Here is a 72,089-nt window from a genome sequence, read left to right on the forward strand (position 1 = left end):
CTAGGTTTTTTACATTATTATTTTGTAATAATGTATTTTTTTTTAACAAATATTAAGTGCAAATATACCTAATGATGTATCCTATATATATTTTTTATACAGTCACGATAATACAATAGTGCTTGAGCACAAAGAAAAAATAATCATGAAAGAAGAAGAAACTAAAGCCGCTGAGGTGAAATTCATCAATATCTATAAAATATAACAAATATTTTAATTTTGAAAATCACCAAAGAACATTTTAAAGGATGAAAACCTAACCTAATATCAGCTCTGTGCCTTGGCTCGAGTGATAGAAATGGAGTGCTACCGTGCAAGTGATGGAGCATGCAGTGGCCATGGCAAGTAGCAGCGATACGCAACTGCACTGGTGGAGGTGGCGGACACAAAGGCGGTGCGAACAGGAATCATGGAGATAGAAAACGTGAGAGACGTTGATGAAAATGCAACAACACTAGTGGAGGCAGATACAGGAGCAGTACAAACAGAAATCACAGAACCAGAAGACATGAGAGACGGTGGCGATACACAATGATGCTACTGGAGGAAGCAAACGCAATGTGAACAGGGCTCACTGAGATAGATGATGCGAGAGATGGTGATGGATATAGATGAAGGAGTGAAAGGGATGTGATAGTGTTGGTGAGCGATGACGAATGACAATGATAGCAAACTGTCGGTAAAAGTTCTTTAATTTAGATCTGTTCTAAGCCTAAGGTGTTTCGTTTGGGAGGAGATGTTATCTGAATAAAAAAAGAGAAATTTTTTATTTTTTTATTTTATATTAATTTTAATAAAAAATAATATTTAACTATAATTAATCATATATGATTAATGATATATACATATTGGTATTTATATAAAAATAATATTTAATATATTTTTAAAATATATTATATTTTAATTTTTTAAAATTATTTAATTATTAGTTGATTGAGATTAATAATACCACATGTCTATAATATATTGATTCACATAATTAAAGTATAAATTTTCTCATAAATTTTGAAATATGGGAAGAATCACTTTTTATTATACGAGTATTTTAATAAAGATTTTATAATTATTTTTATGATAAATTATAAAAATAAAATTTAATATTATTATAAAAATATTATTTTTATTTAAAAAAATAAATAAATTACAATTTTATACGAAATATTTTTATAGATTAAGAGGTGTTGCATAACAACCATACAAAAGCATCACAAAACTTTCAAGTTTATTTAAATCATACTACGTTGTTGCATGGGACAATTATGCATGGATAGATAGGTGACAATCAACATTTGCATGACATTACAACATTGTATTTCTAAGAAATTTTTTAATTCAAAATCCACCTCCATGGCCGCCTCCTCCTCCTCCACCACCGCCTCCACCACCACCGCCGCCACCACCACCACCTTTACCTCCTCCAAAGCCTCCACCAACTCCTCCTCCTACACCACCACCTTTTCCACCTCCAAAGCCTCCACCACCTCCACCTCCACCTCCACCTCCTCCACCTCCACCACCACCTCCTCCTCCTTTGCCGCCTCCAAACCCTCCACCTGCACCACCCCCGACTCCTCCCCCTACACCACCTCCACCTCCAGAGCCTCCACCGGCACCACCTCCAGCTCCTCCACCTCCTCCAACTCCTCCTCCTCCACCTTTGCCACCTCCGAAACCTCCACCGGCACCACCTCCAGCTCCTCCACCTCCTCCAACTCCTCCTCCTCCACCTTTGCCACCTCCAAAGCCTCCACCTTTACCACCTCCAAAACCTCCACCGGCACCACCTCCAGCTCCTCCACCTCCTCCAACTCCTCCTCCTCCACCTTTGCCACCTCCAAAGCCTCCACCAGCACCACCTCCGCTTCCTCCACCTTTACCACCTCCAAAACCTCCACCTGCACCACCACCTCTGCCACCTCCAAATCCTCCACCGGCACCACTGCCTGCTCCTCCACCACCACCTTTTCCACCTCCAAACCCCCCACCTGCACCACCACCTCCTCCGGCGCCGCCACCCTTGCCACCTCCAAATCCTCCACCTGTACCACCACCAAATCCACCACCGCCGCCAGCTCCTCCCCCTACACCACCACCTTTTCCACCTCCAAAGCCTCCACCAGCACCGCCACCGCCACCAACTCCTCCTCCGGCACCACCACCTTTACCAATGCCTCCACCAACACCAACACCCACACCGCCTCCAACGCCACCACCAAATCCAACACCCCGACCTCCATCTCCTCCAATGCCATCAACTAACTCATCATCTTTAACTTTTCTACATTCCGCTATTCCTATTACAAATACAAACAACAAAGCAAGCACACTTACATACTTATGCAATTTTCCCATGTTTGTTTTGTTCTCTCAACAAAACAAATCTATAAACTACTTCTCTTGTATCTCTTACTTTTAATTTGATAAAGCTAGCTACCAAGGAGCAATATTTATAGTAGGGGAGAGGAAGGGTACGTGCCATTAATACATAATGCAGTTGAAGTTCTCTATCATCATGATATTGATGCCTTGGCATTCATAGTACCACTTATTCAACACTTGAGCAAAAAAATCAAACTTGATTGGAACAATGAAAGTGAAAATTTTCTGTACCATTCAATGTGTGCCACCCGCAAGATAATTAACCATATATCTAGATATGTATGAAACAACTTTTATAAGCCCAAGCATCTCACGTTTCTAAACCATGAATTCTTCATACTAATGGTTAATAAACTGAAAAGTTGGATTACACTAATTCATATATGGCTTTTTGATATGGTGACTTTACAACAAGCATTATGTAAAATTATTGATGGCAAATTGACAAGTGCCATATAAAGCTTGGCTTTCTTGATCAAATCATCATAATTAAAGACAGGTTAAAGTTATTAAACTATCGGTAATACTATGAAAAGAAAATTTATTATTTAATTTAATTTAATATTTATAATTATATATTTATTATATTTAATATTACTCAATTATCTAGCAATAATTAAAGAATACAAATTAAAATAAACAGTAATTAAAAATATAAAATAAAATAATTTTTTATTATCTCCTAAATATTTTTATTATTTACACTCTATTTATTTTATTTACTTCTCATTGTAAAGATTTCATATATTTAAATGTTACTATTTATTTATATTTGTTACTGTAAAAATTGATTATTTTTAATCATTATATCTAATCTAAATAAATAGGAAAGTGTGGTTGAGAGTCTATTCCTTTTTGACTAAGCGATGAAAGTTTAATACTTATCTTAAATAAACATGAAAATACTTAAAAATTTTGGACTAACTATTCTATTTATTATGATGAATTTAATTGCATGCACAAGTAGGGTAATTAATTTAGATGTGTATTATCACATTATAAAAAGTAATCAATTTTAATTTTAAATTTATTATTTAAAAAATATTTAATTATTTAAATTTTATTAAATAATTGTATAATTTTTTATCATGTATTAAAATTAAACTCTATTAAAATACCTATAAATCAACAAAAACATAATGGATTTCCCTGATCAATAATAGATACATTAGGTATGGAAAAAAGAATCTAAATAAAACAACGTGCTAATGTTTCAGGGTAGCATAAGTTAAGACAAACATGAAACATGATAGAAGTATACGGTATTAGACTTTTGCTGCCGACATTTATTACTTTATTGATTATGGAACGTCCGACATTTAATATGTTTTATTTACCCACAAAAGCATGAGCCCTCAACTCAAAAGGACACTAAATTTAAATGGTGCAAAATGGAAAACAATAGTTGACCATACTTATAAGAGTTTATTTATTTTGTACTCTAAAAATATACGTAAAATTTATAAATTAAAATTTTTTTATTAAAAATATAAAAATTTAAATTTTTAATATATTTATTTTATATTTATTAATTAAAAATATTTAAAATTTTTTACTAATAATAAATTTATCATATATCTACATATTAGCTAAATCTTATTTATAAAAGAGCAAATTTTACGTATTAGTTAAATCTTACTTATAAAAGAGCATGTTCCTTTTAGTTTTTAATATTTAGATTGAGTTTTAAATTTATTTTTAATATTTAAAATATTTTATTTTTATTTTAAATAATTTATTTCATCTTATTTTAATTTTATGGTTAAAAATTTTTTTTTACTATTTTGTTATCTTTGTTCTCAAATCACTATGATAACTACTACTATGGTCATTAAAATTATAATTTTTGTTGCTACCTAAAAAAATTATAATGGAAGAAATAATATTTTTAGAAGAATTTTTTTAATTTTGACCAAATTAAAATATGATGAAATAAAATATTTAAAATAAAAATATAATATTATAAATATTAAAAAATTAAAATTTAATCTAAATATTAAAAATTAAAATAGTACTTTATTTTATATGAAATTCAATAATTCATTTGGAAATTCAATGATAATACAAATAGTATTTTAATTAGACAAAATAATAAATAGAAATCTAAAATTAAAAAGTCGGCAAATAGTTCATGATAGCTTTAATTTGTCAAAACTCAACTAATGTCAACTCCTTAAGTAGTACATGTATATACCGTCCTAATTATAACTCCAAACTTGGTCAAAATTTCACATTTAAAATTCATTGCTAGTTTGAGATGATTGGGCGTGGTGTGGCCAAGTATTTAAACATTTTGTTCTTCGAAAATGAATAAGATTTTATTGTTGATGTGTATCTCATGATGGGAATGTTATTGAAAACAGCAAGAAAGAAAAAGATGTATGTCGCCAAATATAAATTAAAAAATATTTTTTATATATTAAAAATTAACCAGTTTGATTTTAAATAAATTATTATATATTTATGTAAAAACATATACATTATTCGACACCAAAAAATATATATTATTTAATTATTTTTAATATATATTTTATAAAATATATTTTAAGTATAGCAAGAACTAACGTATTCTATTGATTTTTGTAATTGATCTCATATATATATTATATATATATATATATATATATATATATATATATATATATAGTAAGTATGAAGAAACAATGTTATTAGTGTATAATATGTATAATAGGGTTACATTGAAATTAAAATTAAATTATAGTTAATTAATTAATTTTAAATATTTGTTAATTTAAAATTTGAAATAAAATAAGATTATTGTCAGTTATAGGAACACAAAAATAAAGATTCTCTCTCTCTGAACGGTGTTATTACACAAAAACCAAGACTCTCTCTCAACGATGTTATTACACAAAAACGAAGACTCTCTCTCTCAACGATGTTATCTCTTTTTTTTCCTTTCTTGTCCTTTTTCACCGAGAGAGTTTCGACTGACGCCGACGTCCGTACTAGCGACCGCCCAGCAGCATCTTCCAATCGTGTGGGTCGTACTCGCAGCATCACATCAACTCAGAACTGGAACAACTCCGTTGCAGCCGGCGTGTGCCTTCCTCCCAACATTTCACCGCGATTATAACCCTTTTCTTTCCCTCATGTAACCGTGCTGTCGAAGCTGCCGAAGTTGCCGCAGACTCTAGCCGATGCCACCACGGGTTCCCGCATATGCCGCCAAAAGCTCAACAACACCGCTGCTTGAATTAACCGTGTGAGTATGGTAAATGTAATATACGCGTGTTTGGAGACAATATCAAATCAAACACTCAATTGCTTACTTTTGATTTTCACTCATGTCTCTTCATCTGTTTAAGGTTTTTTTTCTATTTTTTGTTTCTCCAATTTTATGGTTATATCAAATCATAAGACTTATGTGTCAAATTATACATTTTTTTTAATAAAAATTAAATTGTTGAATGATCATAGTTGTTTCTTTTGTTTATTCATTTTCTTTTTTTATTTTAATGGTCAATTTAGGATGGCCATTTTATTAGGTATGCAGATGGTTATTTTAATTTTTATGTAGATAATTATTTTGATTGAATTGGATTTAGTTATATATAATTAAAATATGTTAGATGTTTAATTCATTAGGTATGCGAGTGGATGATTATTTTTACTAAAGGTGAGTGGCGTGTGGTAAGTCAAGTAGTAACGGTGAAATAGGATGATTATTAATAAAGATGGAGTAGCCGCCTTTTAAAAAAATATATATATTAAAGTAAAATACTTTAATAAATTAAAATTTTAGATAATTATTTTTTTAAATAACTAACTGAATTTTCTAAAATTTTAAAATTTAAAATTAAAGAATTTAAAATTTAAAATTTAATGTAAAATAATTATTTATTGTACATATTACGAAGATTTCTCGTTGGTTCCTAGCAAAATTCATATATATATATATATATATATATATACTTTAGCATGGCAGAATTCTTATCTCTTAAGTATACAGAGAAGTAATTTTGGACAGACAACTTAATTATTCAATAGTTGTATTAAATGCAACAGATACTAAAGAGGGAATGGAGTTAATTAAAATCTACTTATATTTCGGGGTTTCCCCCCTCTTCCAAGAGAAAGATCAAGAACCATTGAAAAGAAGGGATGGAGACCACAAATAAATATCAACTACGATACAACTAAATAAGTATTAAAATATACATTTTATTTTGATCTTTAATGTAAAGTAATTTTATATGTATATCTAATTATATAATATTATATTAATATTTTTTACATTAACTACGTAAATAATTATTTTTATATTTGATTACATAATTATATAAAATATTTTATACTTTTAGTATATTAAAATTAAACTCTATTAAAAAATATGAAATTAATATATAGTTCGATAAATATATGTTGACCATATATATTTATATGGGCATATACAGTCATACCCTTAATATATGTGAAAGAAGTAGGAGATTCTGCTTTTTTTTTTTTTTTTACTTATTTTCAATTAATATTTTTAATTTGTGGATTATTGGTTAAACAAGCTTTATTTTCATTAATATATAAACTCGATAATTAGTTTAATATTAGTATTTTTGAATTTTTAAATATTTTTTTAAGTTTAAAATAAATTTTCAAAATAACATATATATTGTTTGGGTGGTGGGACAAAGGCCCATACTATTAGTAAGTATACACACCCCGACCCCTCTAATTGTCTCTGACTGTTGGGGTACAGTATAGTTAAATTTTTGGATAATAGAAAGTTAGAAACAAATTAAAGTATTTGAGTATCTAAAAAATTCTATCTGATGGAGTTGCTTAAAATATTTATAATGTGATCTAATTTATTATAATGTATTTACCCATGATTAACAAGATTTTTTATATTTGTAAAATAATTCCAAACATTTTTTTGTGACTAATTAGAAAAAAAAAATGAATGCTATAGTATCTAAAAGATAGTGTCTATTTATTAAAAAAGATTAAAAATTAATATTTAATTTTAAAGATATAAAAATAAAGGGTTAAGTACTGAAATCGTCCCTAAGGTCTGGGGTGAAAATCAAAATCGTCCCCGACCTTTTTTGTTATTAAAACCATCCTCAACATTACAAAACGTTATAAAATCGTCCTTTTTACCAATTTTATTTTTTTTTATTACCAAATTACCCTTTATTAAAAAATTATAAAATAAAAAAAGAAAAGAAAGGCTGAGGGAGAAAGAGAATCGGGGAAGGGGGAAGGGGGAGGGGTGGCGAGAAAGAGAGGGGGTGAGGGAAAAAGAGAATCCGGGGGAAAGGAGAGGGAGGGCCTCAAGCTCCGCCGCTGTCCGTGAGTTGTCGTTGCTCGGTGCATCAGATTCGCGAATTTGTTTTCTTCTTCTGTGAGGGGAGGGGGCAGGGGAGAGGGGAGAAGGGAAAAGGGGAAGAGCGAGGGGGTAGGGGAGAAGGGAAAAGGAAGAGGGGAAGGGGAAGGGGGGAGGGGGGACGGCGCCGGCGAAGGGGGAAAGGGGAAAGGACGCGGGGTGGGGGTGGGGAGAGGAGTGGGAAGGGGTGTGAGGGAGGAGGAGTGGGAAGGGGAAAGGGGGGAGGGGATCGCCGTCGTTGGAGGAGCCGCGTCCTGTCGGAGGGAGACCGCCGCGTCTTTGTCTCCGTTCCTCGCCGTCTCGCCGCCTCCACCTCCGCCTTGCAACCTCGCCGCCTCGCCGCCTCCGCCTCCGCCATCTGCATCTGTTTTCTTGCTTTCTTTTTTTTTGCTTTCTGTTTCTGCTTTTTGGTTTGGTGTTGTTTTGTGTTGTTGCTGTTGTTTGGAGTTCTTGGTGTTGGTGTTGGTTGGTGGTGTTTGTGGTGGTGGTGGTGGTGGTGGTGGTGTTGATGGTATTATGTTGTTGCTGTTGCTTGATGTTCTTGGTGTTGGTGTTGGTTGGTGTTGGTGGTGGTATTTGTGGTGGTGGTGGTGGTTGTGGTGGTAATGTTAGTGGCAGTGGAGGTGGTGGGGTGAGAAAGGTGAAGAGAAGAATGATGATGATGAGGGTATTTTGGTCCAAGAATTCGGGGAAGGATGATTTTAAAGCGTTTTCGAACGTTGAGGATGATTTTAATAACGAAAAAAGGTCGGGGACGAATTTGATTTTCGCCCCTTACCTTAGGGACGATTTCAGTACTTAACCCTAAAAATAAATAACTTTTAAAAAATTAAAATTTATTACAAAAGATAAGTTAGAAAAAATTTAGACACCAACTCATAGGCACCATAAAATTGACCAAGATAAAAATATGAAAACGAAACAAAGATTCACTCGCAGTAGAGACCTAGCACAGGCATACCTATATGTCTGGATGTTGTTTAAGAATTCATAATGTGTACTCATGCATTGTGTATGAATGTATTGTGCGGATGTATAAAATATAAATGTAATGTCTAGAATTGAGGATTGTCCAATCCACTTGACAAAAAAAATCACTTTAGAAAGAACCAGTGTTCATCAACCCATAAGGAATAACACCCTGGCACATCGAGCTGGAGGAAGAAGACAATCTATGATAGTGGTGGCATCGAAGCGGCAACTGCGATCAGATTCTCTTCACCAATGGAGGCATGGGGCGGCGCATGAAAACTCTGAGAGAGTACGAACTGGGTTGCTGCATTTTTATCTGGGTTGGGTACTTTTTTGGATCAAATATTTGTTTGACCTGGCCCAAGAATCTTGTTTGGGATTGTTTTACAAATATGAATAATCTTGTTACTTATAAGCAAATATGCCACAGTGAATTAGAACTATATTGTAAATAAGAGTTAACAATCAAAATTGTTCTTGAAAGATACCTCGATCTCCATATTCGTCCCCGAAAGATAAAGTTAATCAAAATCGTCCCCAAAAGATGACGGACATGACCACGTTCGTCCTTCCATCATCTTTTTCGCTGAGTTAGCTAACGTTGGGTGACGTGTTCCGTTATCTGCCCGCGTGGATGACGCCTACGTGTATGCTGTTGTTGCTGATAAGGTAAGTATGTTAAAATAATTCAAATCAGTCCCTTGGATGATGAACCTTAATTCTAAATTCGATAATAAATAAGTCGCGGTCAACAATCATATGGTCATATAGTTGGGTAGAACTTGGAACTGTTGGGTCGCCGGAAGAACGGAGACGGGAAATGCAGGTCGTAGTGGTGGTGTGTCGTTTCCGTCGCACGACAGTAATGGTTCCAGCGCTTCAATGCGAATGAGGAAGAAGACTCATGAGGAATCATATTTCTGCGGGTTAAAGGCTGTGATAAAAAATCTGGGACAACAGAGAACCCTGATAGATTATTTCATGCATGTCCAAGGTACCGGGTGAGTGGTGGTTAAAAAGTTGAAGGTTTTCCATCTTGTTATGTGTTATTGGGTGTTTTTCATTGTTTTCTTCTCTGATTTACCAATTTACAGAAGGGCAGTCATTGTAATTACTTTAGGTGGGTTGATGATGATGACTATCAAGCAGTGGTTGAAGGTGGTGCAAAGAAAGATTCTAGAACTCATTTACAGGTGGAAAGTGACTATGATGAATGGAAGGTGAAGGTGGCATGGAGATTGGGTAGTTTGGAAGTTGAAGTTAGATCTTTGAAACTGCTAATAATTTTTATGTTTGTGATAGTTGTAATTAATGTGATCCTTTGTTGTTTGATATGTACTTCCAAGTAAACACAATTCTGTTGAAATGAAATGGTGTATTGAGTTGGATGGATTGAATGAGAATAGATGTTTGATTAGTATTGTTTAAGATTAACTCCAAACTCTCAGCATTGTGGAATATTGCAAATTAATCACTATCACTGTTGCTATAAGATTAAGCCATAAACAGAGTAAGTAATCAAAGTAAGTAGTCATAACATTGTGCTGTCATTGAAGGCTAATTGTCACATTGTCTTAACTCTTAAAGATAAGTACCACAGCAAATTCATAAGGTATCCAATCCTAAAAATGAAGGCTACACCAAAAGAGAAGGGCACATACAACTTTTAGATTACCCATAACCACAATGTTTAATATGGTACTTCATTTGTCCTATACAAAAAAACTAAAGCATCCTCATACATTGCTTTCTAATCAAAGTGGTTTATCATTATTTCTTGGGTGTTTGAAGCCTGGAGTAGGCACAAAAGTCATAAAGTTGGCCAATTTCTTAGCAGTTACAGAACTTGTCCCTTTGATGGTCTCAGCCGAGATAGCCACTGGTACAGCTGTAGTAGGTTTAGGGGAGGATCTAGCTCTTGCTTTCGCTTTAATCACCTGTAATTTAGGTGGCCTAGCTACAACTTGATCCTACATAAGTCAATACCAAAAGCACTTATTAGCTGATAAAATAAAGGTGATATTTTTTTACAATTGAGTAGTGATTATACAACCTGTTGTATAGCGTGGGTTAGTGGAATACTTTCAGATTGGCTGATGTCAATCTCTGTAAGAGGCTGGATGGGTGATAGAAGTGACGGAAATGGTGCTATTGCTTCTAGAGCATTATCAAGTTCAACAGGGACAACATTGACTTTAGGGTCAGCACTATCTGCAGCATGAGCAACAACTGCCAATTGCAGTTGTATCTGCCTAGCATGTTCCTCAGCATCCACAGCTTTCTTCTTTGCACAACCTCTTTTGTTATGGCCAATCTCACCATAGTACATGCATCTGATTGGGTTGTACTTTCTTTTTATCTTTGTCTTTGACCTAGTTGGTTGTTCATCCTTCTCCCTTCTTCTTTTTTTCGTCGGTCTTCCAGGTTTGGGTTTAAATGGGGTGGGACTGGAGCAGGATGTGGTTTTTTTCCCATAGATCCTGTCCTTTAACCGGATTGACATTGAAACATTAAGTCCTCCTATACGCTTCCATCTTCAACCAGTCATGACAATACTCTTCAGCCCTTTTGTCATTTTTATCCTGTATTGCTGATATTGCATGCATACATGGCATGCCTTTCCAAACAAATTAAATGATTAATTAAAATGTAAGTGTTCAAGTTGTTACCTGTGAATTGCCAAAACCTACAAGTGCATATGTGATTTCCCAGGTCAATAACCATATTGGTTGATCAGCCATGCACTTTGTACAATTCTTTTTTTTCATCGCCAAACCACTGAGGATCCCAATGGCTAGACAAGGTTGTCATTGCTTCAAGTCTACTTTGCTGAATAAGGGGCAAAATTCCTTGATAATTCTGTAACTTCTTCCTATTGTCAATCATACTCTTCATGATGATCCTTTTAACTTCCTCAGCTAAGGTTAGGATGGGCTTGCTCCTTTCATGCTTGATTTTGATATTGAACAACTCACATGCGTTGTTGCATATGTTATTCACCTTTAGAACCTCACTGAAATGCGGCTTTATCCATGCATCTTTCGGCTACTTGTCAAGATACTCCCAAGCTTTCTCATTTATGAACTTAACTCTGTTCATGTTTCTACTAAACTCATTTTTTGTCCTCAACCGAGCACATTCCCACACCAAATCTTTTAACTCACAGCTTGACTACTGCTTTGAGAAATTATGGCACAAATGCCACACACAGAATCGATGATGGACCCTTGGAAACACCTCCTGAACAGCAGGGATTAAACCTTGCAAAGAAGACAACCCACAAAAAGATATTTAATCAAAACAGTCCATCAGTAAATTTCATTAAATTAGAACAGTCCCTTAAAAATTTTCATTAAATCAAATCAATCCTTAGATTGTATTATTGTATATCAATATCATCCTTACCTTCTGCATGTCCGAGATGAAGCACCATTTGTTCTCTCTGTAGTCTCCCAGATCCTTGTGAAGTAGCTCCAGGAACCACTGCCAGTTATCTTTATTTTTCACACTGGCAATAGCATAAGCAATCACAAAGATGTGATTGTTAGCATCTTGTCCACACGCTGTCAGGATTTGACCCCATGCAATGTCTTCAGAAACACTCTATCCAGTCCTATCAAAGGTCTACAACCTGCCTTAAACCCCCTCTTACAAGTATCAAGACAAACATAGAATCGATCAAACATGAGAGGACTCTCGGACATGGGGATGACACCAACTTGTATTGTGGATCCGGAGTTGCTAGTCAGTAGCTCATTAGCATAGTCCCACACCAATCTGTACTGTGCTATTTCATCACCCTCTACAACCTTTCTAGCATCTTTCAAGGCTCTAGTAATACATGTGCTATTCAAATACACATTAAACTTTCTTACAAATCAGTCATAAACCTCTCGATACTTCATAGTGGGATGTTTCCTAAGTTTAGGTACTAGTTTATTAAGTGTCCAAGTTTGGGTGGCAGCTCTATTCTTCCTCCTTCTTGGACAGGTATGACTATCAATTAGAGTTTTAATTTGTCAAGACCCATCTTGTTTGTTACATGCATAATATACAACTCATGGACAATCTTCAGTCTTACAAACAGCTCTAACTCTAACTTTATCGTTCTTTATGAATAAAATATTTCTACTCCATTGAATTGTGTAATCCCTAGTAGCTTGCATAAATTCAGCTTTTGACTTAAATATCATACTAACCTCAAATTTCAATAGCCCAAACTTAGTTTTCTCATTAAATTGAGGGTATACCGTTGGTGATTCCTCTTCAGAGTCCAACTGTTTACCAGAATCTTTTGAATACCATGAGTCAGCATCTGAGGCACCTTATTTATTGGATTGAGGTAGAACTGTATTGCCCTGACAGGTGGTCCTCTTGGGCTAAGGGTGGGATTTGATAGGCTGCAAATGAGTCTTCATGGGCTGAGTTGTAGTCTGGCTGGGCTTATGGGCTGAGAATTGGGCTTCATAGTTGGTTTGTTGGGCTGAGAACTAGGCTATGAAATTGGTTTAGTAGGCTGAGGGGTTTGTTTGTTGGACTGAGGGTGACTTGTAGTGGGCATCTTGGCAGGTTTAGAATGACACTTCTTAGCTTAGGAAGAGTTCTTCTGCTTGCTACTTTCTGCTTCCACATTGACAACATCCTCATCCATGTTGTCTACTATACATGAATGTGAAATATAGTTCTCAAGGTAAATATTAATCACATGCTGGTTTCTCCTACAATCTTTAAACATTACAACCAAATCTGCATCTGTGACTAAGCTTCTCAACCCAGATGAGAGGGGACTCCAAGAACTTTCCACCAACAGTTTCCAGCTTCAATGTATCCCAACTTCTTATAGTAGCCCCTTACAAAGAATACATCAAGTGTGTCTCCATCAACACCCATCAAGACTTTCGTATTGTCAGGTTCATATATCATGTCTCTATCAATAGAGTTTTTAAATATTTCACCATGGTGAAACACAAAAGTAATGGGAGGACCCTCCATCTACAATAACAGAGACGAAAATCTAATTAACAAACATAGGAAAACATACCAAAGCATACCCTAAATCCAAAATAAACATGCAACAAACGAATAGAACCATCACTAAAATGAAATACCCCTACCTAAAAAATCATCACAAAGCTAGTAATAGCAAAGCATTCTAACCCACTTATATCATATAAGAACAGTCATACAAACTCTTAGTCACCCCAAAGGCCCAAACCCTACCCAAACTTAGAGGAACACATGAGTCACGCCACTAGGAAGATATCACGCCACAGAGCAACTCAAAAAACAAGAAAAGGTTTCATCCTTACCTCTAACCGTCGCGATGGCTTCCTCCACTATCAAAGTTACTTCAGGAGACGATCAGCTCTGTATTCAGTACCGATTCCTCTTCTATTTTAATCGTCTTCCAACACTGACGAAGGTTGATCTAGAGGGAGACGATACGTTTTGGAGCGAAAGAGAGAGAGATGGTTGTTAACAGAGGGGGTGATGCTTTGCAACGTTTTGAATCTCTCCTGGACACTAAACGACGTCGCATCAAGATCTAGAGGCCATTGAATCAAAACGGTGTCGTTTTGTTACTGTGTCATGCGGGCAGTTAACGAAACACATCACCCAACGTTAGCTAGCTCAGCGAAAGAGATGACAGAAGGATGAACGTGGTCATGTCCGTCATCTTTCGGAGACATTTTGATTAACTTTATTTTTCAAGGACGAATATGGAGATTCAAGTATTTTTCAGATATAATTTTGACTATTAACTCTTATAAATAATTTAGACAGTTTCATGAGATAGAAATTTCTCTAAATATTCTATCAAATACTTAGCCTAAAAACAAATAAATGATAGGAATCAAACCTATAACATACGCATAAAATTATTTATATCGTTATTATTTAATCATATCAGGCAAATGATTTTAAAATAATAGTTATAAATATCAACATTTTTATTTTTACTAATATAATAGTTATAAATTAAATAAAAAATTTTAAAAATAGTTAAATAATTATTTAAATAACTTTTTATATATTGAATAATAATTTTTTAATTGGGCCATTGAAATTAAGCGAGAATATAGCTTTCAAAAGGACAAAACTTTGCATTTGTCAACTATAAGTAGCAAGGATGGGTGACACATGCATCATGTGTACCATTAAATATGAACAATCCAAAGTCATATTTTGGAATGAGTTGAAGTTAGCTTTCCAACAATAATTGTCAAGGTTGCTCATTCCACCGAATACTTGTCAACATGAATAAATAAAGGAGCAATGCTAGGGGGCCAACAACTTTTGTGATTGTTAGCTATCAATTAGCCATCAATGATGATTTGATGGTGTGAGATTGGTGTGAAATTTCATCCAATGGCTCACCTTTCTCTGCTGGTTACATGCTGGCTAAAATTCAATAAAACTGCTGGCCCCCTAGACTTTTCCTAAATAAAGTACTACTATACGGAGTGAAATATTTTACATTCTTACATTATTTACAATGGATAGGGATTGACAAATGGGTGAATTTTTTTAACTAAAATATAACTGTTTTGAGAATTATTTATTAAATTTTCATCTTTTTAAAATATATTATTTAGTTATGTTTTATACAGTGACAACTAATTTTTTTTATCAGTTATTAATTGAGATTCACCGAATTGATTTACGATTTTTCATTAAAATCATTAAACCGCACATGTGACGTCTATACTATACTAAAGTCGCTAATAGGGGTGAATGCAGATCAGATCGGATATGGTCAAAATTTCGATCTGATTTGCATTAAAATATCGGATCAGATCCAATATTCGCAGTTTTTAAGGTTGGATCCGATCCGATCTGATCCGCACTTTTGTGGATCGGATTGAATCGGGTATCGGATATATCCGCAAAATAGAAAAATATTTTTAAAAACTTATTTTTATTAAAAAATATCAATAAAATTTATTTTTTCTATTCTTTTAAATATGTTTACTCTTAAAATAATATTAAACATACTTTTCTTAAATAATAAATAAAATAATACAACATATATGATAATTATTAGTTGAAATAAAATATAAAAAGAATATTTACTTATTTATTTCTTTATTTTTGCGGATACGAGGATATGCGGATACCAATACAAAATCCGCAATCAGATCCGATTAGTGTTCGGATCCGATCCAATCCGAAAGCCTTGTGAATCGGATCTATATCCATAATTTTCGGATCAGATTCGGATAAACATCGCAGATATGCAGATCATATCCGATCTATGAACACCCCTAGTCGCTAAAGCATTCCACAACTTTAGCTGAAGTCGCTGAGCTAGAGAGCAAAACCAATAAAGAATTCACTTCCCTTAAAAGCGACTTCAAGAGCAAAATGAAAAAAATTAATATATATGTAAATCAATATTAAATATTAAAAAATAACAAATAATAAATAATTAAAGTAACATTAACTATACATATTAACTTATATAAAAAATATTAGTTAATTTAATAAATAAAAAAGCATAAATATAAATGAATGACGAAAATTATAATTTAAAACATCTTGCTGAGTTGATGTTTTTTATTCCTCCCTAAAATTATAATTAATCGAAATACAATTAATTTTTTTAAACTTGATTATAAATATATCCCTAAGGTTGGTATTTTTTTAAAAATATCCTAAATATTTAATTTTATTTTTAATATTTTTAATTTGTGTGAAAATTATCTCTAAATATTAACTCTATCTAAAATATTAAGGATAGATTCTATTCAAAATCCTAATATTAGGAACAAAATTAATCAACTTGTCTTACATTTGATAATCGATTTGTCTTATCTTTGATACAAGCTTTCATATATATATACACCTTTATCAATCTAATCACAACAAATCTTTTCCTAATATAACAGCTTGATTTGTTATCCTAATTTATTCCTACCAGAAATATATATGACAGATTACTATATACATAAATAATCAAATCTCCTAATTGACGTTTCCATGTATAACTTATGCTGACTATTATTATCCCCCCTCAAGTTGACGTGTGTAAATCTTGAATGCCCAACTTGACTAAAAGCTTCCTAAACTGTTTCATTCCGAGGGCCTTGGTGAAAATATCAGCTAGTTGGAGATGAGTAGGAACATAAGAAGGTATGAGTTGATTGTGTACGCTTTCATCCCAGACAAAATGATAGTCGACTTTGATGTGCTTGGTACGTTCGTGGAAGACTGAATTTTTAGCAATGTGGAGCGCCGCTTGACTGTCGCAGTGCAAGCGAATGGGAGCAGGATGAGACACGTGTAGCGGGGACAGTATATCCTTTATCCATATTAATTTCCTGGTTGTCTTGGCCATTGAGCGGCACTCAGCTTCAGCAGAAGAGGCGGAGACCGTTTGTTGTTTCTGAGTCTTTCACGAGATAGAGGCGGTACCGAATTGGATGAACCACCCTGTAAGAGACCAGCACATTAGTGGACAGCTAGCCCAATCAGAGTCACACCACCCATAGAGTTGCAAATCATTTTCTCCAAGTAGAAGCATGCCCTGCCCCGGATGTCCCTTTAGATACCGAACAACCCGTAAAGCGGCGTGCCAATGTTCAATACGTGGGTTCTACAGAAACTGAGGCAAAAACATGAACATTGTAGGTGAGGTCAGGTCTGGTGAAGCACAAATATATTAGTCTTCTAACGAGGCAACGATTCATGCTAGGATCAAAGAGAACAAGGCCAGCAGCGGATGCCAAGCGGTGCTTTTCCTTACACAGAGTAGCTACGGCTTAGCAGCCAGCAAACCTGCTTCAGTGATAATGTCCAAGGCGTATTTCCGCTGGCACAGAAAAATTCCCTTGGAAGATCAGGCAACTTCAACTCCCAAGAAATATTTCAGGCGCCCTAAGTCTTTCATGTGAAAGCACTTGTGCAAGTACTGTTTGAATTTGTTAATTGCATCACCATTATTTCCTACAATCACAAGGTCATCAATATACACCAAAACAACCAGGTGGACATCACTTTTACAGAGACTAAACAAGGAATGGTCTTTTTGTGACTACTGGAAATCAAATCGAGTAAAGGTAGAGGATAATTTTGTAAACCAACAGCGCGGAGCTTGTTGCAAGCCATAGATGGATTTTTGAAGTTTACACACTAAGCTTGGCTGAGACACTTGGAACCCAGGTGGTTGCATCATGTACACATCTTTATCAAGGTCGCCATGTAGAAAGGCGTTATGGACATCTATTTGGTGAAGTTTCCAATCCTGGGTTGTTGCAACGACAAGAGTTGTTCAAATGGTCACCATCTTTGCCACCGGAGTGAACATTTCATTGTAATCTATTCCTTCCACTCGATCATTGCCTAGGATGGTGATGAGCGGATAATTTGTATACTTTTTGGCATTGTTTTTAGTATATTTTTAGTATGATCTAGTTAGTTTTTAGTATATTTTTATTAGTTTTTAGTTAAAATTCACTTTTCTGGACTTTACTATGAGTTTGTGTGTTTTTCTGTGATTTCAGGTATTTTCTGGCTGAAATTGAGGGACCTGAGCAAAAATCTGATTCTGAGACTCAAAAGGACTGCAGATGCTGTTGGATTCTGACCTCCCTGCACTCGAAGTGGATTTTCTGGAGCTACAGAAGCCCAATTGGCGCGCTCTCAACGGCGTTGGAAAGTAGACATCCTGGGCTTTCCAGAAATATATAATAGTCCATACTTTGCCCAAGATTTGATGGCCCAAACCGGCGTTCAAAGTCACCTCAAGAAATCCCAGCGTTAAACGCTGGAACTGGCACCCAAATGGGAGTTAAACGCCCAAACTGGCACCAAAGCTGGCGTTTAACTCCAAGAAGAGTCTCTACACGAAATTGCTTCTTTGCTCAGCCTAAGCACACACCAAGTGGGCCCGGAAGAGGATTTTTATGTCATTTACTCATTTCTGTACACCCTAGGCTACTAGTTTCTTATAAGTAGGACCTTTTACTATTGTATGGAAATCTTTTTGATCACTTTTAGATCTCTAGATCATCTTTGGACATATGAGTTCTTAGATCATTGGGAGGCTGGCCATTCGGCCATGCCTAGACCTTATGCTTATGTATTTTCAACGGTGGAGTTTCTACACACCATAGATTAAGGTGTGGAGCTCTGCTGTACCTCGAGTATTAATGCAATTACTATTGTTCTTTCATTCAAATTCCGCTTGTTCTTTATCCAAGATATCACTTGTTCTTCAACATGATGAAGGTGATGATTGACAACCATCACCATTCTCACCCATGAACAAGGTGACTGACAACCATTCTTGTTCTACAAGCATCTGAGGCTTAGTGAATATCTCTTGGATTCCTGATTGCACGATGCATGGTTGATCGCCTGACAACCGAGTGCTCGCCTGACAAACGAGCCAGCCATTCCGTGAGATCAGAGTCTTCGTGGTATAGGCAAGAACTGATGGCAGCATTCAAGAGAATCCGGAAGGTCTAACCTTGTCTGTGGTATTCTGAGTAGGATTCAATGACTGAATGACTGTGACGTGCTTCAAACCTGTAACCTACTGGGCGTTAGTGACAGACGCAAAAGAGTTATTCTATTCCGGTAGGGGAGGGAACCAAACCGGTGATTGGCAGCACTGTGACAGAGTGTGTGCATTAGCTTTCACTGCGAGGATGGGAGGTAGCTGCTGACAACAGTGAGACCCTATACGAGCTTGCCATGGAAAGGAGTAAGAAAGGGTTGGATGAAGACAGTAGGAAAGCAGAGAGACGGAAGGGAAGGCATCTTCATGCGCTTATCTGAAGTTCCTACCAATGAATTACATAAGTATCACTATCTTTATCTTTTATGTTATTTTCGTTCATCACCATATATATCTGAGTTTGCCTGACTAAGATTTACAAGATGACCATAGCTTGCTTCAATACTAACAATCTCCGTGGGATCGACCCTTACTCACGTAAGGTTTATTACTTGGACGACCCAGTGCACTTGCTGGTTAGTTGTGCGAAGTTGTGTAATGCCATGGTATTGAGCGCACCAAGTTTTTGGAGCCATTACCAGGGATTATGAGAGTTGTGAAAAAGTATAGTTCACAATTTCGCGCACAAAGTTTTTGGCGCCGTTGCCGAGGATTGTTCTAGTTTTGAGCAAGCCTTTGGTAACATCAGTGCCAAGATCCGGCAACAACATCAAATTTTTGGTGTTATTGCCCGGGATTGTTTAGGCTGGACAACTGACGGTTCATCTTGTTGCTTAGATTAGGTATTTTTTTTTCGAAATTCTTGAAGATGAATTCTAGAGTTTCATGATGATTTGTTGAAATCTGGCTGGCTGAGAAGCCATGTCTAATCTGATTGGACTGAGGTTTCAACTTACCACCACAAGAGCTTGTTGATTTCGTATCAATCTTGCTTTTGGAGCAGTGATCTGCTAAGATTTGGCTGACCTTTGGTCATGTCTAGTGTTTTGGACCGAAGCTTTCCTTGAAAGCTTGGCTGGCTGTGAAGCCATGTCTAATTCCTGAACCGGAGTCTTAGACTAGCATTGCACTGATTCCTGGAATTCTCATTAAGAATTTTGATACCTTTTTCCACTTAATTTTCGAAAAACACAAAAAAATTTATAAAATCATAAAAACCAAAAAGACTTTATGTTTCTTGCTTAAGTCTAGTGTCTCATCTTAAGTTTGGTGTCAATTACATGCATTCATTCATGTGTCTTAAGGATCTTCAAGTAATTCTTGATGATTTCTTGCTCTGATCTTTGAATTCTATTGACTTGAGTATTTTGTGTGTCTCATATGCATTTTCAGTTCATTACTGTCAGTAGTATACAAACTGCTAAGTTTGGTGTCTTGCATGCATTGTTATTTGATTCTTGTTGCATTTTAATTATTAAAAATCCAAAAATATTTTTAATTTGTGTCTTTTCAAGTCAATGATACAAGGGATTGAAGATTCAGAACACACTGCAGAGGAATTATACAGAAAAAGCTGAGCATTCAAAAATGCCCAGTGAAGAAGGCAGACTGGCGTTTAAACGCCAGCCAGGGCACCTGGTTGGGCGTTTAACGCCGAAAAAGGTAGCATTTTGGGCGTTAAACGCCAGAATGTATACCATTCTGGGCGTTTAACGCCAGGATGGTGCTAGGGGGAAGATTTTGTTTTCAAATCAATTTTTTTTAAGTTTTTCAAAATCAAATCTTTTTCAAATCAAATCTTTTCACTCAAATGTTTTCAAAATTAATTTCTTTCCTTTCAAAGATACTTACTAACAATTAATGATTTGATTGAACATTTTTTGCCTTTTCTGTTAAGGAAGGTTTTATGTTTGAATCATATCTTTTCTTGTTAGGCAAGTCACTAATTTTCCAAATCAAATCTTTTAAAATAATTTTCAAAACATATCTTTTAAAATGGTTTTCAAATCATATCTTCTCAATCACATCTTTTTAAGACAATAACCTTTCAATCATATTTTTTTATCATATCTTTTTTTTAAAACTAGCTTTCAATCAAATCTTTTTAGTTTCTAATTTCAAAATCTTTTTCAAAAATCACTTGACTTCTCTTCCACTTTCAATTTTCGAAAATTATCAATCAAATTTTCAAAATGTTTTCAAAATCTTTTGATTGAATTTTCGAAAATTCTCTTCCCTCCTTCTCACATCCTTCTATTTATGGAGTACCACTCCTTCTAAATGCACAATTCGAACCTTATCTACTTAAAGTTCAAATTCTTCTTCTCCTTCTTCTTTCTATTTCTCTTTTCCTCTGACAATTCAAGGAATCTTTATACTGTGACATAGAGGATTCCACATTTTCTTTTTCTCTTCTCTTTCATATGAGCAGGAGCAGAGACAAAGGCATTCTTGTTGAAGCTGATCCTGAACCCGAGAGGACCTTGAAGAGAAAGCTAAGAGAAGCCAAAGCACAACTCTCTTTAGAGGACCTGACCGAATTCTTCAAGGAAGAAGAACACATGGCAGCCGAAAACAACAACAATGCCAACACTGCAAGGAAGGTGCTGGGTGACTTTACTGCACCTACTCCTGATTTCTATGGGAGAAGCATCTCTATCCCTGCCATTGGAGCAAACAACTTTGAGCTTAAGCCTCAATTAGTTTCTCTAATGCAACAGAATTGCAAGTTCCATGGACTTCCAATGGAAGATCCTCATCAGTTTTTAGCTGAATTCTTGCAAATCTGTGACACAGTCAAGACTAATGGGGTTAACCCTGAGGTCTACAGACTGATGCTATTCCCTTTTGCTGTAAGAGACAGAGCTAGAATATGGTTGGATTCTCAACCTAAAGAAAGCCTGGACTCTTGGGAAAAGCTAGTCAATGCCTTCCTGGCAAAGTTCTTTCCACCACAAAGATGGAGTAAGCTTAGAGTGGAAGTCCAAACCTTCAGACAGAAGGATGGAGAATCCCTCTATGAAGCTTGGGAAAGATACAAACAATTAATCAGAAAATGTCCCTCAGACATGCTTTCTGAATGGAGCATCATAGGAATTTTCTATGATGGTCTCTCTGAACTATCTAAGATGTCCTTGGATAGCTCTGCTGGAGGATCTCTTCATCTGAAAAAGACGCCTGCAGAAGCTCAAGAATTGATTGAAATGGTTGCAAATAACCAATTCATGTACACTTCTGAAAGGAATCCTGTGAACAATGGGACTAGTCAGAAGAAAGGAGTTCTTGAGATTGACACTCTGAATGCCATACTGGCTCAGAACAAGATATTGACTCAACAAGTCAATTTGATTTCTCAAAGTCTGTCTGGAATGCAAAATGCACCTGGCAGTACTAAGGAAGCTTCATCTGAGGAAGAAGCTTATGATCCTGAGAACCCTTCCATGGAAGAGGTGAATTACCTAGGAGAACCCTATGGAAACACCTACAATTCTTCATGGAGAAATCACCCCAATTTCTCATGGAAGAATCAAGAGAGACCTCAACAAGGTTTCAATAACAATAATGGTGGAAGAAACAGGTTTAGCAATGGCAAGCCTTTTCCATCATCTCCTCAGCAACAGACAGAGAGTTCTAAGCAGAATACTTCTGACTTAGCAACAATGGTCTCTGATCTAATAAAGACCACTCAAAGTTTCATGAGTGAAACAAGGTCCTCCATCAGAAATTTGGAAGGACAAGTTGGTCAGCTGAGCAAGAAAGTTACTGAACTCCCTCCTAGTACTCTCCCAAGTAATACAGAAGAAAATCCAAAAGGAGAGTGCAAGGCCATCAATATGGCCGAATATGGAGAGGAAAGAGAGGAAGAAGACGCCACTGAGAGAGACCCCAGTGGGCGTGCACCACTCTCCTCTGAGTTCCTCAATGAGGAACCTTGGGAATCTGAGGCTCAAAATGAGACCATAGAGATTCCATTGGACTTACTTCTGCCATTCATGAGCTCTGATGAGTATTCTTCCTCTGAAGAGGATGAGTATGTTACTGAAGAGCAAGTTGCTAAATACCTTGGAGCAATCATGAAACTGAATGACAAGTTATTTGGAAATGAGACTTGGGAGGATGAACCACCCTTGCTCACCAAAGAACTGGATGACTTGTCTAGGCAGAAACTGCCTCAAAAGAGGCAAGATCCTGGGAAGTTTTCTATACCTTGTACCATAGGCACCATGACCTTCAAGAAGGCCTTGTGTGACTTAGGGTCAAGTGTAAACCTCATGCCCCTCTCTGTAATAGAGAAATTAGGGATCTTTGAGGTGCAAGCTGCAAGAATCTCATTAGAGATGGCAGACAATTCAAGAAAACAAGCTCATGGACTTGTAGAGAATGTTTTGGTGAAGATTGAAGACCATTACATCCCTACTGACTTCATAGTCCTAGAGACTGGGAAGTGCATGGATGAATCCATTATCCTTGGCAGACCCTTCCTAGCCACAGCAAAGGCTGTGATTGATGTTGATAGAGGAGAGTTGATCATTCAAGTGAATGAAGAATCCTTGGTGTTTAAGGCTCAAGGATATCCCTCTGTCATCATGAAGTGGAAGCATGAAGAGCTTCTCTCAAAACAGAGCCAAGCAGAGCCCCCACAGTCAAACTCTAAGTTTGGTGTTGGGAGGCCACAACCAAACTCTAAGTTTGGTGTTGAAACCCCACATTCAAACTCTAAGTTTGATGTTGGGAGGTTTCAACACGGTTCTGAGCATTTCTGAGGCTCCATGAGAGCCCTCTGTCAAGCTACTGACATTAAAGAAGCGCTTGTTGGGAGGCAACCCAATGTTTTATAATTAATTATTTTCTTTTGTTATTTTATCTTTTTTGTAGGTTGATGATCATAAGAAGTCACAAAAACAATGAAAAAAGCAAAAACAGAATGAAAAACAGGAAGAAAAACAGCACACCCTGGAGGAGAAGAAGCTGGCGTTCAAACGCCAGTAATGCTAGCTGTTGGGCGTTTAACGCCCAGTCTGGCACCATTCTGGGCGTTTAACGCCAGAAAGGGGCACCAGACTGGCGTTAAACGCCAGTAAAGGGCAAGAACCTGGCGTTAAACGCCAGGAATGGGCACCAGCCCGGCGTTTAACGCCAGAAATGGCTCAAAACGTGATTTTGAGCAACATTTGGTGCAGGGATGACTTTTCCTTGACACTACAGGATCTGTGGACCCCACAGGACCCTACCATCACTCTCTCTCTTCTTCCCCCATTCACCAATCACCTCAACACCTCTTCCCCAAAAACCCTTCACCTATCAAATCCCATCTTTCTCTTCACCACTCACATCCATCCTTCATAAATCCCCACCAACCTCACCCTTCAAATTCAAACCACTTTCCCTCCCAAACCCACCCTCCATGGCCGAACCATTACCCGCCTCTCTCCTATAAATACCCTTCTTCAACTCTTCAATTTCACACAACCTAAACACCACTTCTCCCCCTCTTTGGCCGAACACACTACCATCTCCCTTCTTCCTCATTTCTTCTTCTTCTACTCTCTTCTTTCTTCTTTTGCTCGAGGACGAGCAAACATTTTAAGTTTGGTGTGGTAAAAGCGTTGCTTTTTCGTTTTTCCATAACCATTTATGGCATCCAAGGCCGGAGAAACCTCTAAAAAGAGGAAAGGGAAGGCAAAAGCTTTCACCTCCGAGTCATGGGAGATGGATAGATTCCTCTCAAGGGTGCATCAAGACCACTTCTACGAAGTTGTGGCCTTGAAGAAGGTGATCCCCGAAGTCCCCTTTTCACTCAAAAAGGGTGAATATCCGGAGATCCGCCATGAGATCCGAAGAAGAGGTTGGGAAGTTCTTACCAACCCCATTCAACAAGTCGGAATCTTGATGGTTCAAGAGTTCTATGCCAATGCATGGATCACTAAGAACCATGACCAAAGTGTGAACCCGAATCCAAAGAATTATCTCACTATGGTTCGGGGGAAATACTTGGATTTTAGTCCGGAGAGTGTGAGGGTGGCGTTCAACTTGCCTATGATGCAAGGAGATGAGCATCCTTACACTAGAAGGGTCAACTTTGATCAAAGGTTGGACCAAGTCCTCACAACCATATGTGAAGAGGGCGCACAATGGAAGCAAGATTCAAGAGGAAAGCCGGTTCAATTGAGAAGGCATGACCTCAAGCCCATCACTAAGAAGAAGATGGAGCAAACAAGAGACCCCTCTCACCATGAGATCCCTGAGTTATCTCAAGGGATGCACTTTCCTCCACAAAACTATTGGGAGCAACTAAACACCTCCCTAGGAGAACTAAGTTCCAACATGGGACAACTGAGGGTGGAGCATCAAGAACACTCCATCATCCTTCATGAAATTAGAGAAGATCAAAGAATCATGAGGGAGGAGCAACAAAGACAAGGGAGAGACATTGAGGAGCTCAAGCACTCCATAGGATCTTCAAGAGCAAGAAAGAGCCGCCATCACTAAGGTGGACCCGTTCTTTGATTTCCTTGTTATTGTTCTTCTGTTTTTCGAATTTTTATGCTTTATGTTTATCCATGTTTGTGTCTTGTGATCATTAGTGTCTTAGTGTCTATACCTTAAAGTTATGAATGTCCTATGAATCCATCACCTTTCTTCAATAAAAACGTGCCTAATTGATAAAAGAAAGAATTGCATGAATTTTGAATTTTATAATAGTTTAATTATTTTGATGTGGTGGCAATATTTTTGTTCTCTGAATGTATGCTTAAACAGTGCATATGTCTTTTGAATTTGTGGTTCATGAATGTTGGCTCTTGAAAGAATGATGAAAAAGAAGACATGTTACTGAGGATCTGAAAAATCAATAAAATGATTCTTGAAGCAAGAAAAAGCATTGCAAAAACGAAAAAAAAAAACCGAAAAAAAAAAGAAAGAGAAAAAGAAAGAAAAAGAAAGAATAAAGTTTTGATCCAAGGCAAATAAGAGTGTGCTTAAGAACCCTGGACACCTCTAATTGGGGACTTTAGCAAAGCTGAGTCACAATCTGAAAAGGTTCACCCAATTATGTGTCTGTGGCATGTATGTATCCGGTGGTAATACTGGAAGACAGAGTGCTTTGGGCCACAGCCAAGACTCAATAAATAGCTATGTTCAAGAATCATCATACTTTACTAGGAGAATCATTAACACTATCTGGATTCTGAGTTCCTAAAGAAGCCAATCATTCTGAATTACAAGGGATAGAGTGAGATGCCAAAACTGTTCAGAGGCAAAAAGTAAAAGCCCCGCTCATCTAATTAATACTGATCTTCACAGATGTTTTTGGAATTCATTGCATATTCTCTTCTTTTTATCTTATTTGATTTTCAGTTGCTTGAGGACAAGCAACAATTTAAGTTTGGTGTTGTGATGAGCGGATAATTTGTATACTTTTTGGCATTGTTTTTAGTATGTTTTTAGTATGATCTAGTTAGTTTTTAGTATATTTTTATTAGTTTTTAGTTAAAATTCACTTTTCTGGACTTTACTATGAGTTTGTGTGTTTTTCTGTGATTTCAGGTATTTTCTGGCTGAAATTGAGGGACCTGAGCAAAAATCTGATTCTGAGACTCAAAAGGACTGCAGATGCTGTTGGATTCTGACCTCCCTGCACTCGAAGTGGATTTTCTGGAGCTACAGAAGCCCAATTGGCGCGCTCTCAACGGCGTTGGAAAGTAGACATCCTGGGCTTTCCAGCAATATATAATAGTCCATACTTTGCCCAAGATTTGATGGCCCAAACCGGCGTTCAAAGTCACCTCAAGAAATCCCAGCGTTAAACGCTGGAACTGGCACCCAAATGGGAGTTAAACGCCCAAACTGGCACCAAAGCTGGCGTTTAACTCCAAGAAGAGTCTCTACACGAAATTGCTTCTTTGCTCAGCCCAAGCACACACCAAGTGGGCTCGGAAGAGGATTTTTATGTCATTTACTCATTTCTGTACACCCTAGGCTACTAGTTTCTTATAAGTAGGACCTTTTACTATTGTATGGAAATCTTTTTGATCACTTTTAGATCTCTAGATCATCTTTGGACATATGAGTTCTTAGATCATTGGGAGGCTGGCCATTCGGCCATGCCTAGACCTTATGCTTATGTATTTTCAACGGTGGAGTTTCTACACACCATAGATTAAGGTGTGGAGCTCTGCTGTACCTCGAGTATTAATGCAATTACTATTGTTCTTTCATTCAAATTCCGCTTGTTCTTTATCCAAGATATCACTTGTTCTTCAACATGATGAAGGTGATGATTGACAACCATCACCATTCTCACCCATGAACAAGGTGATTGACAACCATTCTTGTTCTACAAGCATCTGAGGGTTAGTGAATATCTCTTGGATTCCTGATTGCACGATGCATGGTTGATCGCCTGACAACCGAGTGCTCGCCTGACAAACGAGCCAGCCATTCCGTGAGATCAGAGTCTTTGTGGTATAGGCAAGAACTGATGGCAGCATTCAAGAGAATCCGGAAGGTCTAACCTTGTCTGTGGTATTCTGAGTAGGATTCAATGACTGAATGACTGTGACGTGCTTCAAACCTGTAACCTACTGGGCGTTAGTGACAGACGCAAAAGAGTTATTCTATTCCGGTAGGGGAGGGAACCAAACCGGTGATTGGCAGCACTGTGACAGAGTGTGTGCATTAGCTTTCACTGCGAGGATGGGAGGTAGCTGCTGACAACAGTGAGACCCTATACGAGCTTGCCATGGAAAGGAGTAAGAAAGGGTTGGATGAAGACAGTAGGAAAGCAGAGAGACGGAAGGGAAGGCATCTTCATGCGCTTATCTGAAGTTCCTACCAATGAATTACATAAGTATCACTATCTTTATCTTTTATGTTATTTTCGTTCATCACCATATATATCTGAGTTTGCCTGACTAAGATTTACAAGATGACCATAGCTTGCTTCAATACTAACAATCTCCGTGGGATCGACCCTTACTCACGTAAGGTTTATTACTTGGACGACCCAATGCACTTGCTGGTTAGTTGTGCGAAGTTGTGTAATGCCATGGTATTGAGCGCACCAAGTTTTTGGAGCCATTACCAGGGATTATGAGAGTTGTGAAAAAGTATAGTTCACAATTTCGCGCACCAGATGGCCAACAGTGCTTTGAATCGCTCGAGTGACTCATCAGAATTGTATTTAATTCGATAAATCCACTTACACCCATAAGCTTTCTTTCATGGAGGAAGAGGTGTGAGCTTCCACGTGTTGTTAACTTCCAATGCTTGAATTTCTTTGGACATGGCATCTTGCCATCGCGAATCTATGATAGCTTGGGAGAAGGACCGAGGTTCTTACTCGAATTGTAATGAAGCAAGAAAAATGCGGTGTTTGTCAGAGAAATTATTATAATTCACAAAGTTTTGTATAGGATAGGATACACCTAAGGAAGTTGATGAAGTCGGATTCTGGTTGGAGGGGCTCTTTTGGACAGTGGCAGTGGTGACAAAGTCGCGCCACTTGATGGAGGGGCATTTTCACGCGGTGTCCTCAGCCAAGGGGGGCTTTGGTTGCGGCTGGTGGCAAATCGGAGAGCGACACCATTTCCTCGGCGTTGGTTTTGGAGGGGACAACGACATCCTCGTCTGGGTCATCTCGGAGCTCATGTCCCCTGTCTTCGATTTCAGGTGCAGTGGGTGAATATTCTAAAGTGAAAATTGATCCAATTAGAATGTCCTCTTCAAAAACATGTTCCAACACTGGGGGCCTAATTTGGTCAACTCGTAAGTTTGCTCTTTGGGATTCACAGAAGGGAAATACACGTTCAATGAAATGGGCATCACGAGAGACAAGGAAAACTTCCTTTTCCAAGTCAAACAGCTTCCATCCTTTTTGCCCAAACAGATACCCAACAAACACACATTTCCTGCTTTGACTGTCAAATTTGTCATTTTTCCTACTTTGGTTATAAGCAAAACACAAAGAACCAAAAACTCACAGGTGTTCATAACTGAAAACTCTTCCATGAATAATTTCATATGGGGATTTTCCTTTCAACATTGACAACGGTGTGATATTGATTAGGTGCCCAGCAGTTAAAACACTTTCTCCCTAAAACTCAATAGGGAGATTACCTTGGAATCGCAAGGACTGGGCAACATTTAGAATATGCTTGTGTTTGCGCTCTACTCTTCCATTTTGTTGTGGAGTTCCGACACACGAAATTTGATGAACCACTCCTTATTGCATAAAGTACTGCCTTAAACACATGAACTCTGTTCCATTATCGGTTCGCACTATTTTGACGCATTTATTGTATTGTTTTTCAACCAAAGCAAAGAAATTTTTCAACATAACAGAAACTTCCGTCTTTTCTTTTAACAAATATATCCAAGTTCCAAACAGCCCGTGAGCAATCATCCACAATGGTTAAGAAATATGAGGCTCTACATGGCGACGGAGTTTTATAAGGCCCCCACAAGTCACAATGAATCAAATAAAAAATACTCGAAACATGAATATCACTTAATGAAAATGAAGAACTGAAGATTGATGGTTTAGAAGTTATAATAAACTCTCGTTGTAAGTATAGTTACTAAACCAAGCAATCAACCTTTCTTACAAACGTTTTGGTTATCACAAGTAACAAACCCCTAAATAAATTGATAACCAAAGTATTTAAACCTCGGTCGTCTTCTCAAGGAATTACAGGGAGGTATGACTTATTATTGGCTATGAAAAAGGTAAAATTTTTGGGGATTTTGAGAATGAGAAACAAGTATGATAAATGATAAGTGAAATAAATAAATAACTATAAAATAAACTCTTAGCAAGATATGAAAATTCGGAAGTCCTATCCTAGTTACTCCTATAAGAATGGAAGTTGATCCCACTTAGTTAACCTTTGCGTAAGCAAGGAAAGTCAAGTGAACCAATTGGTTAGATTTCCCAAGTCCTAGCCAATTCCTAAAAAAAGACTAGAGTTAGTGGAATTCCAGTTAATTAGCCGACATAACAATCAATCATGAATAGTTGGTAACTCAAGAGCTTCCAGTTAATCAATTAAAGCCAATAATGTAGAAAGCTAAATTAAAATCATATATCTGAAAATATCTCAGTAATGTATATTAAATAAGAAAATCAATCCTAACATGAAAAGTTCATAAGCCAATTGGGCAACACAAATCAGATACAAATGAAAGCATCAGAGTAAATGGAAGTAAAAGAGAAACATAAATTATTGAACCTGGTATGAAGAAACAATCCTAATCCTAATAGAAATTCTAATCCTAAATCCTAAGAGAGATGAGAGAACCTCTTTCTCTAAAAACTACATCTAAAACTAAAGTTATGAATTATGAAAAGCCTGATTATGAATGGATGCATTCCCCCACTTTATAGCCTCTAATCTGTGTTCTCTGGGCCGAAAATTGGGTCAGAAACAGCCCAAAAATTGCTGATTGTGAAATCTGGTCCGTACAGGTCGCGGCAAAGTGACGCGGAGGCGTCATTCATGCGTCCGCGCGGAATGAGATTCGCAGATGCGACGCGTCTGCGTCGCCTAATTGTACGGACACTATGGCGAATTATATATCAAATCGAAGCCCCGGATGTTAGCTTTCCAACGCAAGTAAAACCGAATCATTTGGACCTCTATAGCTCAAGTTATGATCGTTTTAGTGCGAGAGGGTCAGGCTGACAGCTTTGCAGTTCCTTCAACTTCTTGTATTCCTTCCACTTTTGCATGCTTCCTTTCCATCCTCTAAGCCATTCCTACCCTGTAATTCCTGAAATCACTTAACACACATATCAAGGCATCTAATGGTAATAAGAGAGGATTAAATAAAAGGAAATAAAATCCAAAGAAGCATGTTTTCAATCAAAGCACATAATTAGGAAGGCAAATATAAAACCATGCAAATAGTATGAATAAGTGGGTAAAGAGTTGATAAAAACCACTCAATTGAGCACAAGATAAACCATAAAATAGTGGCTTATCAGAAAATTTATCTCTTGTTTGTTTGAATTTTTCACAAATTTCACAAAATTTATTCACCTCTTTGCTAGTACATTTGTCACTCATATTAGGAATCATTTGCACAATTTTAAATGATGGATGTCCCAATCTCATATGCCAAAGAGTCAATTGATTTTCAGTTTTGACATGACTTGCTTGAGCTTTGTGCACACCCCAATACCAATAGAGCCCATCCTTCCGTTCACCCGCTCCAATCATCTTCCTCGAAGTGTAGTCTAGCATAATACACAACTTGTCAGTGAATTATACAACACAGTTTTCTTTATCAGTCAATTGTGAAAAAGAAAACAAGTTGTATTTTAATCTTGGTACATAAAGGACATTTTTTTAACTGAAGTCCTCCATCAAGAACCACAGTTCCTTGATTGCAAGCAAGCACCTGCTCACCGTCAGGCAGCCCTACTGAGCATCCTGGAATGGTCCTTTTTTCACACAAATTTTTCAAGGTACCTGTCATGTGGTTAGAAACACCACTATCGATGATCCACAAATTCTAAATTCTCTTATCAGTTATTTTCTCAGATTCGGCTGATTTTTGTTTGCTGATCATATCAAACAATACCTTCCATTGCTCACTAGTTAAACCTGTCATATCAAGATTCTTTTCTTCTGGGTTGTTCACATGACTTCCACTTCCTCCAATACACGCCACATTAGCACGTGATTGAGCCCTTCGGTTGCGTATCCCTTGTCTTCCTGATCCTCTGTCAGTGCCTCTTCCTTCGTGTCTTGGCTAGTCACTCCACCACTCTGGGTAACCCACTATTTGAAAATATTCTTTCACATCATGACCATTTTTGCCGCACTTGGAACACGTCACGGCCTTTTCTCCATATTCACCTACCCCTCTAGCCTTGTTGCCGACATGCGTCGCAAGTCCCACAACCAGTCCCCTTTCATCCGCCGACTTGGTGATTGTCTTGACCCTTTCCTCTTGAATTAACATCGCGTGCACACGATTAAGTGAAGGTAAGGGATCGATTGCAAGGATACTTGACCTTATAGTGGCGTAGCTGACATCATCAAGACCCATGAGGAGTTTGTGAACCTTTTCTTCTTCTCTCCGCTTCTCAAGTTGAGAGCCAATTGAACATTTGCACTCACCACAGGTGCATTTGGTAATCTGGTCACAATTTGCAAGTTCATCCCAAAGTATTTTCAGCTTCCCATAGTACGCAGTCACAGACGCACCTTCTTGCTTAGACCTTGTCAAATCTGCTTTCAATTGTTATATTCGAGGTCCATTCACAATAGAGAAGCATTTTTTGATGTCCTCTCACAACGTCTTCGCATTCTCTGCATACGCTACGGTAGTCCGCAAGCTTGGTTTGATCGTATTCAAAATCCATAAAATAATCATAGATTGGATAATCCAACAATTTTCAAGTTCAGGTGCATCCATTCCTGGTTCTATGTGAGTCCCGTCAATGAATCTCCACTTTCTTCGAGCTCGAAAAGAAATCTTCACAACCCTCACCCATTCATCATAATTTTTCCCACGCAATTGCACCTGCGTGATTACGTTTCCTGTGTTATCGCTCGCGTTGAGGTTGTACGGTGAGTGAGTCTTCTTTTCGTCTCCTCCTGAGCAATGTGGTTTGTTTCTGATGGTCTTCTCTGGCTTTGCCGCCATGGTTTCTCAGGTCGTCCTCTATTCTATGTGTTTTTCAAACAAGGCTCTAATACTATAATAAGAAATGGTAATCGACCTGTCTTACCTTTGATACAAGCTTTCATATATATACACCCTAATCAACCTAATCACAGCAAATCTTTTCCTAATATAACAATTTGATTTGTTATTCTAATTTATTCTTACCAAAAATACATATGACAAATTGTTATATACATAAATAACCAAATCTCCTAATTGATATTTTCATATATAACTTTTGCTGACCATTGTTAAAAAGTGATTTGATGAGTGAATTCATCGACCAACCCAAAAGTTGGTTATAATTTGTGAACCTTTATTATTTATATTGTCTTTTTATTATTTATATTGTTTGAAAAAATAAATCTCTTTTTTGGTAGTAGTTCTTTGGGATTTTTTTTCCATGTATTTATCAACCCAATAGATTAAAGACTAATCCGTCATGGAGTGGTACTGAACTCTATTTAAGGGTTTACCGCAGATAATGAATACTTCTTTAGGCTATGTTGTTTCGAACTAGGTGATAGATTATCGTTTTTTATATAAGCCCACAAATAGATAAACCAAAAACGAGGGTTAGGCCCAAAATAGAAACCAAAAAATAACGGTTAGACCCATAAGAAAGAAACCGAAAAAGACGGTTAGACTCAAAAAGAAAAAAAAAAGGAAAAAGGCAAAAAATAGTGAGTACTGAGTAGAGACTAGAGAGTAGAGAGAGAGAGAGAGAGAGAGCTCGGTGGCGCTAGGGCACATAGTTGCAGGCAGAGAGAGAGAGAGAGAAATGGAGGGCGGAGACGAAGGAGTGGAGATGGTAGCGGAGACGAAGGATCTTCAGCAGCAGACTAAGGCCTTCGACAAGCTCACCGACCGCGTCGAAGATCGCCAGCTCGATTCCACTCGCGTCCAAGAGGCCATGGCCTCCATTGCTGCCTCTGCTCAAGCTGACTGGAACGCCATGCGTTTAAGGTTACACTTTCTTTCTTCTATTTCCTATTAGCATTTCCTTTTACAAATTTAGGGTTATGCTTTCAACATCACTAGTTAGTCATGGAAGCTGGATAACCGTTATATATATTTTAACTTTTTGTTCATTATTTTCTTGCGTGCTATTTACTTTGTCGATTTGAGCATGACTAAGAAGAATGGGAAGCCATGGAGCTTTGATCCTGGTGGTTATCCTCTCCATATATGCATACAACGATAGTTTAAGAGAGGTGGGAGCAGGGTTTCAACTTTAGCCCTAGAGTTTCTAGTGCTACATAAGCTTGTTTAGAATGTGGAACTACTTGAAATTTAAACATTCTTAATCTCATATTTGTTATCATTAGCGTTCTGTCACATTCTAATCTAGGAACAAATAAGTGTTGTTAGAGCTTGACCCCATGGCTGCAGTGTCTTTGGTTCACTCTTAATGGGTCCATCTTCATCCATGTGCAACTCTTATTTTTAAAATTAAATCTCTTCTAACTCGTGATCAGGAAGTTCGTATGTTGCAGATTTATCGATAAGCTAACAGGGTGGCAAAATGACTTGCAAATAAGGGACATTTTGAAGAATTGGGGCTTCATGTCTACTTTAGTGCTCCTAGAGGGATTATTTATTTGCTTAGTGATGATTTGAGAGGTTCCTTTTCTGTTCCTCATAATGTAGTTTTCTTTTCCCTAGACACTAGTTCCATTTTTCCACACACAAAAAAAAAATAATAATAACAAACAAGTGTTGCTGGCCTGAATATTTACTGTAACAGTGTGGAAGTATTGGAGGAGTCTTTGTTTGTATTGACATAATTCGTTAATGCAACGATTATAGATACTCGTCTCCACTTGCCACTTGCCACCCCGTATAAGTTCTCCTCCACCTTCACGCAATTTTGTTTCGGTCTATCTTTCTCTTGTTCTACAAATATACATGAATTCGAAATTCAAGCTGTATTACTGATAGAACCATAAATTGAAGCAGTTTTTTAGTCAGAAAGTTAGAATATAAACTTGAATGGAATAAAACCGTAAATAACATTCCACCTTATCTCATTTGAAATAAGGAGTTCCTTTCCTTGTATCTCTCTAACCCCTGATTATGCACTCTGTTCTGATCACAGAGAGAAAGAATTAGCAGCTGTTAAGATAAATGCAGCTGATGTTGATATAATTGCAAATGAACTGGAGGTAACTTCTATGACAGATTCTATTTCCCACCGCCGAAAAGAATGGATAACTGGAAATATTATTTGACAATCTATGTATATGCACCAATTGACCAATATATTCTTGTTTCCAACAGTTGGATAAAAAGGTAGCAGAAAGAACTTTGCGCGAGCATAAAGGTGATGCAGTTGCTGCCATTCGTCACTTGCTTCAGTAGAATGGTGGGAATGAAGAAGGGTTTAATATTTCGGAGGATCTTATATATTGCCCTATATTGTTCTGCATTGAGAGATCACAATGTATATCAAGACCTCAACTTTTCCCATAAATCACTAAGTGAAATTTTGAAGTGATCTATGTACCCAAAAAAAAAAAAGAGAAACCAAAATCTGATGATAAAGCCACGTTTTTCATCAGGATCTTATAATGTTTCTAGTTTTTCCATTTATCACTTGAAAAGCCTGCTTTTTTACTTGCTCCTTTTTCCATTGTTGTGGAAAACTGTATGTGTAGAATAGTGTTTTCTATTGTGTGAAATCTATATTGATAAAGACCTAGATTTTTTCTTTTGTTTTTTGAGTTTGACATTGACATGAAAGTAGTGTCCACAATCTTTGCCAAGTGTTGCTTATTCAACAATATTCCATTGAAAAAACATGTAAGCTGGTCCGTTCCATCATGCAAAAATTTCCCAGAGATATTGTACCCTTCTCTTTTATTTCTCTGTCCATGTACCATATAATTTCTTCAAAGAGATAATTTGTGATCACAATTCTTGCTTTGTCGGGGAGAAACCCACTAATTCTCACAAAAGTTAGTTCCACTTAGATTGCTAAGAGAACCTTAAGCCATAGAATCCTTCTATAGGCTTCTGAAACTTCCCCATCGGAGTGAGATCTTTAGTCGTCAAATGGAGATTTGGGTGTGTGGCAACCTTGTAATCAATCTCATCTTCATGTCGTCACATCTACTATATCTTTAACAATTAAGGATCTTGTGAAGTGGGGATTTAAAGGTTTGGGCATTAAAAAAAATTGTAAACGAAATCCTCACTTTAGAGGATCCAAAATTCTTCCTTAACTAGGGCACAAAAGCTTATATATATATATATATATATATATATATATATATATATATATATATATATATATATATATATATATATATATATATATATATATATATATATATAATTTTTAAATATTATTTTATATTGTGCATTTGGGGTCACTGGCAGATTTCATTTAATTTGGTAATCGACGAAGTCATGAAATCATTACTTATCAATACTGACACATCCTTTCATGAATTAAATCCCCATGCAGATATTGTATAGCCCCTACCCTTTTTTATGGCTTAATGTTATCCAATACTACTTGCACTACATTCCCAAAAAGATGAATCATCCTGTCATCCAAATAAAAATTCAATAGAAAACACAATCAATGATAATTCAACTAAAAGTGTCAATCCGTCGTGTTAATCTGTCTCCTTCTTCAAAGTTCAAGTGGACAATGACAGAGATCCCAATCCTATCTAACTTGAATTTAAAAGAATACAAACTTTATGAGCCCTATCTCTATAGTAATACCATAGTTACATTAAAAACAATAGATTTCGGCAATAGATTTCGCTATGAGAACGGGTGTGCGATACGCGATACCCCATATATAAAATATTTTATGTAAAAAATATACATATAACGTATTGGTATGCAGATGAATTGGTAATTTGGTATATGAAATGCTACTTAATTGGTGGATTCATGTAACTATGAGTAATACCAAAGCACTTTTCTTTTCAGTTTTCTCTAAGTTTCTTTACAGCTAAAGAAAAGATGTCACAAACTTTGTCCATATAAGATTACAATGATGATAATGAGAAACCTCTATACACAAGAAGACTCCAAACATAAGCATCAGTGCATCACTAATCAATTGAAGATGGTGCCATCATAGAAACACAAAAGGACCATAAACTAGTTTCTAACCCTTTTCCTACTTCTCTTTTATCATTTAATACGACTCCTCGGTAAACATTGATGAACAAGAATGCCAACCTGCAACACTGCCAAACCGTGAGACAAGCTACTTGTACACCTCATCAACTCATCATCAATGTGCAAAAAAATCCTTACGCATTAGCCACGAGTGACAAAAAAGAAACCATCTCAAAGGGGGCTGTGTCTTAAGATTCCTTCTGATTGCTTCCACCGCTGGCAGAACGAGCCGCCTGGAGCTGAATGGCATGTCGTCTCTGCATTTCCCTGAGCCTTTCCACAAGTTCCTGGAATGTTGGTCGCTGAGCCGGATCGCTGGTAGTAATGGACAAAAGGTGTGAGTTAGCATAGTTGGTAATTGCACCAAATTGGCTTCAAAATAATATGAAGTATGACATATCCAATATTGTTTAATAATTGATGTAAAATAACAAAAACAAAAAAGAAAACCCATAGAAGAAGTTGATAATTAAATTAGTTAGTGAGGAAAAAAACAATAAACAAACTAACCAAAACCGAAGAATTTCAAATCATATTACAAGGCATAATCTATAATAAATCAAGTGTTCGCAACTTCAAGTCAGTTACATGAACTAATTAAACAGTTATGCTCAAAAGAGTTGTAAACCTTACCCACAATTAGGACATTTATCTAATAAAATTTATGTCTTGATATCCAAAACTGTGGGGAAGGAATTTTTTCATTAGTTTTTTAAAATGGTTAAGTACTTTTTTCGTCAGGTGTTGGGTCAAAATCAAAATCGTCCCCGACTTTTTTTTCTAATTAAAATCATCTTTAACGTTACAAAACATTATAAAATCACCCTTTTGTCCATAAACGACATTTTTCAGATGATTTTGCCCTTGAAAAAAAAAAAAAGAACAACCATCTCCTCATCACTAACTCCTGCATCATCAACGCCATCGCTACGCACCTCTCTCTCTCTGTCTTCATAAGTCATCACCACCACCACCACCACCACCATACCACTCTTCATCCATCAATCTGGGTCCACGCCCAGACCAGATTCGCTTCGCCTTCCCGCTACTCCACCCAAAAATTCTCAATTTCAATTTGACCCCGCTTCTTCGCATAATCAAATTATAAATATACTAATCTCCAATCTATGAACCAGACAGATGGCTATATTCAATTTAAAAACTACTATATCAATTAGAGGGGAAAAAGAAAAACCTAAAATGTCAGAAGCTCGAGCTAGCGAGATAGGGTCAAGGAGCCAACCGCGGGTGTCCTTAGCGACGAGGCAGGTGACGGAGGAGCTGAACCTAACAAGGTTGGCCATTCTATCGGCATTGAGGGTTGATTCCGTTAGCGGTGATGGAAAGCATTGGAGGCGGGCGGAGGAGGAATGGTGGATGGTGAAGGAGATCCATGTGAGGATGAGGAGGAAGTAGAGGAGGAAGGGAAGAGCTTGCGGCTTCTGAAGGAAGTGAGGGAGTGTGGCGTGGAAAAGGGGATGGATCTGGTGGAACCCAGTGGTGGAGTCCAGGGATGGCCATGCCTCCGGTCGGATCTGGTGTTTTATATTAAGGGGAGTTTTTTTGTTATTTTTGTTTAAGGGCAAAATCGTCCGAAAAATGTCGTTCATGGACAAAAGGATGATTTTATAATGTTTTGTAACGTTGAGGATGATTTTAATAAAAAAAAAACTTAAAATCAGCCGGAGACGATTTTGATTTTGACCCAAGACTTTAAGGGGGAAAAAAAAGTACTTAATCCTTTCTAAAAGTAACAAAGTATGAGCGACAAGCATGCAAACCTATGCCAGCAGCTCTCCATTATAGAAGCCCACTGCGGATCAACATCTGCCGGAATTTCTAACCGATGGTTCATAAACCCTACAGCGCCAATAACCTGCAAGAATCCAAGAAAAACTGTGTTCATATTTGCAGCCACTGTGCATGAGCTGTCAATGAAATATACACATTGCAACAACAAAATAGAGATGTTCATATCGGTTTATTTTTTCAAGAATTCATTACACATGAAAAACAATACCTGCATTGCATTGAGAGTATCCCACGGGATCTTTTCAGTTGCAAGCTCCCACAATATCACCCCAAAGCTGTACACATCGGACCTGAAGTCCCGAGAAGCAGCATAATCAGATATCCAATGTGAAATTTCAATCTTAACTTATGAGGGAGAGAGAGAGAGAGAGAGAGAGAGCATTTGATGGCAGAGCAGACATACTTCTCATCCGAGGGTTCATTTCGAAGAACTTCTGGTGCCATCCATTGAGGCTACAAAGGCAAAAGATCCTAACAGAATTAGCAACATGTTTTGTTTTGTTTTATATTTTGACCCTGTAGCTCTAACAAGTTTTAAAGGGAAGTATTCTAAACAAACCAAAGATCTTATGGCCCCGAAAAATAAATAAATATTGAAAGCATACCGTGCCCTTTCCTGTTTTGGTTGTGAGATATGTTTCATGCTTAAGGCGTGAAAGACCAAAATCACCAACCTGTTAAGGTAAACATGTCATTAACATTTCTGACCAAACAGAATACTTTCCCAAGAAGTTAAGCGAAAGAATAAAGAAATCAGACATTTTGCAGACCTTCACAGTCCAATTCTTGTCAACTAGAAGATTTGAAGACTTCAAATCTCGATGAACAATAGGGGGGCTGCAACGATGAAGATAATTCACACCACGTGCCTGCAGAAGAACATCGTCTGAAATCAATTTTTCAAAAGGGGAAAAGAGGGGAGAAAATGAACATGATACTATTCCTTGACATTGTTTTGATACTCACGATATCTAAAGCCATATGAACTCGCCGTCTCCAGTCAAGTTTGGATGTATTTCTTTGGAGCAAACGAAACAAGCTTCCACTGCATTGATAGAGTACAAATGAATGAAACAACAATTAGCTCAAATCTATATTTTGCAACACATGGCAGCACTACAAACTATTAAACAAAATTTGGTACAAACCGTGGGAGAAACTCTGTCACAATGCAGAGACGTTGAGGTGAAGTCACTGCCCCCATGAAGAGAATAATATTTGGATGGCGAAGTCTTTTCAAGACAGACACCTTCAATCAAAAGACAGTGCAAATCAATACTATAAACAAATTTATGAAGGTTCAATAACTAATGGAAAAACTACAATATGAAGTGGAATGTATCTAAAATTAATGAGGCAATCTCAAACACATGATTAGCATTCTGAACCAAGTTCACATATTTTTCTTTTTCATTTTCTATTTCTTTTTTAATAAAAGTAAAGAACCAAGTGTCTATTTATTTTTCTCATTTTGATAAAAGAACTAAGTTCACATATTAAGAGACCAAAACTCTGACCTTCAACATTAGACTATTAGAGTGATATATAAAGCAATAAATGTTAGTTTTGAAAATAAGAAAGCACTAAAAAGTAAAAAGGCAATGACCATAGCATAATTCACAGAAGAAAAATTATGTTCTAACAAAATTGTCCCCCTCGGTTACCTTAGAAATCAAAGGTTTGGTAATTGTTTAAATGTAAGCTACCTTCTACACCTTTTGGACAAGATTTAGTCTGTTTCCAACATAATAGGCAAACCAGAATATTAAATGCAAAAAGCGCACCTCTTGTCTGAAGGATAGTATCACATCCTCTGAATATTCTTGCTTTGAGAATACTTTGACCGCAACATCCTGCAGAAATATGGAAATGAGATGAAATCAGCATAGCAAAATTTAATTGGCATATGCCACATGAATTTTACATGCCTTCAGAAAATCTAACATTGCATTGAAGTCCATAGAATGTTGTATTTTAACACATTAAGGAATCTTATATTACTAAAATGTAATAAATTTGAGCTGCAACATAATAATTACCATAATAATGTTAAAAAAACTTTTAACATTATTATCCTACAGTGCAAGAAACCATCAACTAAAATGTAGAAACTACAGGAAGGGAAAAGAACATACTGATCCATACCACAGGGCATGATATACAGTTCCACAAGAACCTGCAATGCAACAACATAAAGGTAAAAAGTAATATACCACAAATAACAATTAATCACTAAATATTTGGGTTTTAACTTTTAAAGGGGAACCAAATTATTTAGACCCCAAAAAGAAGAAACAAAATTTCAAAAATTTTGGTAACACAGGAAGATTGTTTGACAACTGTTTTTTTTTCCTTTTTTTTTTTTTTTTCCTGTTGAAGCATAGAAGTTATCAAAAACATATTTTCTCTTCTGTGCTTATCTAGTTAAGAGCATGGCTACCTTGCCCAATTTGTTCTCCAATTGTGAGGTCCTCCCACAAGATTTCATAATCCAAGCAATCGGTATCAATATCCACTTTATTATTGACAGCACCACTGCTGCCACTGCCGCAGCTGCTGGTACTGCTAGTACTGTTAACGTTAACTGAGGACCACGATCCTGAAGCCTCATTATTAACAGGCCGATTACCTGCCTGGACTTCCATCTTGGACTCGGAAGAAAGATTCATCTGATTAACCAGTTCATGTTCTTGATCATTCTGCACCAGTGGCCTAGCAACAGGAACATTTCTTGCCTCGGATCCAGCTTGACCATTTCCTCTCCATGGCCATGACAATGTTCTCTTTTGAATCCATGCTTCAGCTTTAGAAGTTATGATCTTGTGAATTGGTTTTCCTTCGCCATCATCACCAGAGTCTCTCAAAGATTTAGCTGGTGATTTCTCTTCAACATGACAAAATACACCGAATGGAGGTGGTACATCACCTCTGGGAGTGCTAGCTCCACTGGAATTACCATCCTCTTTCTGGTCAGAAAAAACATAATCCGAAAAACTCTGATCAGAATGATGACTTTCTCCGCTCCAACCATAACGGTCAACACCATTTTCTCCTGTCCGCATTCTTGACTTAACTTTATTACTCATCTTTGATGCCTGTTTTAATGGTTGTAATATCAAGATATGCCAAGTTACATACTTAAATAGGACAAAAAAGAATTGAACTAACCAAATTAGAAATTTTGGATGCTAGAGCAACTTGAAGTGGCTGCTGAGAGTCAAGGCCAAGTTTATTTGAAATGCCACTCTTCGCGTGGTTATAATCCAAGTCTGAACCTGGTGCAGCATTCTTCACATCTGATAAAGTAGCTCGAGTTTCAAGAAAGGGTCTAGAATCAATGGACACACAGATAACCCCAATCAACTTCCTATCGTCATCATAGAATGGTGTGTTGGTTGCCACAACTGAAAATTTCTCCCCCATCTTGTTCTTGGCAGGGAACTGGCCGCTCCAACTCTCCCCCACAGTGACATGGTTGAAAACATCATATGCTAAGCCGAAATCAATAGGGTCTACGAGCAGCTCAATCCCATCTTTTCCAAGAGCCTCTACTGCTGCATAACCATACAGATTTTCGGCACTAGGATTCCTGCAAAAACATTACACATACTGAAGGCAAACCCCTTTACTTTTCTTCCATTTTCTTTAGGAAAAAGGTAAACCTTACCTTAATATCTGCAAAATTAACAACAAACACCCCACACAACAAAACTTGATAAACTACATCAATAACAACAAATAAACAAGAATAAAGTCCAAAATTAGTCCTTGGTGGAAAACATCACGGACAAATTCATCTGGCATAGGTAATTAAAACGTTAGGGACAAAATTGAAAATGTCCAAAGGTAATTTTGACACAAATCGAAGATATTAAGAACAAAATTGAATGAAATTAAATGTCACGGTATTCTTGAAGAAAATCACAATCCTTAGCGAAAAAAACATACTTTACCCTTGAATGATAAAATTAGACCTTCTTAGGGAATACTAAAAAAGTTGTCAAACTTGAGAATTAACCTAAAATCTATTAAACTTGAATTGTAAAACATAACTCATAAACTCAATTTGGGAACCCTATACTTGTAGATTTCTAAGAATTTGCAAAATAACCCTAGAACTTGATGACCTTGACTACTAATTTGTCTATAAAAACAACTAAATTTGACCAGCATTTTTAGGTATCATGTTCTACACAGAAAAGAAAAGGAAAAGAAATTGAGTTACTGACCAATATATAATCCGGCATTGAAGATCCAGAATATGAAGCGAGTGCCCCATTGACTGCAAAATGTTCATATACTGCTTCTCACTAAGGCCAACATTCACACCAACAACATCACCATCACCATCACAATCACCATCACCATCTTCATTCTGATTCTGGTGCTGATTGTGATTATGATTATGATTATTGCTGCTGCGACTCTCCCTCTTCAAGGGTGAAGAAGAAGACCCTTTGTTGTTACAACCAGCAGCAGCACCCCCGCCACCGCCACAACCGCCAAGCCTCGAACGCTGCGGCGACAAGGAGTGCGACCTGTGGCGGTGATGATGGCGGCGTTCAGATAGCTTCAGCTTCGACATCTCATGCTTCAGCTGAACATGGCCAGCTTCAAGCTTCTCTATCTTCTTCACAAGCTCTTCTTCTTTTGCTTCTGAAGTTCCCATTTTGGTTTTTATTTTTTATTTTTCCCTTCCTTTATTCTCTGAGCAATTCTTACCCAACTTAACACAGATCAAATCTTCGATTCGCTTCTACCCATTGAATCAAAGAGGAAAAAGTTTCGAGCTTGATTCTTTGTTTCTGTGTTGGCGCAAGAAAAATGGCACACACAGATTTTGAAGTTGATCAACTTCAGAGTAAGAAGGAAGAAAAAGAGAATAATACATTAAATTAGAAATTAGAATGGGAAAGTGAATTTATATATTTATTTATGGATTATCCTTTTTTATTTTATTTTATTTTTTTCATGAAGGGTAGAGACTGGAAGGATGAAGCTGTACACTACTACACCCAACCCAATGATTTCTCTTTCTAATAATTCCTACTAAGAATAATCTTAATAAATAAATAGGTAAATAAATTAAATATTTTTTATTTTCTTTCATAGTTATTTATGCTTTTTTAGACAAAGTTATTATTTGAACTACCAATATCTCCCATTTGTGTGGAACCTGTCTTCATGTTAGTTAGTACTCAAATAAGAATTAGGTCTTCTTTCTTTAGGATGAAATCATCACCATTCTTTCTTTCTTTCATTTCTCTGTTTCTTTTAATGTAACCATTTTAAGTGCAATGAATTTGTAGTGAGATTGCACATATAAATAAAGTAAACGCTAAAATTATTTAAATATAATATTTTTAAAATGGTTATAATCTAAGTGGTATAATCAATTTATATAAATTATTACGACATATAAAATTTTAAAATTTTATACATAAACGATTGAAGAGATAGAAATTTATGTAAAAATTGACTAAAATTATATTTTGTTAGAGGCGGTAGCCGTTTAAAAAAATATTTAAATTTTATATTTAGATCTAAATGCATATATAAATTAGATAAATAATTTTAAATATTAAAAAATATATTTAAATTTTAAAAATATAAGATTTTAAATTAAAATATAAATAATGCTTAATTTTTTTTATCTCACTTTATTCAATTGAGATTAGTTTAAAAAAATTATAACCTTTTTTATTAGTTTAAAAATAATACTTGATTGATATTAGTTTAAAAAAATTATAACCTTTTTTATTCTATTTTTAGCTAATTGAATCTTAATTAATTATATTTTAATTTACAATCTTATATTTTAAAATATTTTTAGATTTTTCTAATATTAAAATTTTAGTATTTAAATTATTTTGCATAAAACTACGGATATAATATAATTCATTGCAAACTTATAAACTCTTAAAATGTATTAAGTAATAGTTCTTAAGTTTATAGAAATTAGTTAATTATTACCAATACTATCTAAGTCATAATATAACTTTTTTAAGATTAATTTTGATGTTGCTATCAAATTTGTGCTTAAAAAATTTATAGTTAATATTTATCAATAGACACTACAAATACATCATGATATATATATATATATATATATGTTTCAACTATTATATATACAAAAATGTATTCTCCTAATCACTTCACTATGCATGTTAATTTGTACAAAACAGAATATATAAAATTTATTCACACATTTCAATCTTAGTTTTTTTAAATTAATATAATTTTACATAAAAATAAATTTTAATATTAATTTTAACCTTTTTGAAGATTGCATGTATATACTTTTTTATTTTTTTAATCATATAATGATATTTAACTCTTAAATTTTTATACATAAAATATGTGTGTGTGTTATTATTTACACTTAAATTTAAAATCTTATATTTAAAATTTAAATATATATTTTTAATATTTAGATTTTAATATTTAAATTTATTTATCTAATATATGTACACTTTTTATGTTTTATATTAGGTAAAAAATGATTTTTTTTTTTTTTAGATTATGAATTATTAGGATGTTACTCTTAAATGGGCCATGATTAATTTGAAGTACAGAAATCGAATTTTTTAATTTGTGAGAGATACAAAAAAATAAAAAAATTATTTTTATACCTTCTATATTTTTAAAAAACACTCAAAATTACCATGTTAAAGAATATCATCCATCTCACATTCACTCAAAAAAAATTAGCCATTTATGTATACATTTATATTTTGTTGTGATTTATATATTGAAATTGTTTTTTCATATAAATTGCTACTCTCTATAGTGTTTTATGATCTTAGTCAATTTTAATATGTATATAAATATTTTAGATAATTTTGATTTTTAATTAATTTAAATATGTAATTTGTAGTGAATTTATTAGAAACAATAGGATAAAGGGTATCTAATATTTATTATCAGTTTTTTTCATGCATATTAGATTCGAACATAAAAATCTTTTTTAGGGTTATGTATTGTTTTATTTTATTTTTATAAGTGATATAAAAAGTAAATAAAATGAAACTTAAGAATATAGCTATCAACTAAAGATAATAAAAAAATGATATTCAGAATAGAAAGAGATAAATAAAAGAGGAACTAAAGTTAAAATAAACCTAGAAATTAAATTACGTTGATATATAATAAATTAATGCATGCTGAGAAATTAAAAATTATATATATATCATCATCTTTATTCTCTCTTTTTTTTTTGTTATAAGATATATTACTATAACTTGGGTTAATTTTATTTGTACCTGACTAATTTCTATTTGCTTTTATTATCTTCTGCAAACATTATTAGATGTTTGAATTTGTATATTTATTCTAGAGGATGAAAATTGTTCATTAATTTTAAAAGTATAATTAATATTATATATGAAATTGAGACCATCCATAATTAAATTTTATAGTGAAAAAAAAACATCTTATCATGAATATTTGAAACCAAATTTATGAATACAGAAAATCAGCTACCATTACCCTAAACTTACATTATTTTACACTTAATTTTTATTCAATTCTAAAGCGTAAAGAATATTAGAACAACATAATAAAAATACCTTATTGGGAGAATACTACTTCTAACAATATTTGTTATAAAAAGTAATTTAATTTTTAGCATTTTAAAAAATAAGCACATATTTAATTTAATCTACCTTATTAAAAACTCTTTGAAAAAGCATATAAGAGAGAGAGAGAGCCGCAATTTGTCTCAAATTAGATTCAAAAAGCAAACATGCTCAAATGGTAATCAAAACTTTGTATTTTATAACTAAATGCTGTCTTAATCAGTATAGTTATTAGTCTGCCTATCTTTATGAGTAGTTGAATTTAATCTATCAAAAAGGAGAATTTACCAAAAATTTATTGAATCACTGCTTTTCTTCCCACTAAAATAGGGCAATAGATGAAGAAGAGAGTTGGATTTAAGTAGTTTATAATAAGCAGTCTAATTTAATAACTAATTTTATAACTTAAAGTTCATGATTTTGAAATAATACCAAGACATCTCAATGTTAAGTTTATCTTTTTCCTTACCACTAAAATAAATGAAAAAGAAAAAAATAAAAGCAGTGTACCAAACCTTTTTATTGTTCTGAATTTGGTTGGCTCAAATCAGTTGATTGAATTTTATGCACATGTTAACATGTAGTAGAGGTTGAGCCACGTATAAAGCTTGTAACCATGGCGTTGCGTTTGTTTTTCAAAATTTTTTTTAGTTCTTGAATGAATCCGTAGCCTTATTCTTCTATTATTATATAGCTTTTAGACTTTTATTAGTTAACTGGGAAAAAAAATATTTTTTGTTGAGAGGGGGGATTTTGTTTTCAGAATATTCTATTTCTACGGAATAACACCCTTGCTTAAAATGCACTTAAAATGTTAAATCAAATATGATACTAAGCTCAGTTAATATACTGTTGAGTTTAAAGAAAAATAATAATTTGATGATGATAAAACACGCTAATTTTTTTATAATGAATTTAATTGGTGTGTTATAGAGTGTTGATGTATTTTTTTTTTATAAATATGGAGTTAATTTTTTTAATTTAAAAATTATAAATCGGAGGCTCGGTTTTTGGGTGGGATAAAAAACTGAGCCTCAAATTTTAGGTGTAGTAAATTCAAATTCTTGGTTAGCATAAATTTAAATTTTTTATTTGGGTTTTTGTAATTTAAAATTTTTTAAATTTATAAAACTGACCTACCGTTTTGAGTTTTTAAAAACTTTTTTTAATTCCAAAACCGATCTACTAATTTATTGTAACTCAACAAAAATTTACTCCACACAATTTGGAAGCTCTAATTCAGTAATTTGTGTTAGCCAGGAATTTGAATTTACTACACCCAAAATCTAAAACTCAGTTTTTTATCCCATCCAAAACTGAGCCTTCCATTTATAATTTCCAAATTAAAAAAAAATTAACTTCATATCCATAAGAAACACATTAACACTCCATAACGCTGTATAACATGCCGATTGAATCCATTACGAAATAAATTAGCTAACAAAACATATTAATTAGGTTAAAAGCCCAAAAAATTTTATAATATGTGTGTTTATTGTGCAGAAATATTTTTTTAAAACAGGCTCAATTACAAGAACTTGCACTTATTCTCTTCTCTGGTCTGTAATCAATGTGCCCAACTCTCTAACTAAGTACTTACTTCTCTTTTTTGTCCATAACACAGATGACTGGCTAATCTTAAATTAAGGAAGAAAAGAATTTTACAAGTAAAAAGGTATGTTTGGATTGAGTGCAAGCAATATAAAAAAGTGGATCACCAAGTCTATGTACTAAAAAGAAAAAAGATAAAAAAAGTTAAAAATTAGAGCCAAAAAGTAAAAGCAAATTTGATTTGAAGCAGAAAAAAATCAAAGAAGATGAGTCATCATATTTGTACAACTAATCTAATTTATTGAAGTTACCATTTTTTTTGGTGCACATTTTCGGACAGAAGAAGAAAATAGAGGTTATCTTTATTTGCGTAAGTCAAAGGTCAAAATTAAAATTTGGAGTAAAAAATGGATCAATGGTTCAAATATTTGAAGTAAAAAAAAAAAAGAAAGAGAAGAAGTTAGGTAAGAATTCAAGTCAATTCTACTATCTATAAAAATCTGATGTTGTTTCTTTCTTCTCTACATCACTGCTCTAATTTATGGGGATTGAAGAACAAAGTCAAAGATGTTTAACCAAATTCAGATTTTGAAAGCTTTACACCTACATAAAAGGATAAACGGCCAGAAATTAAAGTAAGAAGAGTGAGCACGCTGTTTGGATTTTCATAACTTTCTAGCTAAACCTTCTTTCCCTTCATGATTTTATAATGAATTTTCCGTTTTTCAGCTTTATTTTTCTCTGTTTCAATCAATGAAAAAAGACAAATTTGTGAGGTATTAGTAAAAGTCTTTAAAAGAAAAGGCAAAGAGAATAATTTTAGAGAAAAGTCAAAATTTGTGTCAATCTCTTTTGTTATAATTTCTGTTTTATATTCATTAACTTGAGAGTTTTTTTTTTATATTGGATGAGCACTTAGTGGTTGAGAATTTAGGAAGTGAACCTAGCCAAATTAAATTTGGGTAGAAATTTGGTTTGTCCCTGATAGGATTGAGTAGAATTCTTGAGAATTGGTGTTCATAAACTTTGATAAAGATAGCGAAAATTCTATCACAGTTGCGGTGGAGACTGGATATAGGCTACATTGCACATGGTGGTCGAATCAGAATACATGATTATGTCATTTACTCTTCTCTGTTCTATTTCTATTTTCATTTGATATATGAGACAAAATGAAATTGTCTCCTACATAATCAATTTTGCAGACATCACAGTAACTAAGTGCATTTAAAAGTAACTGATTTGCTCTATTACTGATCAATTGTTAAGAGACAAAACAAAATTGTCTCCAACATTACTAACATTGCAGATTCAATAGCGACTCAAATTTAAATCTAGTTTAAAGTTAAAGTATATACGTTTAAAAGAGGTCATAGATTCAACCCTTTTTTAAGTAATTAAGAACCTTCATATATAAATGTTATATTGACCGCTTTATAAATTTATTTTAAGAAAAACACATATAGAAAAAAAAATTGTAATTCATAAAAACATACATATATAAATAACAATTTTAAGTAGAAATACTACCACGAAAGATAAAATATTTAAATAACTAAAGCAAATTCATAACATTCTTAGGAGGCTTTTGGTTGGTGCTAGTGGGTGGTACGGATGAGATTTTTGAAGAGTCCTTTTCAAAATTTATTGGAGAAGTTCTTTGAACAAATAGAGCAAGAATCTCTTCAAGTGGTCATGTATATGGGTTTGATCCAATAGATGATATGTAGGTTGGTATGGAAGATTGGTGAGATGATTTATGAGTCAAGGAAGAATAATGTGGTGTGAGTGAGGAAGATGGATTTGTATGTAAGAGAAAAGTCATATGATGCATTGGGATAAAAAAGATGACTCAACAAAGGTTCTTAGAAAGATTGGAGTGGCATAAAATAGAAGCGGATGTGAGGTATTCCTGCTATGTACATGTTTTCGCTGGCGAAATTTACTGCAAGTTCTTCAGCTTTGGACAACTCGATGAACACCACTAGAGTCACTATCTGTATAATCTCAAAATAGAAAAAGATACAATTCAGAAACAAACAATAAGAGTGAGAATCACAATATGATTCACAGTAGAGATTAGTGAAATACATTGCATATCATTTATTCAAGAATCAATATCTAGGTTGTCAATCATCATATAGTATTTATGCAATGCACACATTACTATACCTTTTTATATGCTTGACCATGAGTTTAAGAGTCGATTTTCAGTCACTTAACTGGCCAATCCTAGTCTTAGTCCGTCAATGAGAATGAGTATGAATGTACCGACGTTCAATCCTGATCTTAACTTTATATAATATTGGAACAAAGTCCATTCCATTCACATGAATGTAAAAATGTAATGCCTTAAAAATTGTAACTTAAATCCAATAAATTTTAAATTTATGATTATTAAATTGTTAGCAGGTCTTTGAAATGGCAAAATATCATTGTTGGTAAAGAAAATTTATGCGAAAGTTATCAAAAAAATTTTAGTACATGAAAAACATAATTTTAAATGAATTTATGGAGAAAGGATCGATCCCTATGTAAATAGAGAGGATCGATCCCCTCATGTTTCAGCTTCTCAAAATTTAGCACGTAATGATCGATCTTTTACATGAAAAATGTATTAAAATGTCATTTTACTATTTTTAACCTATAAATAACCCTCATATATATTAATAAAATAATATCATTCATGCAACATCAAACATAATTTAAACAACTCTAGACATTAAAACTAGAAAAAATAAATATATATGTACTATAATTGTTCTTATAAAAATCACTTCAAAATTCCCTACCTTGGCTTATTTCTTAGCTTCTTAAGAGTAAGTTTGGATTCTTCAATCCTTGGTTGAAAAACTAATTAACTAAAGATTAAATAGATGAGAAGAGGGAAGAAAGTGAAGGTGGTGATGATTGGATCACTTGAAGTGTGTCCCAAAATGAATGGTGAAGCCGTAAAAAAATGTGGATTGTAAATGATTGGTAGTGGGTGTTCAATAAAATAGTGTATGAGTAACTAGGGCATTGTATGAAGTGAGAAGATGTGGTATTTGTGGTGGTTGTGGTGAGAAATGGGAGATCGAAGTGTAAACAAATGACTAAGTGTGCATAAAATTGGTTTTGGGGTGATTTTCTAAGGTTTCTAAGAGAGTTTTCTGATCTAAGGGATGGATAGAATGAAATTAGAGAATAGTAGAGGAGGTTTGTGTGCATTTGAAGCTGAACTTGAAGGCCTATTTATAGAGGAGAAGTTGGAAGTTTCAAGAGAGGTTGACAACACAAAACTTAGCTGTTGCTTGCATGGTTGAGCTTGAAACTTTAGGTTGAAGGTGACATTGTTTGAGCAAGAGATGAGGAGTAATTCAGCCACCAAGGTGAGATGTTCATATATGGTGAAGTGGTGGAAGAAATGGTGGAAATTTTAGAACATTCTTGTGACCGAATAATAGAGTGCAAGACATAAATTGCTACAACATGATTTTTTTTTCTAGTCTCTCATAGGATCAGTCCCTATGTTTAAAATCAAGGATCAATCCTCTCTATTTAAAATGCATGGTTCAATTTTTTTTTTGTTACATATACGTTGAGTATATATTTTATTTCATTCACTTTTTTTTGGTATTTTATTTATGAATGTATTTAGAATAAAATATTTTTAAATAAATTAAAATTAATTAGTTACTACATATAAAATTATGTAAAATAGAAATTGATTTTATTTAAAAATTAATATGATAATTTAATTTTATATTTTTATAGTTATTTATCACATAATTTTTTATTATTGTCAATAACTACCATTACTACTACTAACCACGGTTGAATTGAAAGAGAACTAAATAAAAAATAAAAATTTACAAAATTTTTATAGAGATAAAAATCTACCCCATAAGTAAATGGAGATTGAAATATAGATATTTGTCCTACACAAATCTATAAAATTCTCACAAAATGTGAAATTATTAAATATTATATATATATAATGTTAGAATTTAGAAATCCTATTTTCTTGTTTTTAATTTAGACTTTCACATATGTACTAACATAAATCTCACCCTCAACTTTTATTTTTATCTTAAATCTCACATTTGTTTTAAACTATATTATTTTTCTTATATGAATATGTTATAGATTTTTAGTATGTAAGTTGAATTATATTAGATTGTGTTAATTTATGTTGAATTTGTTATAAAAATAAATAAATAAATAAATAAATACAAAATAAAGAAGTGTACGTAGAAAATTATAATATTAATATTCTTGAATATAATTATCTCTATATAACTGAGATAATACACAAATTTTTTAATATTATATTTAATTTTTATAGACATATATTATTTATGTAAGTAAAAGTGTATGTCTTGTCTTGTATTTCATGTTATGTTGCTCTATTTATATATGTGAAAAAATTTTCTTTTTCTAGTTATGTTGCTCTATTTATATATGTGAAAAACTTTTCTTTTTCTAGTTTCATTAATATTCAGTCAAATTTTAAAAATTTTGCACCATCCACCATTAAAAGCTTGAATTGTCCAAATAGTTTTGATTAGAGGAATAAGTCATGGATGTTTAATTGATGGACATCCACATTGCAACACTCTCCTTTAGATATCTATTAGGAATATTATGTCTCATTAATTAAAACCTTATAAAAAAAATTCAATAAAAAATTTTAGTAAAAGAAAAAGAGTACAATATCTTTTATGATAAAAACTATCTTGTTAAAAACTTTCTAAAAAAATTTAATAGGGACAAAAAAACTCGACCAAGAAAAAAAAAGTGCAGCATCTCCCTCTTGTCAACATTATTTAATATTTTGAAATCGGCGCATTCCAATCTGATGTACCAATCTTTTAAAGGAGGATTTCGTAAATGACTATATCAATAATTTTGCCAAATTATTGCTTGAGCTGATCTGTTGGATATCAATTGTTCCTTGATTTTGAAGGTCATGAGTAAAGAAGAATTTGGAAGAAATATACTTTGTTCTATCACTTTTGATGCATCCACCTTTAAGTTGAGTAATGCATGTTGTGTTATATTCAAACAGAATAGTTAGAGCTACTTTATGATCAATCAATCCACATGATAACAGAATATATTGGATTAAATTTCTGAGCCAAAAATACTCGTGATTTGTTTCATGTGTCGCTAGTATTTCAGCATGATTAGAGGATGTTGCTGCTATCGTCTGTTTCGTAGACCTCTATGATATAGCTGTATCACCATATATATGAATAGGTAGGTATCCTATTTGAGATCTTCCTTTGTGTGGAACAAACAAATATCATGCAACTGCATAACCAACTAATTGTGACTTGAATTTTTAAAGATAAAACATGTTCATATCAATTGTTCCATGAAGATATAAAAAATTTTGTTTAATTTCATTCCAATATCTTCTAATTGGAGATGAACTATACCTTGCTAGTAAATTTACAGCAAATAATATATCAGCTCGTGTATTATTAACAAGATAAATTAGTGCTCCAATGGCACTGAAATATAGTACTTTAGGGTCAATAATATCTTCATTTTTTTCTTTAAGACAAAATTGATTATTTTTCACATCCAAAGACCTTACGATCATTGGAGTACTTAATGGATGTGACTTATCCATATAAAATCTTTTCAAGATCTTTTTTGTGTAAGTTGTTTGATGAATAAAGATCCCATTGTTTGTATATTTGACCTGCATGCTAAAATAAAATTTAGTCTTTTCGAGATCTTTTATCTCAAACTCTTCTTTTAGAGCTTTTATAATTGTTGAAATCTCCTAAGAGGTTTCAATGATATTTGAATCATCAACGTACATATTTCATCATTTTTATCCTTTTTTGGCTAGATACTCAGTAACACAATTATATTATATTCGTCCAGATTACTTTAGACTATATAAAGATCTTTGCAATTTGACTGAATATAATCCTTGTGAATATTTATTGGTTGGTTTAGATATATTTAGTCCTTCAAGAATTTTTATATAGATATCACGATCTAATGATCCGTATAAATAAGATGTCACTGCATTCATTAGATGCATATGTAGTTTATGGTATGTTGTTAAACTGATTAAATAACGTAATGTTATTACATTTACTCATTTCGTTTTCTCATAATTACCCATCTGTATCTAACTAGTGTTACATCTTCTAGTGTACGGACTATAGGTCAAAAGACTTCACGTTTTGCAAGTGAGTCTAACTCAGCTTTCATAGCTTCTTTCCATTTTGGCTAATCATTTCTTTGTCAACATTCCTCGACTGTTCTTAGTTCAAGATCCCTACTTTCATGCATGATGTGTAATGTCACATTATATGTGAATATTTCGTTGATAATTGTTTATTTCGGTTCTATTTTTCTCCTATAAAGACATAATTTATCGAGATCTCATTATTTTCAAAATTTTCAGGTATCTGAACTCTTACGATGGTATCGAGGGTTTAAGGGGAAAAGAAAGAATAATTAGGAGGTAGAAAGAATAAGAGGAGATCAGAAAATGTTATTTTCTTTCTGATTCATATTTGATTTACAACAATTCTTCTAATTTATAGATAGCTAGGGATCTATTTATGGAAATATTCTAAATTGATAACATTGATTTTTCCTAATATTTCTCGTGATCCTAAAATATCTCCCTGATTTGATTCAATCTTCTAACACTCCCCCTCAAGATGAGTAGTGGGGTCACCAATGCTCAACTTGCTGAGAACTTCGACCAAAATTCTGCCTAAGACTGCTTTCGTAAGGACATCTGCTAATTGGTCTTCTGATCTAACAAAAGGGAGCTCCACAGTACCTTCTTCAATTTTTTCTTTGATAAAATGCCGGTCTATCTCAACATGTTTAGTTCTGTCATGTTGTACAGGATTCTTTGAGATGCTTATTGCTGCATTATTGTCACATTTTAATTTGCTTGCCAATTGAGGTGGAAACTCAATTTTAGATATGAGTTTCTTAATCTAAAGGATTTCAGTTATGCTCTTAGCAATTCCTCGGAATTCTGCTTCAGCACTTGAGAGGGCAACAACCTTCTGTTTCTTACTTCCCCAGGTGACTAACTTACCTCCCACCAATGTAAAGTAGCCTGATGTAGATCTTCTATCATTTGGGTTACCGGCCCAATCAGCATCTGTGTATGCTTCAATGTTAAAGTGCCCATTTCTTTTGAACCAGATCCCACTTTCTGGAGTTCCTTTCAAGTACCTGACTATTCTCATGACAGCTTCCATATGATTCTCCTGTGGTTGGTGCATAAATTGGCTAACTACCCCTACTTCATAGGCTATATCTGGTCGGGTGTGTGACAAGTAGATTAGTTTTCCAACCAAGCGTTGGTACCGCTCCTTATCTGCCAGTTTAGAGTCTTCCTCTAGTCTCAAGCCATGATTAACTTGCATAGGAGTGTTTGCAGGTTTACAATCAACCATTCCTGTCTCTGCAAGGAGGTCTAGGATGTATTTCCTCTAAGAGATAAAGATTCCCTTATTGGAGTGTAGAACCTCTATTCCCAAGAAGTACTTTAAGCCACCCAAGTCCTTCATTTCAAATTCTGTGAAGAGATTCCTCCTTAGTCTTGCAATTTCTTCATTGTCACTCCATGTTATGATCATATCATTCACATAAATTATTAGGCATGTTATTAAATTCCCTCTCCTTTTTAGGAATAAGGTGTGATCTGAGTTACTCTATTTGTACCCGTATTCCTTCATGACAACCGTGAACCTTCCAAACTAAGCCCGCGGTGATTGTTTCAAGCCATAGAGAGCCTTCTTCAATCTACACACTTCATTCTTCTCAAATCCTTCAGAGAATCCTAGTGGAGCTTCCATATATACATTTTCTTTCAACTCTCCATGAAGGAAAGCATTTTTTACATCAAATTGGAAGAGAGGCCAATCTTTATTTGTGGCTATTGAGAATAGGACTCTGATGGTATTAATTTTTGCTACTGGTGAGAAGGTTTCTGAATAATCAATGCCATAAGTTTGTGTGTACCTTTTGGCGACCAGCCTTGCCTTGTAACGTTCTATAGTGCCATCTGTCTTGTATTTAATGGTGAATACCCATCGACACCCAACTGGTTTCTTTCCGGCTGGTAGAATACATTTTTCCCAGGTTTTGTTCTTCTCCAGGGCTTCCATTTCTGTCTTCATAGCTTCTTGCCATTCAGTCCTTTTACTTACTTCTTAGACCGTTCTGGGGATGTCTTCAGTTAGAAGGATGCTAGAAAAGGCCTTTGCAATCTCTGTCACTCCTTCTCTGGTTATTTTTATTGAGTACTTTGAGTTGTAAGAGACATGTTCTGGAGAGTATCGGTTGGGTGGAATATCTCTGTTTCTTCTTGGAGGAAGTGTAAAGGGTTCTCGTTCTGATTCTTCAAGTTCTAAAGCTATACTGTCATTGTTAGTAGCTTCATTAAAAGTATGGAGTAAATTATCAGAGTTTTCAGAAAGAGTTTCACTGTTGTGTGTACTGAGTGGTTTTTTTCATTGAGTAAGGTATGCTCGGTGGCTCCATCTACTCGCTCTGTTTAAACAGTTTCAAGGCAACAAAGGTTATCTAGCCAACTTGGCAATCCACTAAATTCTTCCCCCTGAATGCCATGTTGGCGATGGTAGTAAAATTCAACTCTAAGAAATCACAATCCATTGTTACATGAATGCGATGAGTGACAGGATTGTAGCATCGATACCCCTTTTGATGTGTAGCATACCCAACAAAGACACACTTTTCTGCACAAGGTTCGAGTTTATTCCTATTTGTTTTCGGGATATGGACGAACACAGAGCACCCAAAAACTCGAGGGGGTAAGGTAAGAATGGGGGGAATCTTAGTCTGAGTGGCCAAGATTTGGAGGGGTGTTTTGTTGCCGAAGGCCTGAGTGGGTAAGCGATTGAGAAGGTAGGCTAAGATTGCAACAGCTTCAGGCCAAAAAGAACCGATCAGGAACTTCAGATTTATATTTCAAAAAATATATCCAAGTCATGCGAGAAAAATCATCCACAAATAACACAAAATATTGAAAGGAATTATTTTGGGACTTCGGTGCGGGACCACACATCAGAATGGATAAGAGGAAAAATAGATTGACTCTTGTATTGCTTAGAGAAAAAGTAACTCTATGATTTTTTGCACGAATACAAGTCTCACATTTAATAGGTTCAGTGTTTTTCAAAAAAAGACTAGGAAATAAAACCTTAAGGTATACAAATGAGGGGTGTCCCAAACGTCTGTGCCATAACCAAAGTTACCTGGTAACTGTTCCGTGAGCAAGCATGGCATGTCCCTGGTGTGCTACCTCATCAACGTAGTAAAGCCCATCTCGCTCAGTACCACGCCCAATGATCTCCTTCGTAAGAATGTCCAGCAAAAAGCAAAAATTAAAATACATAAGTACTACACAATTTAACTCCTTGGTTACTTGGCTAACAGATAACAGTTTAGAAGACAAATCAGGAATATAGAGACATTTTTCCAATTTTAAATTTTTTGAAAAAATAATAGAGCCTACCCCTTTAACTTCAATTAAATCGCCACTAGTAGTCTCAATGTGGGCCTTTGAGGGCTTGGTCAAGCTGTCAAAATCCTCGAGTTCATAGGTCATGGTGTCAGTGGCCCCACAATTGAAGATCCACTCTTTTGACTTTTTTTATAGGACCTTGGTTATGAGCTCCATTTCCAGCAATTAAACCAAGGCCATTATATGACCCATCTTGGTAGAGCCCGTTGCTGCCCTCTTTACCTTGTTGCGTTGCAGCCACCGAAGCCTTACCGTCCTGTGTCCTGTAGTTTTCTCCTTCTTCTTCTCCGGTGCCATTGTTGCTGGTAACCTCCGGGATGCCCACGGCGGTGGCGCCTCTCCCTTGACTGGATTTGTTCTTTGATTTCTTGTGATTATCCTCCCACCATTCTGGATATCCTACGATTCTGAAGCATGTTTTCTTGGTGTGTTTGTTCATTCCGCAGTGGGTACAGTAAAGATGGCTTTTGTCTTCTTTCTCTTTCCCCTGCGAAGATGACCACCGTCCAACAGTGTTTGAGCGATCACGCCCTTGACCGCCTTGATCGGTTTTATTTTTCGCAGCGAGGCCTGCCCCGATCTCTCCTTGTGATGCCTCTCCTACGCCATCCGTGGTAGGCTTCAGAATCTGAAGTTGGGCTGCCTCCCTTCGGATAGTGGCATAGGCAGATTCTACTGAAGGACTAGGTTCTTGTTTTAATAGATCTCTTCTAACAATGTCAAATTTGTCATCTACACCAGTTAGAAATTGGTATAGTCTCTGTTCCTATTTTAACCGATTGAAAGTCATAATATCTTCTGAGCATTTCATGGAATTCGGTTTTTTTCTGTCTATTGCCATCCAAATGGCTTTTAGTTTGTTCCAGAAATCCTCTAGGGCACCTTGTCCTTGCTTTCGCGTGTTTGCTTGTCGATGCAGGTCGTAGATTTGTATCGGATCCGTCCTGTTTCCGTATGTGGTTGCCAAGCCATCCCACAAAGCTTTTGCCGTTGGAAATTGAGAGACATTATTCATTAGGCTTGCTTCGATGTTATGGATGATCCAAGTAAAAATGGTCTAGTCTCCTTGCTCCCATTGTTCATATGTTGGTTCTGTTTCTGCTGGTGCTGGGGGTATCCCTGTCAGGTGAGCCTTCTTTTTTCTCCCACTGATTGTTTTTCTCATTAGGGTTTCCCACAGAGGATAATTATTCCCATTCAATTGGAAACCAATTGATAGACTGTCAGAGTTGGTTTGTAAAGATTACATTCCAAGGCTGCTCCGCAGTAGCTTTACGATCTGCAGCATCAGCTCATCAGGTTTGTTTGAATTATTACCAGTATTAACACTGGTATTTTCGTCAGATGTTGACATTTTGTTTTGGCTAATTTGGCTGAGAGAGTATAGAAACGATGATCTAATTCTGAGTTCCTAGGACCTAACACCGCTCTGATACCATCTTACGATGGTATCAAGGGTTTAAGAGGAAAAGAAAGAATAATTAGGAGGTAGAAAGAATAAGAGGAGATTGGAAAATGTTATTTTCTTTCTGATTCATATTTGATTTATAACAATTCTTCTAATTTATAGATAGTTAGGGATCTATTTATGGAAATATTCTAAATTGATAACATTGATTTTTCCTAATATTTCTCGTAATCCTAAAATATCTGCCTGATTTGATTCAATCTTCTAACATGAATGTCTTTTGTCGTCAAAACTATATCAGAATTTTGGACACTTGTTGGTGTCCTTTCTATATTTTTATCTTTTTCAACAGGAGTGCCATTTGTCTTAGTAATATAAAATGCCTCTCTTCTTTTTTGAGAATTTTTATTTTTGGTACCAATTGGTCTACACGCTTTTGGCATGTACTTGTTTCATTATCCATTCACCCAACTGGAACATAAAATCGAATTTGTGCATTTTTAGCTGGTATGTAGAATTCGGTTATCCTCTTTATATAAAAAAATGCATCAGGTAATTCATTTATTAATTCTTTGTAAATGTATAATCCTTTTAACGTATAGTTTACATTGTCGTGATCATGGGTCTAGATGCATTAATGATGATGCATTTCAATTAAGTTCTTTCTCAAGTGGCTTATTCTCTCTCTTCCCAACGTTAGAAATATTAATTCATCAAAATAGCAATCTACAAATCGAGCTTTAAATACATCTCCTATTTATATCTCAAGATACCTCACTATAGAGGAGAATTATATCCCATATAAATTTTCAATTTTCTTAGGAGTCCTATTTTGGTGCGAGAAGGTAGAACAATTGAAATATATATCGCATACTCAAATATTCTCAAATGGAAAATATTTGGCTTCTAGGCAAAAATTAATTACAGGGGAGATAATTAATAGTATCTTGTTGGTCTCAAATGAATAAGTGATGCGGCATGTAAAATCGTATGCCCCAAAACGGAAATAGGAAGATTTTTTTTCTCGCAAGTAAGGGTCTAGCAATGAATTACATGCATTTAATAAGTGATCCTACTAGCCATTTTGTGTGTGAACATGAGCTATTGGATATTCAACACTTATTCTATTAGCCATATAATAAACATTAAAATCTTGGGAAGTGAATTCACCTATATTATCAAGGCAAATTGCTTTGATTGGATTTTTCTGAAAAGTGTGCTTTTAATCGAATAATTTGTACAAGTGATCTCGTCAGGTTGCGAGAAGACAATAAGCACACATGTGATTATCTCGAGAATGTGTCTATTAGGACCATAAAGTATCTAAAGGATCCACATAGTGGATAAATTGATCCGCATATATTTCCTCCTTGAATTCTTTCTAGAAATTCAGGAAATTCAAATCTAATCTTTATTGATGTTGGCCTTCTAATTAACTTTCCATGAGAACATGTAGGCATTCACTAGATTGAAGAACTCTCTGACTCTTTGGTAAATGTCCATAAAAATTTTTAATAATTATCTGCATCATGGTTATTCTAGGATGACCCAATCGATAATGCCAAATTATGAATTCATTTGAGCTAGTAAACTTCTGCTTTACAATGGCACGTGTTTAATTACATTGATTTTAGTATAATATAACCCAGAAGAAAATAAGAGTAACTTTTCTAATATAACATTTTTATTTGAATCATGAATTGTAAATTGTAATATATAAGTACTCATGATTTTCTTCATTCATTGTTTCAATATGATATATATTTTAGCGAATATCTTTAAAACTCAACAAGTTTTTTAAAGACTTAGTAGATAATAATGCATTATTTATTATGAATTTTGTTCTTCCAGAATTACTTAGACAAATTTTGTTAATTAAATTTTTAGTATCATTGTCTTTTGATAATTATACCTTTCTTTAAGGTTCTTCCAAAAATTTGTAGGATTTTTTAATGTAAGATACTCATTTTTCAGTCCTACATCAAGATGACGGCGAAAAAAGATCATAGCTTTAACTTTATCCTTTTGGAATATTTTATTATCAACCATTCAGCCTTAATAATATCTCTAATATCCATTGAATCAAGATAGATTTCGGCATCTAATATCTATAATAAGTAGTTATCTCCAGATATATTAAGAACATCAAATTCAAGATGAGAGAGTTTTGACATAATATAAATTTATTATCTATATTCTAAATTTTAATCAGAACATCATATTACGTGTTGCAAAATAAATAAATAAATAAATATAAAATAAAAAAATATAAATAAAAAACTCTAATATTAATATTCTCTAATATAATTATCTCTATATAATTGAGATACATAAATTTTTTAATATTATATTCACTCTTTCATAGATATATTATTTATGTAAGTAAAAGTGTATATAATTTTTACTTAGTGTTTTTTTTTTCATTTGTCTCATATTATGTTACTCTATTTATACACATAAAAATCTCATCTTTTCTTAGTTTTATTAATGTTCAGTCCAATTTTAGAAATTTTACATCGTTCATAGTTAAGAATTTGAACTGTTCAAATAGTTTTGATTAAAGAAGTAAGTCATTGATACAACATTGCAACAAAATTAATATATTCTATAACTGTCATGTTATGTTTCTTGTTTTGTTAAATTAAAAAAATTAAAATATTCATAGATACCAATAAATATCCGTCTTTGCACGTGTGGGACAAGACAAATATATCGAAACTTACAACAGAAATGGAGAAAAAAAAAAAGGGAGGCACTTAGTCAAACCGGGGTGGGAGCAGACAGCAGAGCAAGCCTCATTACCAATTTACCATTCCTACTTATCACGAAAGATTACTTAAAAGAGTTCAAATCCGAGATTAATACTTTTGGATAAAATAATTTTATACTACTACTAAATAAAGCAACAAAATGCATTTAATATAGAAAATAACTTAAATTTTACCACGCCAAAAAAAAAAGAAAAAAGAGAAAAATATATATAGGGTGTATTTGTCAATTTAATTTTAACCTAACCTAAGTGCAAATTGTACACAATCTTCTGGTTACATATTACCACCCCAATAAAATGTCCAACTTCCACTTATCACAAAGATCATTCATATGTTAACACAATTTAACAATTACATTATAGAACTCTAATAGCATATGTATCTCTATTTTAAAGAATTATTCATTTAACTAGTGAGAATATCTTGACATATGAATAAATAAAAATATCAAAAGGTGGGTGTGCTCAAGCAGTCAAGTTTGGACACTTGTAAGTTGAAAGAGACCATGTCCATTTACAGGATTGAAATTGGCTATATTTCCCGTTATTTATTTATTATTGGTTACATGAACGTGGCTATATATTATTATATATATATAGGGAAAATAAACTGACAGCTGCATTGCTTTAAGCTTGCAATGGCAAGCCAAAATCAGAGAAACAGAAAGTGGAATTCACTTAGACCCTCAAAAGAAAAAGAGAATGAATGGTAAATGGCCCTACAGTGATCCTTATCTCTTGTGATCCTGGTAGCACTTAGTACAAGCAGATAATGGAAATGAGGTCGCCTCATTTTGTAACTATTCTGGAATAAAAATAGAGATATATTAAAATATACAAATCTATTTATTAAAGAAAAAAAAAACAATCGATATTAAAATTGATAATGTATATGTTTTGATTCAAAATTTGCTTATTTATTTCTATCTTAAAGTTAAGAAAAATGATAACAAAAATACACATTTTGTCCTATATTGGTATCATGTATCTGTATTTTTTATCCAAAGAAATTTATCCAATTCAGCCATATAATGTAGATCCCATACTCAAGCCAATGATAGAAAATAAGTGATTTTTGTTGCATATAAATGCATCATAGAAATACCCTTTTACTTACTCCTACAACATTATTATCTTCCATGTGATCTAGTAATGGCCATGTATTGTGTATATGTGTGTGTTCATTGTCCACGGTACAGTGTCAGTTTATCACAAGCAAAAGAATCAAATATTTTAAATTTTTAATCTGAAACTTTTCCTGAGGGAGCAACTGGTGGTGGTGCACATTACACAATGGTGCAGATGCAACTTCTGTGGCTAGATTTGGCATATACCTTCATGAACTTTAATTTGTAGTCTCAACTTTTTTCTCAATACACAATAATAATTATTTCCACTACAACCAGAAAGTTGCTCAAGAAGCTTTCAATAATACTACACGGCATGGAAAAAAGCAACTTGAACAAACCCTAAACCTAGATAGCAGTTTCCAAAATGCTAGTATCAGCTGGAAACAGGTGTCAATTCTAGAAATCATCAAAGCAAGTTCTTGTTGTGATGTAAACACTGGAGATGTACTAATTTAATACATTCTCTTTTTTTCCCTCTTTCTTTGACAATTTTTGCATCATTCACAAATAGTTTTTAATAAGAAACTATAAACAGAAAATAGCCCTGGTCATCGCCATGATCAATGGTCAATACATTCATAACTGCATTGATGATTACAGACTATGAAATAGTGACTAAATCTAAAGTAAATAAACCCAATTTATCAAATATGAGGACAATAATATACTAGCTCAAGTGATTGGTTCTTACTTTGAGGGAGACAAATGCTACTACTGACCTGTTGGCCAAACATGCATAATTCAATTACCTCCGGCTTTTGGGTTCGCAAATTTTGTCCAATGACAAAGACATTTTGCCTGTTTCTATATTCCTTATCCAAACATGTTTATATCTCCAACATCTCCATATTTCTGTCTCTAGATAGTTACTAACAGAGCTAAAAGTTACTGACCTGTATTTCGAGAGCCTTTAGTGCTTAAACCTTGCATTGGGGCAAGAATGGCATGCAAGTCTTAAAAGACATTCCATTTTGCTAAGATGTTACATCTTATAGACCTCTTGTAATAAGTCCTTCCTCAAAGGAAGTAATTGTGTTGTGAAGTAAGTTTGTGCTTGTATGGTGTTCCATCCGAAATTTCTTTATATCCTTAAGTAAAAATAGTGATTCTTACTCCTCCTTGATCTCAACAAGAATAAATAGTAAAGATGATATGTGGAGGAAAAAAACATTTCATCTTTGGGGAGAAAAAAAGAACTCAACCTCTACCAGGAGAAGCACTAACCTTGATGACATTTTGGATCGTTGATGAACTTTCTAAAAGTGAAAAGTCTCTCACTTGCGATGTTTGAATTGGTGAACTCAAAAACAAACATTGCAGAAGCTCCCAATCGTAAAACAGTCTAATTGATGATTTTCTGGACCATCTGTGCACCTAATTCATCTGTTAATCTTCTGCATAAGAAAACAAATCTGCAAAGACACACAAATTAAGAGAAGGAAAAAGTGCATGTTCATCTTATATTAAAGAAAAGGCCAGTGTTCGTGGAGTGCCAAAAGATACAGGAAATCCAAGCTTTTTATTACAGAGAAGGAAGGCATATACAGGGAATGGTGAAAAAAAATAGGCGACGATTAGAAAAAACAACAATGCTCAGGAACAAACAAAACCTTGATGTAGACAAATATCTTACACTTATTAGCAAACTAGGAAACACAGTATGGTATAAACAGTTAGTTCCAGAAAAAAACCAAACTGGCAGGAGATGGATGCAGTTCAATCCAAACCATGGAGCAGAGTCCACTGAAGCTGCTAATTTGCTCGAAAAAATTCCGCAGGACACTCACTTGGCAATGAAGATATGCAGAAAATGGCAAACACAGCATTTCATCTAATCTGCCATTACTTTATCAGTAAGATTTAATGTTACATTTAACTACACTCTGTTGCCATACCAAACAAGTTTTGTCAGGGTGAAAACAACAATCCAACTTGGTAGAATTACATACAAACCGGGATAACTGGCCAAATTAGCTTGTTGAAAACCTGGGTCCCTCAAACATGCCTTGTTAGGTGAGCACAATTTGAGAATACAACAACGGGTAACTATCTAACAGTCAACATGATAGGGTGGTGCCTTGGCTCTAATTTTACACTTGCAAAATAACTAGTTAACAATTTTAGAGTAAGTTCTCCGTGTTACAGGTAGTTCAAGAAGAACGAAGAAATAGCATCTTTCTGCCTCCCTGATATATTGGACTTCACCATTCATTAACTTTAGAATCTTCCGGCTCATGCTCAGACCTAAGCCTTCTTGAGTCACCCAACGACTGCTATGGAACATGTCTTGAACCAATTCAGGAGGAATACCTTCACCAGGACATACCATCCTTCACAAAGCGCAAATAACCGCAATTAGTTGAATAGTAAAGCCCTTTTACATCTAAGAATTGGAACAATATGATGTTTATCTAATGAGCCCATTTTTAACCCTATTTCTTCGAAAGAATAATGAAATGACTTGAAGATCAAACCACAATACCTAAATTCAGCATGGAGAAGAGTAAGCCCGTCGGAGATTTGTTTTATTCTTGGATGTACATGAATCTCTACCCACCCATCTGGAGAAGGCGCATAGCGCACCATATTCAATAAGAAATCAGCCAAGACTTGTTGAATCCTCAACTGATCACCATAAACAGCCAACGTCTTGATTTCTTCAGGTATATCACGAATCAACTGTAAATTTCTCTCTCTTAGTAATAACATTACTTGGCTGACAACAGCATTGATGACGTTTCCAAGCAAGAATTCTCCCTTTTCAAGCTCCATTGATCTAAATCCAAAATGAAATAAAGACATGAATGCCATCCTAACAGATATAGTAAGCATAGAAAGACACTAAGCATTTAAGCCTACTAAGCTTTCTACCAAAGCCTGCGAAACATGACAGTCAACCTGCAAGCAAATTGAGATTGAATTAAATTTCGGCATTCACATGAACTGTACAATTCTCCAAATTCACATATTCTAGGCATTGCGCATATTTTCTGACAAGCATGTTTTATGAGATAAGATTAGATGCCTAGCAAGGGTTTCCCCTCTCAGACAAGTTGAGAGACTAGAAACCTATATTTTATAGCTAAATCTTTTTTGTTTTGCTTTTTTACAGGGGAACTTTTATCCTTCTCTTAGTCTTAATGACACAATCCTTGCAAATTAGAAAAATCATCACAAACAGCCGTCATTTTTTAAACTTCCAATAATGAACAATATGAAAAGGGTAAGAAAAACTATAGATTAAATCATTTTCACAACTTCATCTTTGTTATGGTCCACAAACTATGTTTGGAAACTGGAAATGGATGTGTTAGAATACTATATAACAAGAAGCTATACCTAGATTCTGGAGAACTTAAGGTATTCCTCTACTAATTACATATTTCCATCATTATGAGCATCCACCAATCATCATTAGTTAATAGTTCAAACTATCATATCCTTGAAAAAAAGTAATTTAATGAACAAGAAATATTATATATGGAACTTAATGACAACATCAAATTATATTTTTAGCATTATAAGTGAAGTCAACTTTACATCAAATCATCAAATAACCTGATTGGCAAATGCATAATAATGGTTAGATACAAAAATTTAAGCCATTCCTTTTCATTGCAAGAAAAGTTTGAAATGGGAGTCCGTAATTGGTCAAATTCCAAGATTCAAACTTAGAAATCTTTCACATGAGCAATGTTGGATATATAAAAGCAAAATTTAAAACGATATCATTATATCTCATAAAATTCACTTTTAAATCATTGGTAAGAAAACTCACCCATCTTCAATGCTTGCCAAGTCAACATCCTGTATTATTTTTGACATTTGCTTCTCACATGCAGTACTAGTCTCAAGAAACTGCTTTTGTTCATCGGTCAATCCAGTAGCCTCCAAAAGAGAGTTTGTAAAGCGTATGCCACTCAGTGGATTCTTTATTTCTTGACAAATATAGGCTAACTCTTTCATCCTAGCATAGCAATTCTTCTCTTGTTGCTTCTGTATTTTCAGAGCCTGTTGAAGATCAGGACTTGCAATTTGCAAAAAGCAAAAAGCTCCAATAATCTGACCATCCATGTTAACCCTCTTATTTGCAGTCAAGAAAGCTTGCACATATTTTCCGTGCCGGTCAAGAAATGAAAAAGGGAACTTGTCGGTATCTTGTCCACCAAGGGAATTGTGCAACACAATCATGAACTTTGTTAAAGCATCCGAGCCCTTTAACTGACAGCAACTACCGAAAACCTCTCCAACCAACATCTTTCCAATTACATCTGCACGCCCCCAACCAGTAAGCTTTTCCATGGCTGCATTCCACTCTAAGCAACAAGTGTTATCATCCGATGCAAAAATTGGGGGGATCAATGGATTTGGGCTATGTACGATAGCCTTGTAGTCACCTTGTATGTTGATGAATTTGTCCATTACAACCTTCTGACCAGTAACGTCCTGACCAACAAAGCATACTCCAACTATATTATTTGTATAATCCTTGCTGGAGCAAGCATTCACCACTACAAAAACTGCACCATTTTGATTTTCTGGGCCAAATGTCTTCAATTTTATCTCAACATTCTTATCTTCTTCACCTGTACTAATTAAATACAAGTTATGTCAAGTATGAAATTTCCACCTTTCTACTTTTCACCTACTCAGACCAAGCAGACCCTCACTAAAGCCTAGACGACTAGTAGCTTCTAACCAACAGAGAATGATATTCAATTGGACTATAATTTTCTTTTTCCCTCCTCCTTTACTTTTATAAGTTGTGTTGTTAACCAGTTGAAATCTATGCCCACTTGGCAGTCAGCATTGAAAATGAAACAACTATTAATCGCCTTGTAATAACTAATTAACTAGTTATGGTAACTTGCAAGAAACCAATTCCTTCCAGTTTACAGTGTATTATATCATGTACTCTTCTACAAACTTCTATCCATCATGGTTAGAAATAGAACATTGGCATAAACGGAAAAATGGTAAGATTGATAGTTGTCCATCCTAATGGTTTAATTAGAATTCTCCCGCTTAATAATCTCAATTTAGAAAGAATACCTCTTAGAGCGCGAGAGAGAAGCTTGTCTACAGTTTCTTCAAACTCCTTGTACACAAGATCATGAACCAGTGACTTCCCCATAGCCTCGTCGACTGGAAGCCCTGTCAATTCTGCAACCTTTGCATTCCACCCATTTATGCGGCCATCAACGTCAACAGCGAATATGGGAGCAGTGGCAGTTTCTATCAATCTGACCATTTCTCTCGCCACAGAACTTAGCTCATCCACCCCTTGCAACTCAAAATCCGCCAGATGCGAATGCATAACAGCCTTTGAGTTGCTATGCTCGGCATCTCTAAATGAGTCTCGCAGAATAAGCTGCAAAGAGTGAATCGCATCCATTTCTGCGTTATCCCACGGCAAACTCCGGCTTTTCACCACTTCCAAAAATGCCTTAAACGAAGAACGAGGATGCATTCTCTGCCCATCATCCTTATCCTCAGGATGATGCTTTGCACCACCCCATTTGATCTCTTTTGCTGTGTGAGACCTAAACCAGAAAAGAAAATCCCCTTCAGTGATATATGCAACAGCCATCCCACAAACAGCATCCCCAAGCGAGGCAGCACCAGGATACCCAGCATCACCCAGACTATCAGTACTCAAACCCGTCGAATCTCCATGGTATGCCAACAACCACTCTATAATATCCCTTATTTGAGATTCAGTAGGTGTTACACCCAATGGATAGTAGTTTCCTTGGTAGTACAAAGCTGCTCCATCACACCGCACCAAATCCATAATACTAGGACTCTGAGTAACAATGCCAGTGGGCGAGTCCCTAAGAAGCATGTCACACAACAGAGTTTGCGTCCTCAAAACTCGCTTCTCCAATGACTGCGAAGCCAATTGAAGCTCCATATTCAGCTGCAGCCCAAAGGCCTGCATCAAGAATTCAGAAGCATACCTCAAGGGAAAAGGTATACACCTGGCCGAAGTGTGGTGGCAAACAACCAATCCCCACAGCCTCATTGAGCTGCGGCGGCCAACAGCCTCCTCATCATTAGCATTGATGATAACAGCCATAACCAACGAAGCAATCGACCCCATATTCGCCATATACTGAGCGTGGCAACCGTGTGGTGCGCGCAGGGTGGAGCCAACCAAACACAAGGGCTGCACAAGGGCCTCATCCTGCACCACCCTCAATGGCGAAGCATTGCAATCTACAATCATCCTAACTCTATTCTGCTTGAACAAGAACCTCGAAGCCTGCGGTATATCAGTAGCAGGGTAATGCAAACCAATATAAGGCTCCAAATCAGGCCTCTTACTCTCAGCAACAACCTCACCATGCTCATCCTCATGAAATTTGTACACCATCACCCTATCATAACCGGTCAATTCTCTCACACTCTCCACAACAGTGTCACAAAGAAGCTTCACATCGCCTCCGGGAAGCGACTGAAGCTGCGAAATAGCTCGAACAGCTAGCTTCTGGGACTGAACAGCCCCTGCAATTGACAGTGCAGGGTCCTCAGTCCTAGCAGGCTCCAAATCGATGACGATTCCAACATCGATTCGGTGCAAGATTCCATAAAAAGGCTTGCCGGAATTCCGGGAATGGATCCAAATTGGGTTGAGGAGCGTGATCTCTCGCGCCCCAAACGCCCTCTCTAGCAGGGTGCTGCTGGAGGGGGTGAAAAGACTGCGCACGTCAGTACCAATTGTGAGCGCCTCCTCGTGGGATCCGGGGAGACGTTCGAGAGTTGGGACTGACTGCGGTGATATGCCGAGCATGTCCCGAGCGTTCTCGGAGTATCCGAGGATGCGGAAGGACGGCTCGTCGACGGCAATCATACAGCCGAAAGGCTGGATGAGGCCGCCGCGCTGGATCTTCAGTAGGTAAGCGGTGATCTGGTGCTCCGGTACGGACTCGGAGGTGTGGCGGACGGAGTGGGAGTAGTCGAAGGACTTGCCGGACTCGCCGGACTGCTCGAAAACGGCGTGGAGGCGGGCGTCTTCTGTGTACTGCGCTATGGCCTTGCTTATTGACGCGTCGTTCGTGTTGTGTACGACAGTGCGTTTTGATGAAGATGCTGTGGGGTGCTGTTGTTGTTGTTGCTGTTGGTGTTGGTTTTGGTGTTGGTGGTGGGGAACTCTGTTTGTTGCTCTGCTTGCTGAGGCCATATTTTGAATAATGAGATTGTGGAAATTAGGTCAACTGAATTTGGAGAAACAAGAAGAAGAAGAGGAGGAGGAGAAGAGTGATGTTGTTAAGCAGGTAGGTGAGTGAGTGTGTGTGGTTGCAAGGAGGAAGGAAGAGAAGTTCTATTTTCTTTGTTGTGTTTTGTTGTTTGTTGAGAGAGAAAGGAACATGACTGTTTCGTTTCTTTTCGGTTTCGTTTCTTTTCTCATTTTTTTTTTCTTTTCTGGTGTCGTTAAAATGTGTGGGTGAGGTGGAAAATGTTTGTGGCTGAGGAGTGAGGTGGTGAACATAATTGAGTCAAGGTGATTGGTGCGCCATTTATCTTTGAAAATTGTGGGCGTATGAGTATCTGTCATCATCGCCGAGTTTTTCTCGCAGTCGCACCTCTCGCTATTCCAATCCCTCTTTTTTAATAATCTATTCCATTTCCTGCTTATCACGACAATAGTCCTCTTTAATTTTTTTTTAAATTTAAGAGAATAAAAGATAATTTTTTATTTTTTAATATTTTTTAATTTTATTTATAAAATATATAATTAAAAAATTATATTTTACTCTTATAAATAAAAAAATTGAAAAAATTCAGTCCTCTTTTACTTCTGCAAACATTTTATTTTATTTGAGAGTTTAGTTTTAGGATTTACTAAATATTAAAGAGGTGAATTTTGGATTAGTTCGGAGAATATAAATTTATAGAACTAAAATATAAAATTATAATAAATTTTTAGTTTTGAATTGTAAGGATTAAAAATGAAAAAATGTACGTCAATGAAAGTTATGTAGAATTAGCATCAACAAGTGAGAGAAAAAAGTTGGTTATTGAAAATGGACCACGGTCAAACAATTCTTCAATTCAAGAAATTAGGAGAAGCATGAGGGGAAGGTCATTAATAGAATGCTAGCCGACTTTGAGTGGTAGCTATGTAGTGGTAACCTCATTTCCTTCTTAAATTTCTCTTCTGCTCTCCCTTCTTCTTCTCAAATTCTTCCCTCTTTCTAGTCTAATTCTCTTTTTCTGTTCTTGTTCAGGTGCTAATTGTGTGTGGCTAAACCTTAGCAATTTTCATAATTCACTAAGATTGCATTTTGTTGTTCTTTTCTTATTTGTATGAGACACTGTTACTGTTACATTGAAAATGTTTCTGAATTACCACTGCACTTCTTGTTTAATATTACTTAATATCACTTATTCATATTAGTTCACCCTTACATTGGTGCTTTCATTGGACATGGCGGTGGCCGATAACATACGGATGAAAGGGATGGAAGCAGATATTAAGCGATTGTTCCAGATGATTGAGACGGTCTCCGAAGAGAATAGAACGGAGCGAGCTCGAGCTTCCGAGGCGACAGATCTCAAGCTAAATGCAATCCAGTCCTCTCTTGCTCAGCTTCTCGATGAGCTTCCTCGCGATCGCTCTCCTTCCAGTGATTCCCGGCATGGTTTGAACAAGAGATTCTGAAGCTACTGCAACAAGAGATCCTGTATGCTAATTTCACTAAGTGCCTTTTTGGTGTATCCGAGGTTGATTATTTGGGTCACACAATCTTATCTAATGGTGTCCACATGGATAAAACAAAGGTTCAGGCTATGCTGGATTGGAAACAACCCAAAAACCTCAAGCAGCTTAGGGATTTTTTGGGTTTGACAGGGTACTATAGGCAGTTTATTAAAGGGTACGCGGCCATAGCTTCTCCGCTCACAGATTTACTAAAAAAGGATGCCTTCAATTGGAATGACAAAGTTGAATTAGCTTTCAACCAACTCAAGTCTGCAATCACATCCCAACCTGTACTTGCCTTGTCTAACTTTGCACTACCCTTTGAAGTGGAAACGGATGCTTCGGGTAATGGTATAAGAGCAGTTTTAACACAAGGCAGGCACCCTATTATATATTTTTCTACGAAATTGGCTCCTGCGATGCAGCGAAGTCGGCACGTATTAGAGAATTTCATGCTATTACTGAAGCCATTGCAAAATTCAGACACTACCTCCTTGGACAAAAATTCATTATTCGCACCGATCAATAAAGTCTTAAAGCCTTATTGGAGCAGAATTTTCACATGTTAGAGCAGCACAAATGACTGCACAAATTGCTGGGCTATGACTTTGAGATTCAGTATAAACTAGGAGCGAAAAATGTACCAGCCGATACCTTGTCCCGATGTTTCTTGGCAACCTGGTCAGGGCCTAAATCA

The 72,089-nt window shown here is 35.3% G+C and overlaps 4 protein-coding genes and 1 non-coding gene across 11 annotated transcripts; 1 reads left to right on the forward strand and 4 right to left on the reverse strand.

The window, feature by feature from the left end:
• Positions 1-1,205: 1,205 nt before the first annotated feature.
• On the reverse strand, positions 1,206-2,430 carry LOC130973820 (glycine-rich cell wall structural protein-like). Its single transcript, XM_057898491.1, has one exon. It carries the CDS (start codon positions 2,350-2,352, stop codon positions 1,333-1,335), a length of 1,020 nt encoding a protein of 339 aa, XP_057754474.1. The 5' UTR covers positions 2,353-2,430; the 3' UTR covers positions 1,206-1,332.
• A 19,636-nt stretch (positions 2,431-22,066) lies between these two features.
• On the reverse strand, positions 22,067-22,174 carry LOC130977539 (small nucleolar RNA R71). Its single transcript, XR_009085227.1, has one exon. It is a non-coding gene; the product is annotated as a small nucleolar RNA R71 (small nucleolar RNA).
• Positions 22,175-33,446: 11,272 nt separating this feature from the next.
• Positions 33,447-35,487, forward strand: LOC130973297 (uncharacterized). 3 transcript variants are annotated; one of them, XM_057897761.1, is made up of 3 exons: positions 33,447-33,740; positions 34,873-34,939; positions 35,055-35,487. In XM_057897761.1, the coding sequence occupies exons 1-3, from the start codon at positions 33,556-33,558 to the stop codon at positions 35,133-35,135; spliced, it is 333 nt and encodes a 110-aa protein (XP_057753744.1). In that variant the 5' UTR covers positions 33,447-33,555; the 3' UTR covers positions 35,136-35,487. The 3 variants fall into 3 exon arrangements, with proteins under 3 accessions (XP_057753744.1, XP_057753745.1, XP_057753746.1); XM_057897762.1 differs by lacking the exons at positions 34,873-34,939; positions 35,055-35,487 and adding an exon at positions 34,253-34,861; XM_057897763.1 differs by lacking the exons at positions 34,873-34,939; positions 35,055-35,487 and adding an exon at positions 34,271-34,858.
• Positions 35,488-36,486: 999 nt separating this feature from the next.
• On the reverse strand, positions 36,487-43,655 carry LOC130974346 (serine/threonine-protein kinase EDR1-like). Of its 4 annotated transcripts, XR_009084469.1 has the most exons (14): positions 42,959-43,644; positions 41,898-42,318; positions 41,170-41,824; positions 40,865-40,905; positions 40,514-40,582; positions 39,878-39,978; positions 39,696-39,774; positions 39,500-39,598; positions 39,335-39,403; positions 39,133-39,182; positions 38,938-39,019; positions 38,699-38,793; positions 37,056-37,232; positions 36,492-36,977 (listed from the first exon to the last, which is right to left on the reverse strand). XR_009084469.1 is itself a non-coding variant. In XM_057899192.1 (13 exons), the coding sequence occupies exons 1-13, from the start codon at positions 43,396-43,398 to the stop codon at positions 37,106-37,108; spliced, it is 2,199 nt and encodes a 732-aa protein (XP_057755175.1). In that variant the 5' UTR covers positions 43,399-43,655; the 3' UTR covers positions 36,487-37,105. The 4 variants fall into 4 exon arrangements, 3 of the variants coding, with proteins under 3 accessions (XP_057755175.1, XP_057755174.1, XP_057755176.1); XM_057899192.1 differs by having other exon boundaries at positions 36,487-37,232; positions 41,170-41,695; positions 42,959-43,655; XM_057899191.1 differs by having other exon boundaries at positions 36,490-37,232; positions 42,959-43,645.
• A 20,462-nt stretch (positions 43,656-64,117) lies between these two features.
• LOC130974105 (phytochrome B-2) lies at positions 64,118-70,063 on the reverse strand. 2 transcript variants are annotated; one of them, XM_057898855.1, is made up of 4 exons: positions 67,741-70,063; positions 66,467-67,274; positions 65,171-65,464; positions 64,118-65,018 (listed from the first exon to the last, which is right to left on the reverse strand). In XM_057898855.1, the coding sequence occupies exons 1-4, from the start codon at positions 69,869-69,871 to the stop codon at positions 64,796-64,798; spliced, it is 3,456 nt and encodes a 1,151-aa protein (XP_057754838.1). In that variant the 5' UTR covers positions 69,872-70,063; the 3' UTR covers positions 64,118-64,795. The 2 variants fall into 2 exon arrangements, with proteins under 2 accessions (XP_057754838.1, XP_057754839.1); XM_057898856.1 differs by lacking the exon at positions 64,118-65,018 and having other exon boundaries at positions 65,443-65,586.
• Positions 70,064-72,089: the final 2,026 nt, after the last annotated feature.

This window comes from Arachis stenosperma, chromosome 4 (assembly GCF_014773155.1).
Source record: "Arachis stenosperma cultivar V10309 chromosome 4, arast.V10309.gnm1.PFL2, whole genome shotgun sequence".
NCBI lineage: Eukaryota > Viridiplantae > Streptophyta > Magnoliopsida > Fabales > Fabaceae > Arachis > Arachis stenosperma.

Bases quoted from the DNA above. Each gene is read 5' to 3' on its own strand.
- LOC130973820 (XM_057898491.1), bottom strand. From the start codon at position 2,352: ATGGGAAAATTGCATAAGTATGTAAGTGTGCTTGCTTTGTTGTTTGTA.
- LOC130974346 (XM_057899191.1), bottom strand. From the start codon at position 43,398: ATGGGAACTTCAGAAGCAAAAGAAGAAGAGCTTGTGAAGAAGATAGAG. The intron at 39,599-39,695 runs GTGAGTATCAAA...GTTCTTCTGCAG, and splicing joins TTCATATGGCTTTAGATATC to GCACGTGGTGTGAATTATCT. The intron at 37,233-38,698 runs GTTTGCATGCTT...CATTACTACCAG, and splicing joins ATGGAGAGCTGCTGGCATAG to CGATCCGGCTCAGCGACCAA.
- LOC130973297 (XM_057897761.1), top strand. From the start codon at position 33,556: ATGGAGGGCGGAGACGAAGGAGTGGAGATGGTAGCGGAGACGAAGGAT. The intron at 33,741-34,872 runs GTTACACTTTCT...TTCTGATCACAG, and splicing joins TGGAACGCCATGCGTTTAAG to AGAGAAAGAATTAGCAGCTG. The intron at 34,940-35,054 runs GTAACTTCTATG...TGTTTCCAACAG, and splicing joins TAATTGCAAATGAACTGGAG to TTGGATAAAAAGGTAGCAGA.
- LOC130974105 (XM_057898855.1), bottom strand. From the start codon at position 69,871: ATGGCCTCAGCAAGCAGAGCAACAAACAGAGTTCCCCACCACCAACAC. The intron at 67,275-67,740 runs GTATTCTTTCTA...TAATTAGTACAG, and splicing joins TCTCTCTCGCGCTCTAAGAG to GTGAAGAAGATAAGAATGTT. The intron at 65,019-65,170 runs GTATTGTGGTTT...CGCTTTGTGAAG, and splicing joins CTTCTCCATGCTGAATTTAG to GATGGTATGTCCTGGTGAAG.